This window comes from Amborella trichopoda, chromosome 2 (genome assembly GCF_054954075.1).
Source record: "Amborella trichopoda isolate Santa Cruz 75 chromosome 2, AtrichopodaSantaCruz75HAP2 v2.0, whole genome shotgun sequence".
NCBI classification, from domain to species: Eukaryota; Viridiplantae; Streptophyta; class Magnoliopsida; order Amborellales; family Amborellaceae; genus Amborella; species Amborella trichopoda.
In genome coordinates, this window is record NC_142337.1 from 7,745,737 (window position 1) to 7,817,825 (window position 72,089).

The 72,089-nt window shown below is 36.5% G+C and overlaps 3 protein-coding genes across 11 annotated transcripts; 2 read left to right on the forward strand and 1 right to left on the reverse strand.

Moving 5' to 3' along the window:
- Positions 1 to 394: 394 nt before the first annotated feature.
- LOC18443222 (uncharacterized) lies at positions 395 to 30,407 on the forward strand. 5 transcript variants are annotated; one of them, XR_016049015.1, is made up of 14 exons: positions 395 to 1,298; positions 15,469 to 15,547; positions 15,660 to 15,749; positions 15,869 to 15,913; positions 18,407 to 18,442; positions 19,051 to 19,089; positions 19,247 to 19,341; positions 19,925 to 19,992; positions 24,114 to 24,224; positions 24,345 to 24,496; positions 24,596 to 24,635; positions 28,335 to 28,397; positions 28,475 to 28,671; positions 29,582 to 30,407. XR_016049015.1 is itself a non-coding variant. In XM_006853414.4 (14 exons), exons 1-14 carry the CDS (start codon positions 850 to 852, stop codon positions 30,060 to 30,062), a joined length of 1,953 nt encoding a protein of 650 aa, XP_006853476.2. In that variant the 5' UTR covers positions 395 to 849; the 3' UTR covers positions 30,063 to 30,407. The 5 variants fall into 5 exon arrangements, 4 of the variants coding, with proteins under 4 accessions (XP_006853476.2, XP_020528433.1, XP_088713895.1 ...); XM_006853414.4 differs by having other exon boundaries at positions 19,247 to 19,349; XM_088857769.1 differs by having other exon boundaries at positions 606 to 1,298; positions 19,051 to 19,160; positions 19,247 to 19,349.
- A 5,471-nt stretch (positions 30,408 to 35,878) lies between these two features.
- LOC18443223 (haloacid dehalogenase (HAD) superfamily protein) lies at positions 35,879 to 38,969 on the reverse strand. The gene is made up of 5 exons (XM_006853415.4): positions 38,312 to 38,969; positions 38,003 to 38,080; positions 37,055 to 37,128; positions 36,870 to 36,977; positions 35,879 to 36,566 (listed from the first exon to the last, which is right to left on the reverse strand). The coding sequence occupies exons 1-5, from the start codon at positions 38,766 to 38,768 to the stop codon at positions 36,453 to 36,455; spliced, it is 831 nt and encodes a 276-aa protein (XP_006853477.2). The 5' UTR covers positions 38,769 to 38,969; the 3' UTR covers positions 35,879 to 36,452.
- A 10,329-nt stretch (positions 38,970 to 49,298) lies between these two features.
- SCI1 (splicing regulatory glutamine/lysine-rich-like protein) lies at positions 49,299 to 69,806 on the forward strand. 5 transcript variants are annotated; one of them, XR_016049017.1, is made up of 5 exons: positions 49,299 to 49,370; positions 49,555 to 49,683; positions 56,076 to 56,175; positions 69,020 to 69,264; positions 69,352 to 69,806. XR_016049017.1 is itself a non-coding variant. In XM_020672766.2 (5 exons), the coding sequence occupies exons 1-4, from the start codon at positions 49,310 to 49,312 to the stop codon at positions 69,242 to 69,244; spliced, it is 474 nt and encodes a 157-aa protein (XP_020528425.2). In that variant the 5' UTR covers positions 49,299 to 49,309; the 3' UTR covers positions 69,245 to 69,264; positions 69,352 to 69,806. The 5 variants fall into 5 exon arrangements, 2 of the variants coding, with proteins under 2 accessions (XP_020528425.2, XP_011626652.2); XR_016049018.1 differs by having other exon boundaries at positions 69,027 to 69,264; XR_016049016.1 differs by having other exon boundaries at positions 56,076 to 56,131; positions 69,027 to 69,264.
- The last annotated feature ends 2,283 nt before the right edge of the window (positions 69,807 to 72,089 follow it).

The window sequence follows — 72,089 nt, forward strand, 5'->3', positions numbered from 1 at the left end:
TAAATTCTTTGTATACTTTTTTATTTATAAAATAGTACAAATCAGGAAAATCTATAAATACTCGAAAATTTTAAAAATATATAATCCAGATACTTTATTCTAAGATGAACTATTTTTTTATATATATCAACACTTCTTGAAATTGAGATAATTAATTGGAAGATTCGTCAACATCAGAACACTCTTCCCTTGATGATTTTTACTGTGCACCATATTGTACAATTGCAACCTTGTACAAACGGTTTTCTAAACTATTTCCTTTGTTAATTGGTGTGTAACCTCATAAAAACTTTTGGAAATTATATAAATTGATCATTTATTTTTAATACAATTAAATACAAGAAAATATATAAATTGATCATTTATTTTTAATACAATTAAATACAAGAAAGTGACAATCACACTTTCATCCATTAGATTTTAAATCAAATAGTTATAAATATATTATTAATAACTAGACCCAAATTCTAAAAAAAAAAAATTCAAACTTTGTGATACACCCCACCGTTCAATTTGAGATCTGATGTCTTGGAGCAATGGGGACCTGCTCGTAATAATCCTAGACTTTTTCTTGTGTTAAAAATTGGGTTTGTGGTAATAAATTTGTAGCCGGCCGCGTAACGTTCATTTCCCGCTCTAAGAGCGTCTGTTCGCTCTATAACATAGTGAGAGACAACTGGTCTCCTTCTCTCTCTAAAACTTGGACAGAGCTTTCCCTCTCTAAAAGCTTTTCTTCTCTAAAGCTCTGGTTCGAAGCGGCTCTACTTCTCGAGGCGGTTTCCTCTCTCCCCGTTTCACCCACGACTCTTTGTTTTTCTCTCTACGAATGGGAAGCCATTCCAGTCTGTAATGGAAACCAACTCGATTTCTCTGCAACCTCACCTCGGTGGCTCTGAAGCCGAACCTCTGATTATCGGGGGCTTCCCTCTCCGCCCCCGTACCAGAAGAAGGCTAAGAAGCCCCAGTCCCATTGTAGTGGAAGACGAAGAGCAATCAGAGCTAGAAGAAGAAGAGCAAGAGGTAGAAGGAGAAGAAGAAACTGATGATGAATATGAAGGAGAAGAAGTGGAGAACATTGATTTTAATGAGGTTGTTGTGGGGGAATTAGGTCGAGAAAATGGTGTGAATGGTTGCGATGGTTCTTTACGGAATAGCGGGGCTATGGCAATTCAGGATGAAGAGGAGAGTGAGTGCAATGATAATTGCAAGGCTTCACAGAAGACCGCGGGCGATTTGGATGCATTCTCTTGCCCTATTTGCATGGATCTTTGGACCACTGAAGGAACTCATAGGATCTGGTATGAACCCTGGAACATTATTCAACGACTTTAGGGCTTCTTATTTTCTAATTATCCCTCTCTTTTATGTGGAAAGGTAGCCATTGGCTTGCTACAACGACTCTTTGGTTGCACTCCTTAACAATGCTTGTTGAATGAGGCTCCCTTTTTCTGGCTCAGAAAGCATTGTGAATACATTCTTCTTTCTGAATTATATGGACACTAAAACACCAAAATTTCTATTCTTTCATATAGTTTAGGGTCTTTGCTGGAGTGCCACAGGAGAAAAAGCCAAAAAAGTGGGAACTAATAGAAACAAAATTCAAAATAAGATAGAAAAAAGATAGAAAAGTATATTACTCTTTTCTTTTGAGAGGAGAATGTAACAAGATAGAAAAGTGTATATTACATGTAACAAGATAAGAAAGTGTATATTAGACCATTATATATACAATGAAAGAACCGCAAAAAATAATGGTGTGTGGGCACAATTATTTTTTAAAGAGTTCCTCTCTCTAAAATTTCTATAGGAACATCAAAAAAAAAAAAAAAGAAAAAAAAGAAAAAGGCTCTCCTTCAGCCTAAAGAGGAAATCCACCCCAAAATCGTAGAGTCACCGGAGAAAAGCAAAAATATGGTAACATAAGAAAGAAACATACTCTCCTTCAACTCGAGAGGAATTCCACCGCATAACATAAGCCTAATAATTTTGTCTCTGCTTTACTCATCCACTTCTACATACATTTGTTGGGTTTTTGTGGTCTTTAAAGGCCTAAAGAGCTTATAAATATGATATTTTATAGTGGAATATGCACTTCAATAGAAGTGTGTGTGTTGACTGACCAAGGGTTGGGCAGTTTATAGCTCTGGTGATATTCAAAACCCTTACCCCTGGGCACCAATAAGGGTTACACTGGTCATTCCATGTTGAGGTTGGAGAGATGTTCAAGGATGATGTTTGTAAGCCAGGAGAACTGTGCGGTTGAAGACCTATGAGAGCAAGGATCAAAGCCTCAACTAACTTCCACATGGCATATACACATGATAGTTGCATTACTAGGAAGCAGCTCTGTAGAGGGACACATGTACGTGTGTATAGAAAGAGCCCTTTTACACTGTGGTGACAAACGTTAGACTTGCTCTTAAAGGGGGAATTGAAATCCACATTCCAAGATCATGATCCCTTTGTTGATTGTTTAAATTTTGATAGCCAATCATGAGCCTTTGAAATGAGACTATATGTCATGGATCTTTATTGGGAAGGATAAGAAAAAGTAGTGGATCATAGTTTCTGATGCGAGTGGAGTACTTTTATTGTCGCTATTTTTTACCCATAAATACTAGTCCACCCCTAGTTTTTTTTTTTTTGGTAGAGTACCTTTATTGTCGCTATTTTTGACCCATTAATACTAGTCCACCCCTAGTCTATTTTGTTTTGGTATTAGAAATGTTTTTATGATTTTTAAGTATTTATTTAGAATTTAAAATTTCATTTCTACTGTAATTTTCATCAAAAGGGTGTTTTTAAAATTCTCAAAACTTGATAAGAAACATATGGGGAACAAGGATCCATCCCCCACATGTGGGTGCCAACCATGTGGGGCCCACATGACCTCCTTGGGTGGCATGCCACTTTTCATGCAAAAAGGGGGCACACCACTTTTCATGCAAAAAGGGGGGCACGCCACTTTTTATGCTAAAAGGGGGACACGCCATGTTTTTAGGGGAAACACCCCAGTTTCTTGTTTCAAAATTTATTTTAAATAGGAAATCTTTTGATTTAAAATAGATTTGGTTTCCTATCGTGTGGGAGTTTTAAAATATAGATTATCCTAGATTACGGGAGATCTAGATAATGACAAGATTGGTTATATTTTAAATTTAGAAAGGAGTTGGACTTGAGTCAAAATTTAAAGGGAAAGGTTTTTATCTTTCCACCCAAAATCATGATGGTTAATTTATGGGATGGATGAATTTGATTAAATCTCTCTCACCCCATAAATTTTCTAATTATCCTAATTGTCTAGCAGAAAATTAGATAATGCGTACTTAGATTGGAATCCTATTTAAAATAACAAATAGATTTTGTTTCTATTTAAACAAGATATGAACCTCCTCTCTCTCTACACAACAAGATTCTCTCTCACGCCACCTTGCCTTCTTTTTTAGTTTCATGCCACCCTCTCTCCTCTTAGAGAGAGTCACGCCTCTCTTTCTAAAAGAAATGCTTGTTGTATTTTTGAGAAAAGAAGGGAGACAACCAACCTAGAGACATCTTCAATCGCAGACGAGATGCCTCTTTCGGGTAACATCAGAGTATGGACCCATCTTTTAGACATCCCCTTTTTGATCTTGAAACCATTGACTTCCTCTCCTTGTCGTCTTTGTTGCATTCAAACTTGCCCTCTCAGGGCTTGACCACATTCTGTGGACCCCTTCCCCCTCGGGCCCTTTCTCGATAGTTTCTTTCTATGAGAAACTCCTTTTACCTCCTACTTTTCTTCATTGTCTGAGTTCCATTGTGGCCCAGATTTGGTCATCTATTGCTTCTGCTAAAGTGCAAGCATTCACCTGAATTGCTTGTTTCGAAAAAACCCTCACGGTGGACCAACGACAACCGAGGGGTGTCCCTATCCCCAACCGTTGTTTTATGTGCACTAGTGAGGAAGAATCCAACCCCCACCTCTTTATACACTGCAGACTGGCCTACGAGCTTTGGAGCCTTCTACTTCATCTCTTCAGTCTCTCTTAGGTCACTCCTTCATCCCTTCCGGCCCTCTACAATTTTTCCAAGGACACTCTGTGGCCCTCAGCTGGCAGGCTCCTCTGGAAAGCTTCCATTGAAACCACTATTTGGGTTATTTGGACGTAGAGGAACTAGAGGATATTTCGAGGGACCAAATGTGAAGTTCCTAGTGTTCTCCACAAAATCACCTTGGAGGTAGCTCTTTGGGCATCCAATCACAAGACCTTTCGAGGAGTCTCGGCTACAACTTTCCTACACCAGTGGAAAGAAATTCTCCAGACCCAATCGTCAAGGGCTCTAAGACCTAGCAACTGTTTTGTCCCTTCGGAGAGCTAAACAAAGCTTAACTTCAACGTGTGCTCCTTGTGGAACCCTGGTTCGTTGGAGTGGGTGCAGTCTTCCGAGATCACCTTGGCAATAATACCCTTGCTTTCTTCTCCAAAAACATTGGTCACGCTGACTCCCAATTAGCTGCGTCTTTGGCATTGCTCACTGGCCTCAAGAGCCTTAACCCATCTTGGCCGCAACCACTTATAGTGGAGGGAGATGCAAAAACCTTATCACCTGGGCTGCTGACTCAGGGTCTCCCCCGTGGTATCTGGCTTCGATTTTTTATAAGATTACTCACATTTGCATAGTTATGGACGTCTCATGGAGACATATTTGGTGGGAATCGAACACCCTAATAGACCAACTGGCTAAAGATGGAGCGTCATCCAGTAGCTCAGGACTGTGATTTGTCTGGTTTTTTGGTTTTTTGGTTTTTTGTACTTTTCTTCATTGTAAGCGGCAGGTGTTATGGCCCGCTTTTGGTTTTCAGTTACCCATTTCTGTCGAGTTTTTGGTACTACGCCCGAACATTTTTTGTATAGGACTGCTCTTCCAGGGTAGTCTATTATTTTTCCGGCCTGTGGTTCTCTTCTGCAACACTCTTGTACTTACTATACTTTCTTGAATACAACAGTTAACAACATAAAAAAAAAAAAAAGACAACCAACCTAGAGAGAGATCAACTCACAAGTTCAAATCTATTTTCTTCCCATAGGGGTTTTATAAACTCTAGTGATTTTTGAGCTCTCTAAAACCCTATAAAAAGAAGTATTGCCTGTAGAGCTTTCCTATCTCAGAATTTCCAGTAACATCTAAAGGATTAAAGTTGTGCCAACGGTCAGGGAATTAGGTTTTGGAGTGTACCAAGACCTGTGAGGATAACTCTAAGCATCTTCCAGTCAGTCTTTCTAGTAGTTTTAATTAATTTTCAGTAGTATTTTCTTATTTTCTGTGAATTTCTAGGAACTTGTTTTGTACTAAAAATTATAGTGGAAGTTTGTTTAAAGCTCATGGATAGTTTCAATTTCTCTTGGAAGTGAAAATAAAGATACTAGGTTGTATTCAAGGTATTATTTTTTATTTACAGTAATATTTACTGGCCCATGTAAGTGGAATTTAGGTACATCGGATAAAAGAAAAAGAAATTTTTTTGAATTTAATACATTGAGTTCCACATAGCCAATCCTTACAATATTCATAGAAAATATTATTAAAAAAAAAGACCGAAACCCTAACCTTTGTTAAATCCTAGCCCTTCATCTTCTCAAAAGTAAACATTAAACTCTATATCTCAATTATCTACAGCAACAAAAAGACATAAATCCCTTAATATATCTTAAAGGAAAAATATTTGGCCAGGTAGTTAACTCACCTATTTATGTGCATACCCTCTCCAAACTCCATCCTAAAGATGGATTTCGGATACATAATTTTATGGCTTTCTAATCTCAACGATGATGGTGATCATGAATCTGGAATTTTTTTTTTCTGAAAAATAAAAATGATGTTCTTTGAAATTCTTTTTCCACCATCCACTTTCACTTTTAGTGGAGGCAACATTTTTTGTCCATCTTGGAGATGGATGTTTGATGAATGAGGACACGCATTTAACTAGGTGAGTAAGTTAACTCATCAAAAGTGTGTCCTAACTTAAAAGCCAGTAGACCAAATACCGTAGTTTTCCACGAAAACAAAAAAAAACAAACTACAACAGCAACAAAAGACATAAATACCCTAAAATAACTTAAAAAACTAAAAGTCCAAAAGCCCAAAAGAAAAAGGCTAACTTAGCTTCAAAGGCTTGAACCTTTAACCTCCCTCACCCAAACCATTATGTTTAACACTGAGCTGTAGCCTCAAGGGACAAACAAAGCTAGTTTCAATGTCCATAAAAAGACAATAAAATAAAATTGAAAATTTAACTGCATCATTCTCTTAGGATTGGGAGTAGCTGGACTTCAGGCTTGCCTTTTCAATAGGTGGTGATGGAGTCCCACCAATTTGATATGTGCTTTTTCCACTTTAGTAAACCTATTAATAATGCATTCAATATGCAACTATAAGTTTGATAATTAATCAATTGGATTATGAGCAACCTCTTCATGACAAATAGAATTATCTAATTTTTGCAACCACCAATTCATTTTGCTCATCTATCAAATGAATTTCGCTAATTTGGACTAAGAAGTTTTCTCCAAGCTCTTCATGGATTGATTTATGTTCTCAAATCTCTCCATGGCTTGATTTATGCTTCCTTTGTTTTGTTTATTCGCAATCTCAATTATTTTTGGCAGCACATCCTCAATTGCAAGAGCAGGCCTTGGTAGTATCGTGATTGATGAATTTTTTTTTTGAAGCTCTGATACCACTTTTCCATAGCTCTTTTCATGATTCCTTGTTGATTCTTATGCCCCACATTCCTTCCTTTTCTTTATTTACATATATAAATATCATGAGTTTATGAGCAGAGTGAGAACGACTAGAGTGAACTTTGTTGGCTATGTGGCCTTTCAAGCCCTTAAAGCCAAGAATCTTACGCTCAGTAGGAGTTAGACAGAGACTGAATCTAAGTGCTTAGTGCACAGGGCCTAGATTCATATAGCCTGAGTATTTGAGACATTGAGAGTATACGTTTTGAGTGAACTCTCGGGGAGGTGTGAGGGTCACCTCCCAGTCAGGACTATATTGATTAAAGTGCTTCACAGTTGATGTGATGAGCCAGGGCTTGGAGAATTCAATCGAGAATAATAGAACCCGAGTATTTAAAAGAGTATTCGTCCTATATGGAATTGTCGGCTCATGGGACATGAGTCGGTATCTTGACATGAGGTCGTTCCATGGCATGTGCACCCACAATCATATGGGAACGCCACTCTTTTATAGTATTATCCGACTTAGAAGAACTAGTACACATGTGCTTTGAGAGGACCCCTGTATTTGAGTAGAAACATGTCCATAGGTGTGCACCAGTAATCCATTGAAACACCGGTGATGGGAAGCTCTGGCTCAACGATTTTGATGTGACCAATTATATGTCTCTGCCATAGACTGTGGAGCATAGGCCCATTGGGTTGGCTTGAGACACCGATGAAACATCATTCGGGTTAGCCCAATGGAAGACTCCGACTAATGTTATAAGTTTAGAGATCTCATTTACCTTTAGCCCAATTTAATCTAAAATTGATGAAAAAATATTTTATATTGATGAGAAATTGGTTAACAATGTTGAGAAATCATTTAGAGAATATTTGGGATTTTTGGAGAATTTTTCAGATTTTTTAAACAATAAAAAATGTGATTTTCAATTTGTTTGACATAAATACCAAACAAGGACATCTTATGGGGATGCTACATGGATCCCAAGTGGCCATAGGGATACCACGTGGCACCCCCACCTCCCCACTTGTGGATGACATCATGCTGATGTCATATCCATGTGGGGGACCTATTTATCATTAATTCTTTTGTTGGTATTATGTTATAACATGTTATCTTGTTATTTAAAGTGTTATATATTGTTATGACTTAAGTTTGATTTAAGTCACATTTTTTTTTTTGCTCATATGTGCCATTTTTGGCATGTGTGAAGTCATAAGATTTTGATAATTAATTTGATTCATATTATTATCTACATATGATTTTGTAGCAATATCTTATGTCGCATCACCTTATGGGTTTGACCCATGTGAAATTTAGTGTTGTTAAAATCCTATTGGTGGTGTCATAAGATATTTTATTCACATGTGTGGATGTCTCATATTACTTTTATGTCTATGTCCTTGTCTTTTATGGACTCCCACAAATTATTCAAAACCCATGGGCATAAGTGTAAACATGAATTTGGACTTAATGGGAAATAAAACATGGAGCTAAGGGCTTCAAGGTAAAATGACTATAAACCTATGTTTTAAGGAGTGAAGGGTGTCAAAAGCTCATCTAGATCTTAGTGATAAGATATGGATGAATGGCTTGGATAAAAGCCTCTCATGTGCTATTGATCTAAGGCATCAAGGATCAAGATCAAATCCATCTTTATGATCTAAGTATAAAAGTAACTTATGGGATCAATTATAACCCTAACTTGAGTATTCACTTCAAAGAGAGCAAGAACCTTGTTGACAAAAATGTGGCCACCCATGAGACTATCTTTTTCATTGAGCTTTCATTTGAATCCCTTCCTTTGCGTAGTCGCTCATTTATGTGATCAAGCCCATACTATTGCTTTATTAAGGTATTGATTTTTCTTTTTATATTTTTAATTCCTACCTCATTCTCATTATCACAGCTTGCTGTAATTCTTAATTTACAGTAGCTTTCTTCATTTTTGGTCATGAAAACTTGATATTTAAAGAGGCCCAAAGCAATAGTGTAGATCATACTCATAGTATGTGTAGACTACCTTTCTTACTCCATGATCTTGAGTAGTTCCAACTTAATTTTCTTGATCTTATTTTTTTCTGGAATATTTACTGAGAATAGACAATTGATGAGAGGTTTATTTCATCATATTTGAGCATATGAAATAGTCCCTTGAGTTCATTTTTCAATGTTGAAAAGTTTGTGTGGTCTCTTATGGACCACATGGTGTGTTTTCGACATAACTTCCTTATTTTGTATAGTATCTCTCTTAAACTTTGAAGGGCTATTTTGATACATGTCTCTCTCATGACTTGATCCTTATTAAGTGAAATAAAAGTGATCATTTGCTTCCCATTGGATTGATCTCTTTCAGTTATTATTATCACTTGTGCATTAGACAATGGGATAAAATTAAGTCATCAAAAGGCCCTTTCGTGGCCCGGGCACAAGGGGTTCAAACCATAGTTTCCCCATGTATGTTTGCATGTTAATTTGATGTATTTACAGTTATTAAATGGATTCATGATTGGTTAAATTGAGTATGTTGTGTGAATATTGAGATTGTTCTTTAGTCTTGCGGCATGAGCTTTATTGCTATGCATTATTGTTTATGCGAATTGAAATCTTATTGGATTATTATGATCAAGTGTATGATGTGTATGAGACATTGTGATATATGATGAGGATAAAGAATGAAGATGGAAGTATCATATAATTGTGATGTAATGAGGAATTGCGAGTGCAAATCATGCAATATTTTAAATTGTATTGACTTTAATTGTATTTTTGAATAAGGGATTTGTAAGGGACCTATTAAGGCTGAATTTTATTATTCAAATGAGTTTAAACCATGTTTGTAAGCTGGAATATATGTATTAGGGTTTTGTATTGAGATATTCATGCATTTAAACCCTTAAGTTTTTATACAATGGAAAAATTTTAGAAGATGGCATGTCTAGCCCATTGGTCTTATACCACAAACAAACTTCAGGAATAAGGCTTGTTGATGTCGTTGCTTGTAGTTTTTTTCGTTCTATCCATTTGTGATTGCGTTTTATTTGGATATTCCGGGATTTATCAATATAAGTTATTATGCATCACGTTCAGTGTTCAAAAAAGTGGACCGTCCAGGGCCTAGGCTGTCGAAAAGGCCTGGGCTCATCGCCCAGACCTAAGTGGACAAATTGGGCGGCAGTCCTTGAGCGACCACCCAGGGCTTGCGCCTCGCCTAGGACCGGAATTTTTTTTTTTTTAGTTGTATTGATTTTTTTTTTAATATAAAAGGTTTGAAGGATGGGTTTTAGGTTCATTCAAACCTAAGCCCACAGGAACCCATTTTAGAGAGAAAGAACCTCAATAAAACTAAATCTTGTGACTTTCATTTGATCAAAGTGCTTCTCAAAGTTACAAAAAAACAGATCCAAACATCACTTAGGTAGATATGTTTTAGTTTTGGAGTTTTATAATCCTATTAGATGGAGTTTTTTATTAGTTTAGTACCAGAAAACATCTCAGAGGTGGGAGTTTTGAGTTCGAGCAATCAAAATAAGTGAAAAATATTATTTTTTACATTGCTTGTGTTATTTTGAGATATCTTCTTCAGGCTCTAGTCGAAGTGGAGATCCGGGTTAGAAATATGGATATAACTCGAATTCAAATGACAAAAACTGCATTTGATGCAATTTTTGTGAAAAAGATATGAAAGGAGGAATAAACCGATTTAAGAAGCATCTTGCTAGTATTAAGGGAGATGTTGCCCCTTGTAAAAATGTTCCTGAAGCTATTAGAGAGGAGATTAAGCAATATATGAGTTTTGTAAAACTAAAACAAGAACAAAATCCTTGTCATTTGAATAGATCTATTTCTACTACTCCTAGAAGAAGTGATCTGGGTTAGAAGTATGGTTATAACCCAAAACCAAACAAAAAAAATTGTATAAGGTGTAATTTTTTTGAAAAAGATACCAATGGAGGTATTAACCTATTCAAGAAACACGTTGCTGGTATTAAAGGGAATGTTGCTTCTTGTAAAAAGTTTTCTGAAGCTATTCGGGATGAGATTAGACAACTTTTGAATTTAAAAGAACCAAAAAATGATGACAATGAGCATTTTTCTACGGAAATATCTTCTCCAAGTTCTTCTAGAAGTGGTGATCCAGGTTGGAAGTATGGTTATAACCCGAATCCGAATTACAAAAATCGTATTAAATATAATTATTGTAGAAATGATAGTAATGGGGGTATTTACCGGTTTAAAAAACACCTTGCCGGTATTAAGGGGGATGTTGCCCTGTGTAAAAATGTTCCTGAGGCTACCAGGGAAGAAATTATACAGTGTTTGAGTTCAGAGAAGCACAAAAAGATAGAAAAGGGTAGAGTGGCCAAGACTCCTAAGGCCTCATCTGCACATATTAGTAAGACGGTGGCAGAAGAAGAGGAGGAAGAGGAAGATTCAGAAGAAACAGAAGAGGACGAGCGTTATATTGAAGAGGGAGATGACACTGATGATGATGGCCTCGATTCTGATGCATATGATGAAGCTGACCTTATTCCGTATGATGATGATGATGATTGTTAAGGAAAAGGCAGATTCAGAAGAAACAGAAGAGGACGAGCGTTATATTGAAGAGGGAGATGACACTGATGATGATGGCCTCGATTCTGATGCATATGATGAAGCTGACCTTATTCCTTCTGATGATGATGATGATGATTGTTGAGTGTTGACTGTTGTGTTGAGTGTTGACTATTTTGTCCTAGACTATATATTTTTTGAACTTTTGCATATTTTCTTTTTCTTATTTTTAGTTTCTAGTTCTACTATCTAACTTTTGTGTGTACAATCTGCAGTGTATCAGACTATCAGTGTATGCTTGTATGGTTTTACTATTTTTGCATTGTATGAAAAATATGGATTATGGTCTTATGAATTATCAAAATTCTCTTCTCAACTTCTATCTTCTTTTTTTAACTGGGATTATGGTCTGATTTTTTTTATTTTTTTCCAAATGGGCCGCCCAGGTTCTGAGTGCCTGCCTAGGCGTTGGGCGACCTGGACCCCCATGGCTGCCTAGGGCCCACCTAGCACTTTTTGAAACTATGATCAAGTTTCACTTTGAAGTTGAGCTAGGTTATAGCTAGTATAATATAAGAAAATAGCTAGCAAGGCCCATAGTGTTTGACTGTCTAGATTCCATAATAATCAAAACATTTGACGCTAAATAATGCTTCCCAAGCTCTGGTGAAAGAGGTGGCTTGTATTAGGTCGGCAGTCAACGTAAAATTTTGCCAAAACTTTGCATGAATCCTGAATCTCTATTATTTGCTTATGTTAGGACATTCCCTGTAAGCAACACGGTGGACTAGAAATTGGGTACAGTGAGAAATGAAAATGTTAGCTAGGACGTTCCTTAAAAGCAATACGCCTAGCGCTGCCCAGTTATGGTGAAAAATAGGTAAGGGTTCCCTTGACATTTTGGACGAGCGTGGGTAAAGAAGTTAGTCCAAGAAAATAGGATTCGTCTAGCGGCATGGAATGTAGGAGTGCTTATAGGTAAGAGTATAGAGTCAATGGATACAATGAGATGAATGAGAGTAAACATAGCTTGTCTACAGGAAACTAAGTGGAAAGACAAAAAAAGCTAAGGAAATATATGAGTATATGGGTATAAACTTTTGTATATGGGAAAGGATAATAATAGAAATGGCCTAGGCATAATAATAGACAAAGATTTAAAAGATAAAGTTGTTAATGTCAAGAGAGTTGGTGATAGGCTCCTATTAATTAAACTTGTATTAGTGGAAGAGTTAACTAACATAATTAGTGCTTATGCACGACAAGTAGGACTAGAGGATAGAATTAAGAGACAGTTCTGGGCGGACATGGATGGACCAGTCCAAGACATACCAAATGGAGAAATGATCTTTTTAAGAGGGAATTTAAAAGGGAAGGATAGTAGAGGATATGAAGGGGTACATGGTGGTTATGGGTTTGGTGAAAGAAATGAAATGGGTGAGGCTATTCTATATTTTGTTATGATATACAACCTAGCAATAACAAACACTTACTTTAAAAAACAAGATGAACATTTAATAACGTATAAAAGTGATCACATGGAAGCCAAATAGACTTCTTTTAGTTAAGAAGGTAGATCGACTATCATGTATAGATTATAAGGTTATCCCAAAAGAGAGTTTGACTATGCAACCTAGACTTGTGGTTATGGATGTTTGCATAAAGAGATGGAAGAGAAGGGCAAATTAATAGGTGTCTAAGAACTAGGTGGTAGAATTTAGAAAATGAGAAATAGACTTATTTAGGAATAAATTAGTTAAAGAAAGAAAATGAAACTTTAAACATGAAGTCAATGTTGTGCAGAATGAGATGACTGATTGTATTAAGAAAGTGGCAAAGTCCTAGGAAAAATGAGAGGGAAAAGAAATTTTGATAATGAAACTTAGTGGTGGAGTGATGCTCGAAGGCCATTAGCGAAAAACGATCATGTTATAACACTTGGCAATGTAATAAAAATGATCAAAATTTAGAAGAATATAAAAATGCTAAGAAAACCGCGAAACAAATAGCAAGAATAAAATTAAGGCATATGATAATCTATATTGTAAACTAGAAATAAGAAAAGGTACAAAAGATGTCTTCAAATTAGCAAAAACAAGAGAGAAAAAGTGTAGGGATCTAGACCATATTAAATGCATGAAGAGGAGTATTAAAGGATCTTGGTGAGAATGAAGAGGTTAACGAAAGGTGGAGTTTATTTTAAAAAATTATTAAATGAAGAACACAATCGGAACACATTCATAGAAGGAATTGTTGAGATAAATGAGGGCAGAGATCATAGATACATTATCAAAAATAAAAGAAGCTTTGAAGATGATGAAGATAGGAAAGGCTTTAAGACCAGATGGTGTCCCGATAGAGGTTTGGAAGTACATGGGGAGATCGGCATTGACTGGCTAGCCAAGTTGTTCAACAAGGTATTGGGAATAAAGACAATATTAGACAAATGGCTGAAAAGTACTGTGATGCTTATTTACAAGAACAAAGGAGACATACAAAATTGTACGAACTATTGAGGAATCAAACTTATGAGCCACATTATGTGCGAACTATTGAGGGATCAAACTTACGAGCCACACTTGAAGCTGCGAGAGAGAGTGATTATGCAACGGCTGAGGCATGAAATGAGTGTATCAGAAAACCAATTTGGTTTTATACTTGGAAGGTCAACAATTGAAGCTATTTTCCTACTTAGACAACTTATTAAATAGTTTGGGGCAAAGGAAAAGTACCTAAACATAGTCTTTATTGATCTAGAGAAGCTTATGATAGAGTACCTCGAGATTTAATTTGGTGGATATTGGAAAAGAAAGGAGTCTCCAGACACTATATTGATTTGATGAGAGATATGTATGAGAGAGCGCTAAATAATGTACGAATAACTAGTGGAGAGGCGAGTGAGTTTTTAGTGACAATAGGTCTACATTAGGGTTCAGCGTTGGGGCCATACCTCTTTATCTTAGTTATGGACAACTTAACTAGGTACGTACAAGATGAGGTACCATGGTGTATGTTGTTTGCGAATGACATGGTTTTCATTATTGAGATCCGAAACGACATCAGCACAAAGTTAGAACTTTAGGGGGATGCTCTAGAATCTAAAAGTTTTAAAATTAGCCAGACTAAAGCATAGTATATGGAATGCACATTTAGTAATAATAGGAGTAAAGATGAGGAAATAGTTAAGATTGACGGCCAAGAAATACCAAAAAGAGTGCACTTTTGATATCTTGAGTCGATAATCTAGAAAAATGGAGAGATTGAGTATGATGTCGCACATAAAATTAAAGCTGGGTGGCTGAAGTGGAGATATGCAACTGCAGTTTTATGTGATCGCCGCATACTAATAAAGCTGAAGGAGGAGTTCTATAGGACAAATGTAAGACCAGTTTTGTTTTTTGGGGTGGAATGCCAAAGTTTTATATGATCGCCACATACTAATAAAGCTGAAAGAGGAGTTCTATAGGACAAATGTAAGACCATCTTTGCTTTATGGGGCGGAATGCTGGGCAGTCATGAAACAACATACCCATAGGATGAGAGTAACTGAGATAAGGATGTCGAGATGGATGAGTGGCAAGACAAGAAGGGATAGAATTTGAAAGTAGGTGATAAGATAAGAGAAAGTAGATTTAGGTGGGCTAACTATGTGTAACACAGACCCAATACAGCGCTTGTTAGGGGGTGCGAGTTGGTTCAAGTGAAAGGCTTAAAAAGGGCAAGAGGTAGGCCCAAAAGGACATGGTTGGAAGTAGTGAGAAGATATATGGGGACTTATAGCCTCGCTAAGGGTATGGCCTTTGATAGAATAGAATGGCAGACCAAGATTCGTGTAAACAACCTTAAGAGTTGGGAAAAGGCTCTGATGATGATGGTGATGATGATGATGAATATGATTTTAAAATTTATTTTGCTTTTGACTGTGCAATTTCTACAGTCTTTCGAGTTTTTGCTGTTTCCTAGGTTTAGTTTGTGAGATGTGAACCTGCAATAGATGTGTATATGTTTCGTGTCCATTTCTTTTGTCTATTTATTGTGAAGCATTGAGTACTTCCCATATCTCATGCAATTGTCAATTGATTTGAAAAAAATTTCACACTTGGGTGCTTCTTTAGCTATTGGCTTTCCTTTTCTATAGTTTGTCATCTGAAAAGATCACTTTCTTATGTTTCATGATTGCAGTTGTCTTCCTTGTGGGCACTTATATGGACAGTCCTGCATTGAAAAATGGATTCAACAGTGTGGGAGAAATAATGGAAAGGTTGTATTTGTTTGATCTGAGTGAGGGAACAAGCTTTTTGTTTTGTGAGGATGCTAATAATGCTGCCCTTGCTACATCTTTTATTTGTTGAACTGTTAGTTTTTCTTTACAGTGTCCACAGTGTAAGAAGAAATGCATGCTCAAAGATATTAGAAAGCTTTATGCACCACATATTGCTGTGGCTAATGGAGAGTTACAACAGGTTAGATGAGTATGGTTGCATAGATTTTCATTTATTAAGAGAATTAATGTTTATTTCTCTGAGAAATGCTTATTATGTTTTTGTTCATTGATATCATTGCTGGTCCTGTTAATTGGCAGGAAGTGATCTCTCTTCGAGATGAAAATGAATTCCTTAAGTTGCAGGTATTGTATGATTTGATAAAATTTATGTAGCGATATTTTGATTTTGGCGCTTGCAGTAAGTTGTTAATTAATGTGTCACTTTCTTGTTGTTGTAATAGCTAACTCAATAATCTATGTAACTGTTAATTAAAGAGAGTGCAATTCTGTCTATTGATGGGGCAATACACCTAACCACACTCACATGACATGACAGAGTCAATCAAACTCACATTATTGTTATCAATATTTCTTTGGTTTTTGTAATTCACATGGAAATAGGACAGACCCATTCACTCAGAAGTACTTAAAGGCTGCTATTCTTTTTTCTCGGTCAGAGTGCGGAGTTTCTTCTGGAGAAATCGTTAGTCATGCCTTCAAACACTGTGTTTTCTTCTGCATGTTATACCCTTTAAACCTCATTTTGAACTCAATGATTGTCATGCATTGAGAGTTTTGAATTGTGTTATTTGCTTTTTCTTTGAAGTTGTCTGCGGAGGCCACTGAATTCAGATGGTTTGGTGTTGGAATGGATCTGGTTACCGTGCAACTTGTTTGGTTATTCTCTTTCATGGATTTGCATAATGATAGGTTTATGAAGATTTTAACCCAGCCAAAAATTTGCTTTATGGAGATTTTGGAAGGGAAGTAACAGTGACATCTTTGAAGGCTGATACTTGTGTGGGTATTGCTGTTTGTATGGTAGATTATTGTGTGCTGTTGTCCATAAAAATGAAATTATCTGGATAGTTAAAGGGTGATATATAGGTCACTGGATTAGGAGATTTTCAAATGTCCTGGTTTTATATGTTGAATGGCTTCCCTCCTACAAGTGACCATTGTGGTGGTGGATTCGCCCACATATAGTTTATTCTTGTAGCTCAGGTTTCGTTGGAACTTAAAAGGCAGTGGGATCCTGTGGATTTTGGTTGTGCCGTCAAGAATACAAGACTGAAAACCTCTAGACTGTTGGAAGTTATGCTGCTTTATTAGGAGTGGAAGACTTGATCTGGACAAAAGATCACACCTTACTTGTCAGCGTGGTTGACAATCATTCTTAACCGACTCCCACTCGCATTAGCTGGCCCTTCTTCCTACCTGCATGGACTTGAGGCAATTTGTAGCCTAGTGTGCTTCGCAGATTGGATTGTTTCAATGTGTAGATGCTATGTCCGCCCCCTTCAAGTCCATGACATGGTGGAAATTCCAACTTTACATTTTATTCCATGTTCACATGGGATTTATGCTTCAGCAAGGGTGATGTTTCTTGGGAACATGTTGATTTGTTTCAGACCCCATATTTTATCTACCCCCTCGCTCCCTTTCATTCTGTAAATAGTGAAGAAAAATCTGTTACATTAGTTTTGCAAAAAAAAATTTATCTGATTCCATTAAATTATGAGATGTGCAAAATTGTATACATATTTTTTGAAAGCAAAAATGTATACACTTGTTTTGTTAAAATGCAAAACTAAATTAGATTTGCACTTATTGAAGGGATGTCAGGAGTTTCTTTTCCTTGCATATTTCCATGTCTATTGGACTCCAGGTTTTCTGATAACTTTTGTTTTTATTTTATGAATGGGTTTGGATTTTGTTTTTGCCATCCAGGTGTCTGTTTCAAAGTTTATACCTTTGTTATGATCTTATCTTCATGCACGCTGAGATTGATTTGAGCCACTCTAGTGCATTCTACTTGTCATTGATATTTCTTCTAAAATTGCATGTTGCAATTTCTTTAAAATCTACAAGTTACAGCATAGACTTCAAATACATTGATTCCTGCGATGCATATCTGGTTCTACCTGTAGGGGATTGGACTGTGTTGGTAGTTGCTCTAAACCATGATCACAACAGATGTTTTGATTTTTTTTTGGATAAGTAGATGAATCCTTAATTTTGTCAACAATCTTCGAAATTGTGTAGCTGGAGTATTGGTTTCAAAGAAATATGGGATTTATTGGTTTCAAAGAAATATGGGATTTACTTTTCCCCATCCACTAGCTGAATGTTTTCATGCTATAGAAAAATGTATTGCTATTGGTTTAAATAGGGAGGGATTAAGGTTGTGAGGCTCCTCTCATTGTGAAATATGTCCACGGTGTAATTTGTAATATTCTTGCTTGCTCGATTTTTCTTAGAATAATCACTATCATTCATTAAAATAATAATTTGTTCATAAGGTTTGGTTATTATGATAGAAGTTCAAGTATATCTGTCCATGTCCTGTGCCAAAGTTTTTGTTTTTTTTTTTCTTGGTAGGAAAATTAGAATTCTTTTAACAATCGAGAGTTATCTTGTCTTCTGCTGGAGTTTGGGCCATAACTGTTTATTGGTTGTAAAATGGATGATACAGTATCTGTGAGTTGTGAGAGGTGTATTATGGGATTCCTAAAATAGAAATTGATCAATGCATGAAAGCATTTAGTGGTCAGTTTATATCTTAGATCTAGTATTGGTTACTATTCAAGTGTCTTGCATTGTTATTCTGATGTTGATGTTTTGTTTTTTCTGCAGAAAGAATCATTACTTGGGGAAATACAGGAATATAAGGTTGGAATCCATTCTTTTTCTGGCTGTTTTATTTGCCTTCGTGGTTATCTATATATGTGGTTTGTTTGATTATTGTTTTTATACCTTTTTTATATGGATGTTTTTTCTCCAAAGTTGGACACCCACTTGCATGTTTTGGATGTACTGAAACCTCAAGCTTCCCCATTTTCTCGTCCATGATTTGCCATGGCTGTACTTTGTATGCCTTAAGGTTATTGTGGCCCCAGCAAATTCAAATTTTAAATGTTTGTCAAAAAATATATAATTTTAACCTGCTAAACAATGTAATTCTGCCACCCTATATGCCTATCATGTTATAATCTTTTACTCATTCCTTGGATCATATGGTACTTAATAAACAGTGAGATGCTGAATGTGTTTGATTCTTACTTGAGAATTATTTTGGTACTCAAATTGGTTATCCTCTTCTCTTGTACTCAACAGTAGAATTGAGCGGCTATGTTTCACGCATAGATCTGAATTTTTTTCTTTTATAAGAATTTTGTTTTGCTGCTTTTATCAACATTTTCCCTATAAATTTGCTTTTTAAGTTTTTTTCAGTCCTTCTAGAGCAAAATTTCTAATTGGTGCTTGTTGGTTATGTCTAGCGGAAGCAACAAGCAGATAAAGAAGCTCTCGAGAAACAGGTGGAGCTTTTGTGCTAGCACTGGTGGCACTGAAATCATAATTTTGATCGCTTGGGCTCTAGTAGCTCATGGTGATGGTTTGTTTTTTAATTTAGTTGTTCATGAAGTTTTAGGGACTCAATTCTTTTCTATTGTCATAATTGTAACTAATCTACAGAGAGCTGAATGCCTGAAGCTTCAAACATCATTGGCAAGTACTCAGACAATGTTACATGGATTTGCAAACGATCAAAGGGAGTGTCAAATGCAAAGGTTGAGTGGTGAGCTTTACTTTTGAAAGGAAAAACACTAAATTTGATCATTGATATTATTTAGATACTATAAAGGTGTGGGGTTATAACCTTTTTTAAGCCATTCTTGACTTGTTTATTACTGACTAATCATCATCTATTTTGTTCTCTTCTTTTCTTTATGTTGGTTTTTACTTGGAATTTAGCATATTCATTTATTACCTAGATGCTTCTGATATTGTTGATCTTGAGAAATAAATGTGTATATTAACTTTGGACATGGTTTTGGTGAGTCAGCCAACTCACCTATTACCCTGCGGTCCCTTGTATCTAACGTCCATCTTTAAGATGGATGTCAAAAAAATTTACGTCCACTAAAAGTTAAATTGGACGGTGAAGAGAGGAATTAAAAAAATAACATTTATATTTTAAAAGAAGAAAAATTCCAAATTTAGATCATTATCATGGATGAGATTATTGGACTCGAAAATTTTGGATCGAAAATACATCTTTAAGATATATTTTGGAGGGAGACCGCACAAGAATAGTGTGAGTCGGCCGACTCACCAAACATTTTTCCATTAACTTTACATGCTTGCATACAGGAGACACGGTCGGCTCGCAATCTTGTTTTGCTATGAGGGGACCCCTTCTCTCTAGCTTTATTATGAAGGTATGCATTTAAATTATTGACAATGGTGATAATTATTGTCTGTGCTGGAAAAAATTATTGTTAGTGATGTTTATGAAATCTTCTATATGTGCACTTCAAATGTGTAATGAATGTTATGCTAAACAATAATTGCTTACCTTCACTTTCGTCTACACATATTGTGTCTCCTCCTCTGGATGAGTTGTGGTGTCTGTAAATTTTGTACCAATCCTCTAGGTCTAATGATAGTCCAAACCCCTAGCCCAAGCCTGAGGTCAAATTGATTGTTTCAGGAACAGTGTTTTGGTAATTTAAATTCATTCAAGCTGTTGAAACATATGAAAAAAAACCTTTAGGGGATCTAACTATTGCTGCCCTTATGTTTATTGGTTTATAAATTTATACTTAATAATTGTATGGCTTTCTTTTACGGAAAAGTATTCAATGAGTGCAGTAATTGAGGACTTTAAGTGGATCTTCCGCATTTTAATTACACATTATGTAAAATGGAAAAAATTTAGAGAGAGAAAGAGGGGCGTTGCACTCATGGGGACCATCTCTCTCCTTTCACTTGAGAGGAGAGAGGATATTCTAGGGCATCTTCTCTCTTTAGCTTTAACCAACTCGCACATGCGATGAATTAAAAGGAGGCATGTAGACAAGCTTACTTTACACATGGGATGTGCCATCTATTGATGTGTCTAGCTATGAACTTTAGACAAAAATGCCCTTTGATCTTGGGTGAAATGACCAAGGCTTGCCCCTCAACTCTCATCAAATGTGCCTTAATCACAAAGTACCACATTGGTCCTTACACAACAAACACAAGAATGAAAGAATGGTTCGTAGCCCACATGTCACATTATCCTTAGTGGCCCACCAAGTGAGCAACGTGTTAGTTCTTCACTTCTCATTCTCGTATTTGTTATTTTTTACCACTTTTCACTTAGAAAATTCCCAAAAATTGTCAAAACTCATTGTTTACTATAATTAATAAATTTAAATTGTTTTTAGGCTCTTAGAAAAATCATCAAAGGAAATTAGGCACCTTGGGTTTAGAATCACAGATCTAGGACACTCCACTTGGCTTATCCCGAAATCCTCTACCACTTCTCAAAATCAATCCAATGAGACCCATGATTCACAGTTTCTAACAAGGGCATGTGAGAATCCAAGATTTAGTGGGTTACATGTGCACCACCAATGACAAGTACATTGACCATCATCCAAGGATGTAGGAGTTCCTCTCTATGCACATGTGCACCTCCTTCGCCAGGCACTCTCCGAGGAAAGCGGCTTCTCAAATAACGCAACTATCATATGAACATCCCAAAGATGAGGGTGTGTCAATGATTTGGCCCTTGTCCTCACAGGGCGCCTCTTCCATGTGTGAATACTTTGTCTTGGCTCCGGCCATGGGCATACACTAACCTTCACTAAGGGATTACTCTTAAACCCTCATAGTAACAATCGGGGCACTGCTCCAACCCTATGATCAAGGTTTTCCACGACACAAAGACACCTCTCTTGGGGCCCAGACTACTTAGGCCTGGTAAGTCATAATGGAGAGGGGAGCCACCAACTGGAGCTAACAAAGCAGCAGTAAGGGTATGAGTTACATGGTGTCAAGGCTTAAAAGGCTACACAAACCCAACAAAACAATTTTTTTTTCCCTTACTATGGCTTTACTTTCTACTTTTCCTCACCCTGTGGTCTATTCTCTCTTTTGTTCCGTCTCTCTTGAAGTTTGTCTCGTTCTTGTTTTTTTCTTTAGTACGGCTTTACTTTCTACTTCCTCACCCTATTGTCTTTCCTCCCTATTTTATACTCTCTCTCCCTTCGCAAACATCTCTATGCTCTCTCTCTCTCTCTCTCTCAATCCTGTCTTTGTTATCTGTATTTCTTACTCCTGGCTTTTCCCCCTACCTTTCTCTCTCTGCTTCCTTTCTACCTCAATGTCTCTATGTCATCTCTAGCTCTTATCCTCTCCACCCTCCTAAAATGCCTATACACCCAATTCTCTCTTCGTTTCATCCCTACATCTCTTCTCTCCACTCTTTTTTCTCTTTCACTTCTCTCTCTCTCTCTCTTTGTTTTTTTTCGAAATTTTTTAATGTAAATATTTCTCTCTTCTATGGTAGCAAAAACAATAGTGCTTGAGCTCCCGACCTGTGGGATACCAAGAATCCATTTTTGGAGTATATGTTTGGATGTTATTTTTTGGGTTATGGAGCAACTGATGTGTGGGCTCCCTCTCCCTCACATCTTGTGAGGTCTTTTGTAACTACTATCGTAGTAATATGTTTCCCCAATTTCAGAAAAAATAAAGCACAAAAACAAAAACCAATCTTGACAATCAGAACATCCAGAATCTAATAATGAAAAGTATCACCAAACCATAAAGCCATACGTTTTGAAACTCAGTGAAAATTGGCTCGAATTGATGATTTGGTAATGAAAACGTCTCCTTTGACACCTCTTCAAGTCTCCCGAACAATTGCTTTCTATTCTTTTTGGTTTGCACAATGCACATTGCCTGGAGCAAGGCAGGCAGATAGGGCCAATCGGGGCTCTAGGGGCCTGCCTTGACCATCCTTGAAAATGAAGAAGCAAAAGTGCAAGCTTTTATTTTTAAACGAAAAATGAAAAGCACGCTAAGTTTCATCATTCCCGATATTTAAAAAAAAAATAGAAAAAGAAATGTAGGCCGGAAGTGACTGGGTTTTTTTATTTAAACAAAAAGTAAAAAAGAAACAGGTTGTGTTTCACTGTTGCCAGTATTAAAAGAAGAAATGTAGGCTGAAAATAGGCTGGAAGTGACCACATTTCTAAAAGTTAATTAGAGAGGAAAAATAATAATAATAAAGGAAAAGTGGGCTGGGTCTCACTATATTCAGAACTTAAAAAAAAAAAAAAGGAAAAGAGAAGTAGGATCATTTTCACTATTCCCAATCCCCTCCTTCTCCCCATGAACAACCCCTTTAAACACCCTGCCCAAGCAGCCGCCTCCGCTTTTTGAAACACTGGCATCGTAAGAACCTAGGGGAATAGTTGCTTACTGGAAATCCGTCTATTTTGATTCATTTGATGGGATTCGGTGATTTTTTAAAGTGGATTTTGCGAGTTAGAATTTACATGGTGGTTGTGTAGAGACACATTTGGTTGTGAATTCAGAATTTGGGAGTACCCAAAATATTGTCAATCTAGATTCATATTTTTTTTTTAGAGGGGTTTCTCTCCTTCTTATAGGTTTACAATGGGCTCTCTTTGTCTTTTTCTATTTTTCTTTTTTTTTTCTTTTTTTTTGGGGGGTGGGTGGGATGGTTTAGAATATCCCCCAAAACCTTTTTCCCTCCTTTTATGTGTGGAGAACTGTATAAAAGGCCCCTGCTTCTAGGCCTTTGTCGAGCCGCTGGCAAGGGCATTTATGCGCCAACCTAGGGCCAATGTGCTGGCCTGCAGCCTTGGCCACCTGGGCTGGTGCCTAGAAGGGCCCCTGCCCTAGCTGCTCGCCGAGGGCCTTGGCCACCTCAAAGTACCAAGGTGGACCACCTTCTTAAACACTGGTTTTACCTGAATAGTGGGGCTTTTAATACAACCTAATGTCGCACAACTCCTAAGGATCATGCTACTTCACCATGATGTTGAATAGAAAGGAAGCTTGACCTTTAAATACCACTACAGACCTGCATTAGTGATGATGGAGAAACTAGTAAAAAGGCACTTTTAAATCCAAACAACCTGTTTTGTATTTGAATTTATCAGCTGACATGAACTCTCTACGAAAACAAATCATTTGATTTTATGTGTTTTCCAAATCAATCTTATATTGTTTTGCGAGGAAAGTTAATGTTATGTATCATGATGAAGTTCATTGGTCTTGTGAGGATTCGAAACATCTTCCAGAATTTGCTTACCTTTAACATATTGTTTCTATATTGGAAACATTATGGAACCATGACTGTTAAAATTCTTGAGACAATTTTGTCTGGTCGCTTGTTCAGACTAAGCCATTTTGAGAATGCATTGGTTTCTTGTTGGCCTGTGTGTCCTCTATTTCATGCTTCTTCTGTGGTCTATTCTCCTTCACTGCAATTCAAGTTTAATTTGAGGACATGCGTTTTTTGCACCTTTGGCTACAGGAGGAATTTAGACTAAATGGAGCCAGAATTATTGACATGGATGCTTTTAGTCAAGTGCTTCTTGTTTCACACTCGGAATCTGCAATGGGAGGCACTCACTTTCTCACCAAAGTAAGTTGATTGTTAGATTTATTTAAACTATTTCTTGCCTTGCCCCCATTTGAAAAGTAGAATTTTTTTTATGATATACGCAATGGTGTTTAGATGATATAAATGAGGTCCTCTTTGCAGAGGAGTCTATTAGCTCTATCTGAGAGCGAGCGGGTGCATCTTCCTCCTAATACGGGCACTGTTAGAGATCTGCAAATTTCACCTCCTTCAATGGTTCATCCTGGTCGGCTTGCACTTCTGGCGTCCATGGGAAAGAAACTTTCGATTGTCAGGTGCACCTTTTTGTAATACAAGAATATCTAATATCAAGTTTTATTCAATGTTTGTTTTTGTTGCTTTTAGTGTTCATTCCTTTTGCTTTGCTCTTGCAGCTTAGAAAGCAACAATGTTGTTATAAAGTATGATTTACAGGTAAAAGATCAAACTGTATTTTCCTTGAATATTTATGTAAATATTGCGATAAACTCTTTCTTTATAATATTCTCCTTTGGTTGAATGGGGATTTAAACATTAAGGTCTATTGCATTTTTTCAGTTGTCATTTTGAGTCTTCAAAAAAGGTTATGTAATTTTTGAATTTGTTCAGAGATTTTGCATGTTGACTAAATTTGTCTTACGTGTAATTTAGAGACTTAAAGTTAATTATGCTTCTTATATTTCTAGTGAACTTTGTTCAAAGTCAAAAAATTTACTAGTATAGGTTATATTTTGCTATATTTTCTATGATTTGTAAGACCTATTATGTATTGGGAAAATTGTTTATCTTCATCAATTGCTTTGTAATAAAATACCCATCTTTCATTATCTTCAAGCTTTCAAATCTGGTCATATTTCTGAAGCTTTGGTGGAACTGGTGTGCAGAAGAGTCAGGTGCTAGGAAGGCAAGAAACCTAAACAAATTGGTTAATACAGGCATGAGAAGAGCATTAATCTCACGCAGCTTGGGATTGTAGTATCAGTAATCAGACGGTAACAAAGAGGGTTCATTATGTGTGGGTTGTAATGTTGTATGAATCGTAAAAAGGATTTTTGGTGACTTGGGTAGATACTTGCTAGTTGCCACAAGTGTCTCATCAAGGCACAGGACTGGCATACAGGACAACATCGAGTAAAAGGCTCTCCAAAGCATCCCTGAAAGCTCATGTGATTAGAAATCAATAATTGTTTCTGTTCTTATACGGGGATGCAAGTCCTTTGGTTAGTTATGTGGCAAATTATATGCAAAAAGCTAGCCATGCTGGATTGGGGTAACATAGCAAAGACTCCATGCTGCATGGGAAAGTAAGTCTATGTGCGCATGCATGCATGTGTGTGTGCATATGTATCTGTATCTGTGTCTGTGTATGCGTGTATTCATGTGTGCTTGTGCATGTGTGTGTGTGTGTGTGCACATTTGTGTATTGTTCTTGGGATCATTAAGGAGACTATTATTAGTTCATGGAATGCTAAGTGTTGTTTTTGGGATCATTAAGGAGCCTATTATTACACAGGAAGTACGCTATAATCCCTCAGAGAGGTATGAGGTTTTAGGCTTGTGTGGATGAACAAGTCATCATCCAGAAGGGTGACAAGTGCGGCCCTCATGTCAATCCATATGGAACATTTAGTATTCAGATAAAAGAAATTCGTGGTATGCAAAACCTCACCATCCCATTATTTTTAAGAAAGGTTTGGGGATGGAAAATGTACATCGTGCCTGGGTGAAACTTGTCATAGCTCAATGGACAATTACTGAGAAGCTGCTTGAAAGATATTCTACTAACAACTGAGTATAGAACTTTAGAGGGCTTGATTATAGTCTGTTGGAGCATGTTAGGGTTATTTGACATGCCCATGTGGATGATATAGTAGAAGCTCACAAAATTTTAAGAGGAATGTTACGGATCTTTGGGAAATCGGTCTTTGTAGTGCATGTGAGAACGAAAATTTCTCAGTTGAGATGGGCAACCATGATGTTTCTCTTTGGGTAGAGAAAAAGGAAGGTGATATTAAAATAAAAAAGGAAAAGAAAGAAAGGAAGGTGTACTTCAATGGGGGAATATTGAGTGCTGTATGCTTCTTTGACACAGAGGGGAAACTCTGGTAGAAGATGGCAGATCATGAGGAAGAGCTGTGTTAGTGGAATGAAAAATGCCCTAAACTTTTCACAGTATGTTGCTGAACCAAAATGGAAGGACAGCGACAACAGACCCCCCCATCACCCTTCACAATTTTTGAAGTAAACAGAACTTGGTATCAAAGGCCCTGCTGATGGGATAGGAACATTTAAGGAACCACTTGCAAAGAGTGAGTTTGGGTTGCAAGCGTGAGTATGGGTTGAAGCCATTCTGATATCTGAATTGGAGAATGAATACTGTAAATTTTTATATTTTTCTGCATGTTTTGTTTGTTTTTGGGTTATGGACTAGAAAAGTATCTTTTGTAGGGATATGTGACGGGTATTGTGTAACTCCTTTATTTGAGACTGTTCAGGACATTGTTCTGAAAGAAATCGTAAAACAAATTAAAATCTAAAATAAACAAATTTTATCAGTTATTATTATTTCTTCAAATAGTTTATATTTAGAGACCTTAGGGAAGGAACTTTGGTGGAAGATGCCAAAGTTTGGTTGGTTGTTGGAGTGAAAGATGCCCTACAAGAGATTATCCATTTTGTGGCTCGGCCAAGTATGGGAGTTCTGTAGGGTAATTTTTGCTAGTGGATGGAAGCTGTGGTTGCAACCTTTACTCCACGGCTACTGGTATGGGAGTCTGCCCACACTCATCCAGGCTATCAAACACATTACTATAGCAGACATGAATGGGGCCATCGAAGGCCAGCAAGAGGGGGAATCTTAGTAATGACGAAAGGAGAGTTTTCCACTTCAAATCATGTCATGTTAGTGTTACTTAAGGATATTGACAGCACATGCGCTATAAATGATTTTGTGTATATCTCATTTAGTTAAAATTGAAACCTTTGGCAACTAAGGAAAGTGCTTTAAGTGTCATTAGTTGCTGAGGATTTGTCTATCCTTTGGACTTTGGAGTACCCAACTTACATGTGAGTTCTAGAGGAGGAAAAATGGGCATGAACCTTTGGCAACCAAGGAAGGTGCTTTAAGTGTCATTAGTTGCTGAGGATTTGTCTATCCTTTGGACTTTGGAGTACCCAAATTACATGTGAGTTGTAGAGGAGGAAAAATGGGCATGAAATTGTGTGGATACATTTCATAGATTCTGGTGGATCGGAACTTCGTAACTGGATGATATGCTGATGAACTCTGGCGGGCTGGTGATGTGATTGAATATTTAGAAAGAGGTGCTTGAGGTATTATTGTAACTAGACATCCATTTGACAACGTGATTTGCACAATCATCAAAAGAACTTCCATATGATTTACCGATTTCTACCCCTCTGACAATGTTCTGTTACGTAGCCCTGCCTTAGGACTCTGACCTTCAATGTTGAGTACAGCTATGGAAAGCCTGGATTCATTAAGTTATCACGAGGTACAAGATCGGGTGTGTATGGTAATTGACTGAAATGCAATCTCTTTTAGGTATTTCTTGACCAAGTATCCACCATGTCTCAAAAAAATTTTAACAGGTTTAAAATTAATAGGTATTGTCTATTTCTAGCCTCACGGCATGGTTTTTTTTTCTGCTTCAGCATCTAATAATTTGGATAAATTTGTTCCTATGTTTCATGAAGTCGTTTTTGTATTAGTCTTTCAATGTTGTTCATTCTGGTGGTTTAATTACCCTGCATATTGCAGTTTCTGGCCCCTTTTTGTTTATCTTTTCTTGCTAAATCATAATTATTTTTTGCTGAATTTTTTGGGGCATTTTGCTATTAGGGCATGACGATTCTTGGGGTTTTTGAAAATTTGTGGTTAATAATCATCAAATTCTTCTCAGAACTGGTTAATGATTGCTAAGCTTTTTTCACTTCTTTCGCATAATTTTCTGAGCTAGTGTTGTAGTGGTTATTGTCCAAGACATATATTCTTGTTAAGGCATATCAAAGTTGAAATCCTTGTCAGGGGTTATAAATGTGTTGCACCACGATGCAGTGATGTGGTTAAGATTTCCTTGAGCAGCATCATATTTGATATTTTCTTATTTCCAGGTCCCTGCTTGGTCCTGTACGTGGAACTTAGATAATCCAAGTCAAGTTTATGCAGGATTGCAGGTTGGTTAATTGTTTTGGTCTTAGATGCTTCATTGTGGAAAAGAGGGAGGTTTTTCATGTACTTTTCGTTCTTGCAGAATGGAAGCCTCTTGATGTTTGATCTACGGCAAACTGCTCAAGCGGTCGAAGTCATTTATGGTTTGTCTAGTCAGCCAATTCATACTGTCCACTCTCTTACACCTGCTCTCTTCCACAATTCAACATACAATGCTAGATCACTTCTAAGTGCTTCTGCAATTGGTCCCTGTTTGTGGAGAGTTGGAGTCACAGAAAGGTATATTTAACAAACATGTGTATGAGTGCATCTTAAATTTTCTCTTATATTCCCTGGCTGGTCATACGTTTAGATGTTCTCTAATTGTTTTTTTCACTGCACTCTATGGCTAAGACTTGGCTTTTTCCTCATTTTGATCGATGGACTTTCAACATGGGTCTCTCCTACACCCACATATTCTCATGTTGTTTTTTCTATCATTCTTGTTGTAGCTCTGTTGTCTCGTTTTTTTTTTGAGTGTTAACAAAAATATTATTAAAATAGTTAATGAGAGTCCCCTGGTGGGCAAGAATAGACCCACTGGCCCTATACAAAATGTGATACAAAGACTGCCCCCTCACAAGTATACAAAAACGAATAGCTCTGTTGTCTCTTTCTTCTCCCTTATTTTTGTGGTTGGAAGTATTCGTCTCATACCTTTGGTACTCTATATACTCAACCGAAATGTCACGTATTCTGGCTATACATGCATGTAGACAGCTATTTTAATATTTCAAAACTGATATATCTAAATTTGCCACTGCTCTTCTTTTTTCGTGATGTTTTTATCTTGTTACATTTATGAGAACCATCTACTACCCAGACAATAAGTCCGTTGTGTTAGGGTTTCTCGCCAGAGAAAATAATACAATAGCATTGTCTTCTTTTCTTTCTTTTTTTTTCTTCTTTTTTTAAAAAACTGTTGACTTTGTATCAAGTGAAAGGGATATACAAGTTATTTACTTTAATTCTTTATATGCCAATTTGCCAGAGTGAAACCTTTTTCCCTGCATCTCATGTACTTGGTATTCTAGATATGTAGTACGAAAGTTTAAATTTAAATTCGTATTATGAAACATGTTGTACTTGAAATTATTTCTTGATTGTGACAAAAAGAACTTCACAAACCCTGACATTGAGACATTGGCAGGCCTTGCTTGGTTCCTGGCTTTGAAGATCAAGGTGTGTGTATATCACTAGCCCATTGCAATTCAACCAAAAGTACAGTTGCTACATTTCGACCCAAAGTCTCCATGTCCAATGACTATGCATTGTCTCAACCCATGGGTTCCCCTTCTCAAATTTCCTGGAGAGAAGGGTCCCATTTTCTCCTCAAAATGGAAGAGGATGGTAGTTATCAAAGGCAAGGAATCATGTCATGTAATGTGAGTTCAGTTCGTATGCCAAAGTCTGCAATAATTACCTTGGAAGATAACCGTTCACTCTTCGCATATGGAGATGAAGAGAGTCGTAGGGTTTGTGTTTGGGACATGCAATCTTTAGATGTTGTCTCACGCCTTAGGCCACACCAGGATCCAGTCCTAGATTTGAAGTATTCAAATGCTCTGGGAATGGGTTTACTCGGTTGTGTCAGTGAGAACATGCTCCAAATCTACTCCTGCAATATCTAATGTGGTTCTTGAAGGGGGCTTAGGCAACCTAGTTCTTTATACAAATGTACATAGTTTTTTGCTGTGTAAATTATCATAATAGCGCATGGTTAAATCTTAGTGAGTTCTTTTGTTTTAGCAATAAATACTAAATAAGTGGGTTAGGCCTTTTTTGTTTCTTTTGAGCCTGTGTGTCCATTTCCTTGTCTGAACATTTTGAGGTTGTAGCAGAATGGAAAAGATTTAGGTTGCTTTCAGAATTTGAGGGACTGGATGGATGATATCACTGCTTTACTAGTTGTGTAGAGAAATGGAAGCCGGAAAGGATGTTTAATGTATGGAAAAATGTCCAAATTTTGTCCGAAATTAACTTCTAGTACTATTAATGTGTCTAATTATTCTCCTTTAGTGGTAACTGTTCATTGATGTGTAGCTGTGTTCCAGCATTGCTAAACTTCAGCAGTGAATCCATTTAAAATGCATTAAGCTATTGTCCTTTTCCGTTTTTGTAGAACGTTGTTTGGATGGGTTTATTAAGTCCTCTATTTATTTTGTTTACAACAGGACTTTTTGGAAGTCAGAGTACTTCTTGGATCAACTATAATGAATGATTCTATTATTATAAATACCCCCTTCCCTTCCCTTCCCTTCCCTTAATTCAATTTTTTAGACATCCTACCCCTCAAAACGTTTTGTATCCCATTTTAAATCTTAACAATTTTTTTCCTTATATTTATCTCCCCAATATAAAAGTCTATGGATTTAGAACAAAAATGTCTTTACGTTCTCTTTTCTCTTCTATTTTTGGCGTAATGTGACTCTTTTTAACCGCACGTTCTTCTACAGTAAAAACCCATTCACTCTCTCTCTCTTTAAAAATACCCCAGTAGAACTCTCTTTCTCTCTCTTTAACAAGATTTCATTGGAATGAAAAGTATAGTGTTCTGTTGGGGCAGTAGCCCCAAATAAGAGAAATAAGCCCAAATACAAAGAGAAAGTTACATCATAGTAGTGTCTTTAGCTAGGGAATCAGTATCAGATTTCATTGGAATGAAAAGTATAGTGTTCTGTTCGGGCAGTAGCCCCAAATAAGAGAAATAAGCCCAAATACAAAGAGAAAGTTACATCATAGTAGAGTCTTTAGCTAGGGAATCAGTATCAGAAGTCCTTTCCCTATTGACATATGAAAATTGTTACCTCCTTTCTAATTGGATTCCATTCCATGCAATTCAATACTTGAACAATTAAGAGTGAGATTGGACAATGCCCCTAGGCATTTTCTTCCTTCTAATGTTGCTAATGGAATTAAGTTGAAAACATTAAGAAATAGGAGCATACAATGGAATTAAGTTGAAAATAGTTACATAAAATAGGAATATCAGAAATAATTTAAATAAATATAAATAAAAGGGCAAATATCTCCATATTTGTTATTTTTAGATTTTATTTTTTAATAAATCCGAAGTTTTAAAAAATACCTTTCAACTCTCTAGCCACTTTAAACCTTTTTTTTAACTTAAACAAATGTGAGAAAGACGTACACTTTCTAAACCCAATCCCTTATCTCTCTTCATTTATATACTTCAAACTTTTTTTTTTTTCTCTCGTGTTGTCTTCACTCTCTCTCCTCCTGTGTGTATCCAAACACCTCTCTCTCTTCTCCAGTAACCTCTTACCACCAAGCAACCCTATTTCGAGTTGGTAAGCCTATGAACCAACCTTAGTACCAGTTTTCGCAATCGCTTCGACCACTTCCAAGAGCTGATTTGCAGAGAGGGAACCAGTTGATTGAGACCCAATTTTCCTATAATTTCTCTCTCTTTCGACATGAGATAAAATTGCCCCACAACAACTGCTACCCATTGACTTGGTATTAAGGGATAACTGATTTCCATGCTTCACCCTTAAACTCGGCTCATGGGGAGAAGGTTTCGATAATTTAGTAAATGGTGTGAAATCAGAGAGAGAGAGATAGAGAACTAAGGATGAGAGAGAAAGTTTCGGAAATAGCTTTGAGGCGAGAGAGAGAATGAACAATCTCTACTCTCTATTGAGAGGTGGGCTCAATTCAACTTTTAAAAACAATAGGTCTTTTTAGATATGTTTGGCCCAAAAAAACAGGTTTAAAGTAGCTCAAGAGGCTAGAAGAAATAAAATCTACAATTTTTATGCCTCAAGATATATTTTAAAACATTGGGTCTATTGTGAAATGAAACCTAAAAATATGGGGTATGAAGATATTTTCCCTAAATGAAAATAAGGGAAAATTTTATGGAGTCCCTTAAAAGAAAATTCAATTTCATGGTAGCCCACCTCTCTTAAATTTCCTATCTTGTAGCCAGAATTTTAAAAAATATATGTCATTCCACTCCTCCAATATCTACGGTCGATAATTCATGATAATAGAGAGATTGAAGAAATCAAAGCGAGGTAGGCTTAGTGAAGATGTACATCCAGAGTTTTATGAGATCGCCGCATATAATTGCGACTGAATGAGAAGTTTTATAGGATGGTTGTAGGACCAGCCATGCTTGATAGGATAGAATGTTGGGCGGTCAAAAAACAATATATCCATAAGATGTACTTAGTTGAAATGAGGATGTTGAAATGGATAAGTGGCAAGATAAGAAATGATAGAATGAATACATATAAGGGAACTTATTTATGGCTTCAATGGGCAATAAGATAAGGGAAAGTCGACTAAGGATGGGTTGGCCATGTACATTATAGACTTAATACAACACCAGTTAAAAAGTACAATTTGATTCAATTAAAAGGCTCTAAAAAGGTTAGAGGAAAATCAGTAAGAAAAGATATGATGACTTTTGCTTTTACTGAGGGTATGACTCTTGATAGAGAAAAATGGAAGACTATATTTCATGTAGCTTACCCCAAATAATTGGAATAAGGCTTGGATGATCATGATCACTCCACTTCTTTTTACTTCACTTGTATTCCTTTGTTATCTTAATCTCAATACGTACCCCAAATAAAATGTGCAATTTTTACCCAAAATCTCTTTCTTTTGTCCCTAAAAAAAAGGAATAGAAGCTAGAAGCGGCAAATGAGAGATATTCAAGTAAAAATATTTCGTGAGATCAAAGTAGGATAAAGGGTAGAGGAGAGATATAAGGACGGGTGGGATGATACAGACTTGTAAAAATTAATGCCACAATAGGACAAATAAGGGAGGGATTATTACAAAATAAGTAATTTTTGAAGGCTTCATAAGAAGTTTGCTCTAAAAGTAAAACAGTGTAGAAATAATATTGAATAAATTACCATTTGATTGTAATACATAAGCATAAGAATGGCATGTGCCACTATCTAGTCTTGTATAACTTTGCCCATTAGCCTTCCATAAGGAGAGAATCATGCTTTGTAAGGGCATAGAAAGAGAGTATCAGGACTAATTTGCATAAAGAGATCAAGAGTAAAATCTAAGTAATGAAAGGGGGGGTCATTATTGAATGATGAAGACCATGGAATGGCTGATTTGGCCATGGTGTGCCCGGGCCCAGGCCTAGCCCAATATTTTACAGTCAGGCCCTTGCCGAATCATTTGGGCTTGTCCTACATGTAAATGGCTGCAAATTTCTCGGGTATGAGAAGGGTTGGGCTTCCCCGGGGGCCAGCCCAGCCATAATTGGGCCCAAACAATTCAGGCTACATGTCGCTCGAGGCGAGCTCGAGGACCTCTTTGAGAGCCTGAACCCCAGTGCAGTGGGCCGGCCCATCTCGTAAGGGCCAGACCCCTAGTGCTGTGGGCGGCCCATCTTGTAAGGCCAGAAACACTCAGACTCCTGCTATTTTGTTAAGCCAAAAGATTTCATACTCCTGTGGGATCGTATTGTCCGTTTGCTCCCTGACGTAAAATCTAAAGTAGGAATAATTTCAAGACCCCAAATTTTAGAGATGTAGGAAAAAAAAAAAAAAAGAAATTCCAAATTGTGCTTTTCAAGGCCTCTAAAAAAATAATATTTTAAGAATGAACACATACCGTCCAATATTATGAGGGAGAGATGGAAAACTCAAAATTCAAAATTCTTCTTCTGAAAATAATTATTTAGTGACTCTTAGGAGGTTCCCAAAATTTTAAATTAAAAAAATCCTCCAAAGTGAGTTTTTTACCCTAACGCGTAGTTGAACAATATTACTCCAGCAGGAGCATAGTACAGGCTCGCTTATGTTAAAAGTAGAGAGGTAGAGATTAGTAATTCCGAACACTCTAAACTTAATTAACACCCTCTTTGTGTTTCGTGGTCGACCTTTATAGACAGACGTTTCCTTATTGGCGTAGGAAAAGTTTAAAATATATTTTACTCTCATTGGAGTACAATGTCCAAAAACTCCACTTAGAAGTAATTTTAAGACAAGATGTAAATTCTTAATTAACTTGCAAAAAAAAAAAAAAACCTAATTGTATTTTTTTATGCACTTGAAAATAATAATATCTGGAGGTTGAATAGAGGCTATCCAATTTTTAGATTGTAAGATCCAAGTGTTAAAAAACTTAATTTTCTTTTTTCTTTTTCTTTGAGAATAATTATTTTAGTAATTCTTCAATAGTTTCTAAAATTTCATATTAAAAATAATCCTTCCAAATAGGTCTCTTGCCAAAATAAACTATACCTCGAGGGAATGTGCTCTTATAAAAAATTTAAATAATACGAGTCACACTGAAACTGAACAGTTTTTTATAGAATATCACAATCAGCTCAAAAGCATTGAGCGTTGGTATGGACATATTTTCTTATTTTTCATTTGATGCTTACGTGGGAGAATTTTCACAAATCATTTTCCATCATATTCATTTAGCAGACCTCAATTAGGCGGAGAAAAGATTTGACAATGATGATGATGATTTGCCATTATACCCATTTATACATGAAAAACTCATAAAATAAGTTTTAAAGGTGAAAAAAACTTGAGAGTATTTATTTATGTTGCTAGGAGGTCACAATCATTTTCAACCTTTGGATGTAAAATCCTAAATTGTATCACAACATTCGAGAAATCCTATTTTGAATTTTGTGCCTAATCTATAGCACATTTCCAACCACCCAATTTCCCTCTAACAATCAATGATTGTGATTTTTTTATCGCAAAACTGAAAAGCCTATCTATTTATTACCTTCCATATTGGTACATTTATGAATTGTCCTAAGGGGGGCAGTCCAGACTAGCCTTTGTCTAGGGTTAAAAAATGGTATCTGAAGAGAGGGGGAGAGAGGTCCAGTTTGGATTGACCATTTAGCCACAAACAATAACATTTTCATCCCTGCTCATTAGTGACTAGTTTTATAAAGTGTTTGGTCATATCCAGTTAAGCATGAATGACACAGCAAAACCAGTTCTTCTCCCCTGTTGGAAAATGCTGCCAAGCGCTCCCAAATCAAGGATAAAAACTTGTTTTACCCTTCTCAAATCAACTTAACCAAGGAAGAAATCACAGCTTATCAACCGTACAAAAGGGAGTTGTTTATAAAGAGGGAAAAGCAGTTATCTTTTGTTTTAGTATGCAGAGATGTTTTGGTTACAATTTGTCGATAGCTGGGGCCACCAAAGGGAGGTGCCCATGAATGGTGTGGATCAGAAGAAGTAGGCCATTTTCCCCTCCTATATGGTCAAACGAAGGCGACAAATAGCCCTCATCTAAAAATTTATTCAGGCTTTATTTTTGAGATTAACTTTGTATTTTAGCTCGGTGCTGCATGACTGATTGGGAAAAAGGAAAACAAAAACAACTCCTCCACTAATGTTAGCATCTAGTAAACATAATTAGTTATATATGAAATCTAAAACAAGAGACAATGTCACAAAGATGGCACACAGAGAAAGCTCAGACCATTTGTTACACTTCGTATAAAAAATAGTTGAGTTGCACAACTGTATAAGAAATTGTTTGAGTTACATAAGATCATAATCTCAAAGAAATAACAATCTCAAATAACTGATTGAATAAAAACTGATAAGAGTTTAAATTGCTGGGCATCAAATGAGACAAGAACTTTGAATTGTCTACATTAAAATAACATCAACTTCTACAAACTAATAAAGAGAAAGGACTATCAACTTCTATAGAACCTGCTGGTTAATCAGGTATGCTGTTTATGTAGACTGCAGATGCACCACCAATTCCCCAAAAATTGAAAATGGATGACCATGCATGCATAAATGAAAACGCTAATGTGAATGGACACATCCATGTATGCATATATGGGTTTACATATATGCATGCTCACCATAAAAGAGTAGGTGGCTATCATGGTTGGGCATGCTCTCCAGTAACAGAAGCACCATCAATGCTAGAAAAGGACCGCCCGAGTTTTTTTTTTGTGTTGATGTTGAGACAGGCCACCAAGTTGAGGTAGCCGAATGAATATGAAGCGACAAAGATATAGTGGTAGCTTAAGAAGCTGGATCTTGCACACAACAACTCTCATCAGAGAGCCGACTGTGCTTTCTTGGCTGCAAGCCTTTCTGATACCAAGAACTCACTAAAGCAGCTTCCAATTTCCTGACCTGAGAAATAAATAATCATCAATTTCATTGTTCAGAATAGCTCATAATGCTTCTAACCTACTAAAAGAATTCAATGATATATGTTTAAGTTCTTCATACAATTGGAACCATAGTGATATTTAATGTTTAGAGTGAAACACCAACCAAGTTTTAAAGCCAGGTTCTTGATATCCAGTGTATGATTATCTAAGATTCTCTAAAAGGGAAAAATAAAGAAAGGGAATAACTAGTTGTGATCGCATCCAAAAGAACATGGCTGTCAATTAAAAAACGCCAGTACTCAATCGAAGGAGAAGAATGCACCTGCTTCACAACCAAAGGCTCCTCAGCCAGGCTCAATGGTTGTGTTAAGATGGTTAGAAATCCATTTCTATTGCCAAACACAACATCTGTAAAATAGCGATCCCCAACCTGACATATGACCAAAACAGTTAGTTATTAGTTGAAAGGCAGTGAAAGTTAAAAGAGTCCCAGATTCCTTTTCTTACCATAACCAGTTGAGAAGCCTCACAGTTGAAGTACTTCTCAATTTCTTCAGCTGTACCCGCTGGCTTCTTTGTCCCTGTTTACATAACACAGTGAGAAATAAGAAGAAATCCTCATCGTCATCACCATCTGAACAGTATCCCAGCTAATCTGGGTCGGCAGAAATGGGACAGAATAACTTCTATAATTTATTCATCATTAGAAGATCGATAAACAACTCTATAGACAATGCATAGCTTATTTTTTTGGCCCAAGAAAGTAACAAACCAGTAGTTTCTCATTACCTTTTCTCTAGAAGGATTAAGATTCAAAATGAATTCATTAACCTTATGGAAAGGAACAGTAGGACATCAATCAGTAACTGAACTCTTGTGGAGAGATGATGGAAGTTATGTTGAGAGAGGAAAATTGGACATAATATGCTACATATAAATGTAAAGCATGTAGCCGACCCCAATTAATTGGGTAAAGGCTATGATGATGATGATATAAACGGAATACATGATACAGAAAAACTTTATTTTACATTCTTAGCTTCGTTTTCTTTTCTTTTTTTCTTTGTCTTTGCTGCTTATTATGTTCATGTCGAGATAGCCCAAGTAGACGGGCCAATAGGCTAAGCTGGTTTGAAATTTCGCCAGTGAGAACTTGGAGCAACAAAAGTTTTTCTTTTTGGTTTTTTTTTTTGAATTGTAGTTTTTCTTTTTTTTAATAAGTTAAATTCAATCATACCTATTTGGAAAATGATAGTTCAATTTTCACAGAAATTGAACAATGGAAGGTCGCATGCAATTAGTTTCTTAGGAAGTTAAAGCAAAATTCAGCTATTCACAGAATAATTGGATGGGAAACAGGGAAGGGGAAAAAAAACAATTAAGATGATGGACAAAGGAAGGGATGAACAGAGAGGAGAAGGGGAAAGTAGTGGCATTATGTAATGTACTACTTGCCATGTCTGATCACATGCACTCCAAGCAACTTCTCCAAGGCTTTCGCTTCCGATCCATCCGAATCATACTCCAAGAGCCCTGCAATTTATGCATACAACAACTATTCAACTCAATTGTGGAGAGAGAGAGAATGATGATGAAGATAAAAACTCTTAAAGGAAAAGGGGAAAATACCAGTGGAGTCAAGCAAACAGAGGCACAAAATTTAGGAGTTTAAGAAAAGAAAATTAATGGAGAAACCAGAATTATCAACCAGCCAAGAACCAGAGAGAGAATAGAGAGAGAAAGAGATATATAGAAAGGGAGTACCAGAGGAGTTGCTGAAAAGAGCGACCTTTCCCTTGAACACAGACTTGCACTGGTCCAAAGAGCTACCAAGTCCAGGCCAGAGAGAGAAAGAGTAAGGAGCAGTGAGAGTATTATCTTTATCCAACACCACACCCTCAAACCCCTGCCTCTTGAGCTCAGCCCAATTAACCCACCTCAAGTCCTGTGCCCTGAGGTGAGGAAGAGCCATTTCTTGGTCCCTCAAAATCACAGCCAAAAAAGACAACATCCCTGCAACATTGAGCCTCTGACCAAGCTTAGCCCAAATGGGTTTTGGTAACAAAGGTTTAGAGAGAGGAGAAGTAACCATTAATGTGGTCACTGTTGGTGTATCAGGGGCTTTGGAGGACATGGCGATGATGGGTCTTATTCTAGAGAGAGAAGGAATCTTGGTTGAAGAGAGAGAGAGGAATGGGCTAAAACAGGGGAGAGTTCCCATTAATAGCTCCCACCCACCCCCCTCCCTCTCTCTCTCTTCTATGGCACCAAAACTCACTCTTTCTCTCTCTAGCCTAAAATAAGAGCTTGCTCGTGAGATTATCTTCGAAAGAGCTAGAAACCAATTTTTTTCTGGTGAGAATATCTTTCAAAGAGCAAGAATACATGCCTGCTAGTGAGAAATCCACCATTGCTCGTGACAAATCTTTAATTCTCAGTTTAGTTTTTAAGGTTTTTCTTTTTTTTTGAACTGTTAAGAATATTTTATGGAGTAAAACAGTACATGCACTTGGCTATCGTAGTATGCATGTAATTCTCAGGGAAGTACACCTCTTGTCTACTCCATAGGTCTCCGATTAAAATATGACTTATTTTTTAGCAATGTTTTGAAACTCATTAAGAATCTTGGGTTTTTCAAAAGATTTTTTAAAAGGGAAAAGTTTATATAGAGCTAGCCTCTAATCAATCAGATTTGACCCTATCTCAAAATTTTCATTAGAAGAGGTTGTTTTGATGCTCAAATACCTTCAAATTGATCATCTCGACATCAAGATGCATGGACATGAGAAAAAATTGGATTTAAAATTCTAGAAATAGTGTATTTTGTAACTTATTTTTTTATCATCAATTTTCAAGATTTTTAAGTTTTTTTTAGATCGGTCAATCTACACTATTTTTTAAGCTTCAAACTTTATAAATAAATATGAAATAATATTTTAAGGCTTTCATAAAAATTTTCAATATTGAAACCACATTTCTTGATACTATTTGAAGGTAGCTCTAATTTAATTGTTTAGAGCCTAAGCTCTATACAAAACGGTATTTTATCTTTTCTCAAAAAATCTTTTTAAAATTTATTTCCTATAATTTTATTTCTTCATTTATTTAGTATCATTCAATTTTGGTTTAGAGATTAGTACATTAAAAGTGGGGGTAAATTGAGAATACTGATTAAACAAAAAATTCTATCAAAATTTGGGTCATGTTCAATCCAACTCACTTCTAAAAAGTTCACTATAGAGATGGATTTAGGATCTTGAACATAAGTCACTCTAGATGCATTCTCACTTTTGATTCATGAGTCTGCAACTAAAAAATAATGTAGCCTAAAATTATGCAAAAATTAAAATGGGTGGTGATGAATAGTCTAAAAACAAAGTCTCAAATAATCTATTTTCGAGATTGGATTCTTTTATTTTAATTCACGATCATGGACGAGATAATTAACATGTAAAATTTGTCTAAAGAGCATTTCTAAAAATGGATTTTTGAAGGAGATCGCATTTGAATAGAGGTGGGAAAACTGGTAATAAAAAAATATTCAAATTAAGCTTTATAAGGGGAAAAAAACAAAAAAAAATTGAAAAAAATTAAAAAAACTATAGGGATGGGATGACCTTCGGGCTCATGGCCATGCCTGGCCCATCCCAATCAGAGCCTTAGGTTAGGGGCTAGGCACTGGTCCGGCCCTTAGGCCTGCTTTATTAGGGCTAGGCCGACAAGCTGCCAGGCCCCATTGTCAGCCCAAATAAATAGTTAGATTCCATATTAAATTTTTTTTTACTCTTAACTCAAAACTTATAAAAAAAAAAAAAAAACCAAATTTTTTACTATATTCTTCTATTTTTTTGGATTTAACAATCTATCTTTTAAATATTGTAATTTATGCTCATATCCATATTTTCAATTTTTTTATTTCCCCAAAATGCAACCAGTTCAGACTTTCAAGATCCAAATTGAAACCATTGACATCTCAGGTCGAAAAATTGAAGTTCTGAACCAAAATTCAATTAAATTGATTTTTACTTAAACAAAATTTTGGTTTTTGAATTTCAAAATCTTAATAGCTTGTTTCACAAAAAAAACGATTTGAAATTTCAATATGAACGTTTTTAGTTTCTCTTTTGTTTTGAAAGCTAAACTATATGGCATTTTGTAACAATCCTAAAATTTCAAAAAAAAAAAAAGAAAAAAGGAGAAAATATGTTTATAAATAGGTGATGTTCTGTTTGAGTATGATGGTCCTTGGGGACCATCACTGTTTTCAAAAACTTTTGCTTTGAATTAACATTTGCTTGCCTTTACTTTTTCCTTTCCCCGCTTTTGCCTCCTGCTGCTTGCAGCTGGCAGCGTCTTTTAGCGGACGTGGTTTTCGTACGATAAACGTTTGCTTTTAACGCGACACCTCAGGTATGAGGTAGAGCGTAAGAAAATAATATAATAATACGTTATAAGAATTTAAATAGGGGATGTGAGCACTCCCACCCTAAAACAAAACTTTGAGATCTCTCTCTGGTCGAAACACAGTGAACTTCTCTCTCGAACCGAAAATTTTTATCGGAAGCTCCCTCTCAAATAATTGTGGGTAAGTGACATCGTCTTCCTGAAAAATAGTCTATTTTTAATAAATAGTGATATTTCCGTCTAGGATCTTTATTTTATCAGTTTTATGTGTAAGTGACCTTATTGTCTCGAAAAATAATCCATTCTTTTTAAAAATAAAATAAAATAATTATTTCTGCTTATTATCATGAATTTTAGGCGCGATAAATTTTATGCTCACGTGACCTCATTATCTTGAAAAATAATCTTTTTAATAAAAATTGTGATATTTTATCTATGTTAGAAATTTTGAATGCTGTAAATTAGAAAAATAAATTTATTTATTTTTCTTGTCTATTGTTAGAAATAAATGTGATATTTCTGCTTTTAGTAAAATTGTGATATTTCTTTCTACTGTTTTGAATATTTAGACATTGTAAAATTCATGTGCAAATGACTGCCTTATTATTTAAAAATTGACATTTTTTTCAATTGATTATAGTATTATTGTGAAATGTTTATTTGTGAATTGATATTCCATAAATTGTGATAATTCCGTATTCTTGAATTTTTATAAGAGTTTTCTATACATATTAAATTGGCAATTATGCTAGAATGCCTTTACAAACTGCTACCTTTCTAAATTTGAGCCTAAAATATTTGATTGGTTATTTTTGAAATGTTATAGAGAGTGACTGTTATTAATGGTTTAAGTGAAATTCATATTAATGGTTTCAGTGATATGTTGAGTACATGATATTGCTGCTTTCGAATGTTTAAAGAGATTTAGAAATAATTTAAGTATGCAAGTGGACTCATCCGGTTCGCCGGTGAGATATAAGTGGACCTATCTGGGACGCCGGTAGGGTTTAAGTGGACTCATCCGGTACGCCGATGAGGTATAAGTGGACCTGCAGGAATTAAGTGGACCTATCTGGGACGCCGATAGGGATTAAGTGGACCCATCAGGACGCTGATGGGGTATATATGTGACCTACTTGGGACGCCAGTAGGGTATTTTGTGAAATCCTTTGAATTATGTACTGTCGTTAAAAGTGTCATAAGCATTTCAATTACTCGGATTATACTTAATTATGCAATTATTGAAAGTGAAATTGTTGATGCATTTCTATTAATAGATCTCATTTTGAAAAATATTGATATCTTTCAATCATGATTATTTTTAGGATTATGATGATCACTTACTGAGTAGCCAAACTCATCAAACTATGGTAAACATTTTTTCAGGATAACTACGGATTCATTTTGAGTGCTAGTCAAGATCAACCTTGAAAGATACTGTTGTTGTGCTAGCTTTCTTTACTTACTATGTAAGACCTCGCCACTGTAAATTTGTCCTATCAATAGATGTATATATGTTTTGTCTGTCACATCTCAGGAATAACAGTACTGTAAATTCTTGGGGTGTGACAATTATGGTATCAGAGCAATAGGTTTAAGATCCTTAGGAAATTTTTTAAAAAAAAGAATATACTTAAAAATCACATTTATTGTGTGTACAGACCGGGATAAAGTCAAGATCCAGAATAGCTGAAGCCAATATGGAAGGAATTCACAAAGCCTTGGAAAATATGGTTGCTTTAATGCAACATCAGATGGAAAACAACAATCCACCCAAGCAGTTAGTTACAGGAAATGGTGGGAGCAATATCGAACAATTTAAGAAATTAAACCCACCTTCTTTTAAGGGTGCTGTAAACCCACTGGAAGCCGAGGGATGGATTATGCAATTGGAAAAAATATTCGAGGTTATAGAATGTCCTGATGATAGGAAGGTGGCCTTGGCAGTTTTTATGTTAGAAGGTGAGGCACAACACTGGTGGCGAATGGCAAAAGGAGTATTGGTCAAAGAAAATAAAACCTTGACTTGGGAAGTATTTCTAGAGGCATTTAATGAAAAGTATTTTCCAGATTTTATTCGAGACCAAAAAGAAATGGAATTTCTAGAATTAATCCAAGGAAATAAGACAGTAGCACAGTAAGAGGCCAAGTTTACTGAATTGGCCAGGTTTGCACCGCATATGATTAATAATGAGGCAAGAAAGGTGAAGAAATTTGAAAGGGATCTCAGGCCAGCTATTAGAAGCAGAATATCAGTCTTGAAATTAAGAACTTATGCTGAAATAGTGGATCGTGCCCAAATTGTCGAAAAAGATTTTGAAGATTACCAAAAGACAAAAAATCAGAACAGTCATGTTAGACCTACATCATCTAATCGACAACAGTTTGAAAGGCAAAACAAGAAGCCAAGGCCCTCGCCATTTCAAAACCCAGTAGAACCACGTAGAAAATGTGGGAAAAATCATGGATCAAGCCCTTGTTATTGGAATACCGGAGCCTGTTTTAAATGTGAAAAATTGGGACACCAGATTAAACAATGTCCTAGCTTACAGACACAACAGCTTCTAAAGCAGGGAGAGATAGCTCCGAAGCCTCAGATGAAGGGAAGAGTATTTGCGATTACCGAGCAAGACGCTCAGGCCTCAAAATCAGTGATCCAAGGTACTCTTACTATCTTCCAAAAAGTAGCTCATGTTTTGATTGATCCTGGATCTACTCATTCATTTGTGTCACAACACTTTGCATGTCACTTAAAGGTAGAACCAGAACAATTAGAATACATTCTAGAGGTAGCCACACCGATGGGAGATTCAATTAACACCAATATAATGTACAAATCATGTGTAATAAAGATAGAAGAAAAGGAACTGTTGGTTGATTTAATACTCCTGGAAATTCAAGATTTTGATGTAATCTTAGGCATGGATTGGCTCTCTGCATACCATGCAAGTATTGATTGTTATAAGAAAATTGTTACCTTTAGTATTCCGAATCAACCAGTATTTTACTTCAATGGTGTCAAAAAAGACTCCCCATCATATTTAATCTCTTGTATTAGAGCTAATCGCCTCATTCGAAAAGGGTGTCAAGGCTTTCTTGCCTATATCAAAGAAGATAGGAGGGAAGAAATAAATTTGGATACCACTCCGGTTATCCGAGAATTTCCCTACGTTTTTCCTGAAGAATTGCCAGGATTACCACCTGACAGGGAAATTGAATTCTCCATTGAATTATTGCCAGGGGTAGCACCAATTTCTAAGGCACCTTACAGAATGGCTCCTGCAGAACTTAAAGAACTGAAACAACAATTGGAAGAATTATTAGATAAAGGTTTTATCAGGCCCAGTGTGTCACCTTGGGGTGCTCCAGTACTGTTTGTCAAAAAGAGAGATGGGACAATGAGATTGTGTATTGATTATAAACAGTTGAACCAAGTGACAGTGAAAAATAAGTATTCATTACCTAGGATTGATGATTTATTTGATCAATTACAAGGATCACAAGTGTTTTCAAAATTTGATCTTAGATCTGGATACCATCAGCTTAAGATTAAAGGTGAAGATATACTCAAGACAGCTTTCAGAACAAGGTATGGCCATTATGAATTTTTAGTTATGCCTTTTGGATTAACTAATGCACCGGCTGCATTTATGGATTTGATGAATCGAATCTTTAGGCCCTTTTTGGATAAATTTATTGTGGTATTCATCGATGATATTTTAATTTATTCCAAGAATCAGAAGGAACATGAGCAGCATGTAAGAATGGTATTGCAAATATTAAGAGAAAATAAATTGTATGCCAAACTTAGTAAATGTGAATTTTGGCTTGAACAAGTGACATTTTTAGGACATGTCATATCAAAGGAAGGTCTATCAGTTGATCCTTCAAAGGTTGAAGCCGTTGTTAATTGGAAACAACCAAGTAATGTGACTGAAGTTCGAAGCTTTTTGGGATTGGCAGGATATTACAGAAAATTTGTAGAAGGATTTTCTCGAATCGCAATCCCATTGACTCGATTGACACAGAAAAATGTCAAATTTGAGTGGACTAGTGAATGTGAGGAGAGTTTTCAAGAACTAAAAGTTCGATTAACTTCAGCACCTATTTTAGCTATTCCTGAGGGGAGTGGGGGATTTGTGATTTATAGTGATGCTTCACATAAAGGTTTGGGCTATGTATTAATGCAATATGGGAAAGTAGTGGCATATGCATCCAGACAGTTGAAAGAATATGAGAAAAAATATCCAATTCATGATTTGGAGCTAGCTGCAATAGTATTCGCTTTGAAAATATGGAGGCATTATCTATATGGTGAGCAATTCGTAATATACATGGATCATAAGAGTTTGAAATACCTTTTCTCTCAGAAGGATTTAAATATGTGGCAGATAAGATGGATGGATTTCTTAAAAGATTATGATTGTACAATCCATTATCATTCAGGAAAAGCTAACGTTGTGGCCGACGCTCTAAGTAGAAAATCTACGGGAGTCTTAGCTCATCTAATGATCCAAGAAATGCGATTGTTAGAGGAAATAGTGGATTGGCATCCAACTCCGTCCATTAATGGTGTGGTAAGTATGATTGCCAACATTAAGGCGGAACCCCAATTAATCCAACAGATTTGATTGGCACAAAAGAAAGACCCTCAGCTTATAACAATTATAGAAGATGTGAAGCAAGGAAAGAGAGATAAATTCTCTATATGTAGTGAGGATTTGCTAAAATTCAAAGGCCGGGTTTGTGTCCCGAATGATGAGAGTGTAAAGAAAGCTATCTTAGAAGAAGCACATCATTCTCGTTATACGATACATCCCGGAAGTATTAAAATGTATCAGGACCTGAAGAAAACCTTTTGGTGGAATAATATGAAAAAAGAGGTAGCACTATTTGTGTCTAAATGCCTAACATGCCAGCAAGTAAAATCTGAACATCAAAGGCCCGCTGGGTTGTTGCAGCCGTTACCGGTGCCAGAATGGAAATGAGAGCACATCTCTATGGATTTTGTCTCTGGCTTGCCTAGAACAAATTCAGGACATGATAGCATTTGGGTCATTGTGGACCGGTTAACCAAAGCTGCCCACTTTCTACCGATTCGCACGACGTACACTTTGGATCGACTGACTCAGTTGTACATTAAGGAAATAGTGCGGTTGCATGGAGTTCCTGTCAGTATTGTATCGGACAGGGATACTCGGTTTACTTCTAAATTTTGGGCTAGACTACAGTCAGCCATGGGGACGAGACTCACCTTTAGTACTGCCTTTCACCCCCAAACTGATGGACAATCGGAGATGACCATCCAAACCTTGGAAGATATGCTGAGGGCCTGTGTTATTGACCTTACAGGAAGCTGGGATGACCATTTACCCCTGATTGAGTTTGCTTATAATAATAGCTTCCAAGCCAGTATTCAGATGGCACCATATGAAGCCCTGTATGGAAGAAAATGTAGGTCACCCATATGTTGGGACGAGGTTGGTGAAAGAAAGCTTTTGGGACCAGAAATTGTCCAGATAACTACAGATAAAATAGCATTAATTCGTGAAAGGCTCAAGACAGCTCAGTGTCGGCAAAAAAGTTATGCCGATAACCGAAGGAGAGATCTTGAATTTGAGGAAGGTGATCGAGTTTTCCTAAAAATCTCACCAATAAAGGGCATTATGAGATTCGACAAGAAAGGAAAGTTGAGCCCACGTTACATCGGACCATTTGAAATCCTGGAAAGAATCGGAGGTGTCGCTTATAAACTTGCCTTACCACCCGAATTGGCAAATGTCCATAATGTCTTTCATGTATCTTCACTACGAAAATATCAGCCCGACCCGTCCCATATCTTAAAATATGAACCTTTACCGATCAGGAAGGACCTATCCTTCATTGAGCAGCCAATTTTGATACTGGATAGAAGGGTGCAAGTGTTGCGTAACAAGGAGATTCCTTTAGTCCGTGTATTATGGCAGTACCATTCAAGAGAAGAGTCGACTTGGGAACGAGAAAACGAAATCAGAGAAAAATACCCCTATCTTTTTCAGTAATCAGGTACACAAATTTAGAGGACTAAATTTCTTTAAGGAGGGAAGAATGTAACAACCCTAAAATTTCAAAAAAAAAAAAAGAAAAAAGGAGAAAATATGTTTATAAATAGGTGATGTTCTGTTTGAGTATGATGGTCCTTGGGGACCATCACTGTTTTCAAAAACTTTTGCTTTGAATTAACATTTGCTTGCCTTTACTTTTTCCTTTCCCCGCTTTTGCCTCCTGCTGCTTGCAGCTGGCAGCGTCCTTTAGCGGACGTGGTTTTCGTACGATAAACGTTTGCTTTTAACGCGACACCTCAGGTATGAGGTAGAGCATAAGAAAATAATATAATAATACGTTATAAGAATTTAAATAGGGGATGTGAGCACTCCCACCCTAAAACAAAACTTTGAGATCTCTCTCTGGTCGAAACACAGTGAACTTCTCTCTCGAACCGAAAATTTTTATCGGAAGCTTCCTCTCAAATAATTGTGGGTAAGTGACATCGTCTTCCTGAAAAATAGTCTATTTTTAATAAATAGTGATATTTCCGTCTAGGATCTTTATTTTATCAGTTTTATGTGTAAGTGACCTTATTGTCTCGAAAAATAATCCATTCTTTTTAAAAATAAAATGAAATAATTATTTCTGCTTATTATCATGAATTTTAGGCGCGATAAATTTTATGCGCACGTGACCTCATTATCTTGAAAAATAATTTTTTTAATAAAAGTTGTGATATTTTATCTATGTTAGAAATTTTGAATGCTGTAAATTAGAAAAATAAATTTATTTATTTTTCTTGTCTATTGTTAGAAATAAATGTGATATTTCTGCTTTTAGTAAAATTGTGATATTTCTTTCTACTGTTTTGAATATTTAGACATTGTAAAATTCATGTGCAAATGACTGCCTTATTATTTAAAAATTGACATTTTTTTCAATTGATTATAGTATTATTGTGAAATGTTTATTTGTGAATTGATATTCCATAAATTGTGATAATTCCGTATTCTTGAATTTTTATAAGAGTTTTCTATACATATTAAATTGGCAATTATGCTAGAATGCCTTTACAAACTGCTACCTTTCTAAATTTGAGCCTAAAATATTTGATTGGTTATTTTTGAAATGTTATAGAGAGTGACTGTTATTAATGGTTTAAGTGAAATTCATATTAATGTGTTCAGTGATATGTTGAGTACATGATATTGCTGCTTTCGAATGTTTAAAGAGATTTAGAAATAATTTAAGTATGTAAGTGGACTCATCCGGTTCGCCGGTGAGATATAAGTGGACCTATCTGGGACGCCGGTAGGGTTTAAGTGGACTCATCCGGTACGCCGGTGAGGTATAAGTGGACCTGCAGGAATTAAGTGGACCTATCTGGGACGCCGATAGGGATTAAGTGGACCCATCAGGACGCTGATGGGGTATATATGTGACCTACTTGGGACGCCAGTAGGGTATTTTGTGAAATCCTTTGAATTATGTACTGTCGTTAAAAGTGTCATAAGTATTTCAATTACTCGGATTATACTTAATTATGCAATTATTGAAAGTGAAATTGTTGATGCATTTCTATTAATAGATCTCATTTTGAAAAATATTGATATCTTTCAATCATGATTATTTTTAGGATTATGATGATCACTTACTGAGTAGCCAAACTCATCAAACTATGGTAAACATTTTTTCAGGATAACTACGAATTCATTTTGAGTGCTAGTCAAGATCAACCTTGGAAGATACTGTTGTTGTGCTAGCTTTCTTTACTTACTATGTAAGACCTCGCCACTGTAAATTTGTCCTATCAATAGATGTATATATGTTTTGTCTGTCACATCTCAGGAATAACAGTACTGTAAATTCTTGGGGTGTGACACATTTTGGACTGAAATAAAAAAAAATAAAAAATAAGAAGGGAAAAAGTTTATATAACGCTGACGTGTAAACATTCAAACTACGGGCTGAGAAATCCTCATATCCCACCATCCGGGCATTGAGTATACAAAAAAAAAAAAGAAAAAAAATTTTAAAAGTTTTCAAAATAGTGTATATTGTAAATAATTATCGAGATTGTCAATTTTCAATATTTTCAATTGTTCTTATATTTGTTTGATCTGCATTAATTTTAAAATTATATAATTAAAGGTAAAAATAAATTTTCAAACCATCATAAAATAATATAAGCATACTTTACAATATATTGGGGTCGATTTTTAATTCCTGATAAATGGATGATATTTTAAATGGGAAAATGAATACATGAGATATATATAGAAATGGGTATATAGACACGGGGCGGAGCAGGAGAAACATTGTCAAACCAAAATGGGTAGTGAGGGCAGCTCCAAGAAGAAGCGTTACCATTCCGACGCTGAAGAACAAACGGGTCCTCTCTCCCTCCAACCAGAAAACACTGCATATAATTGCACAGACTATGTTCTAGTTCTAGGGTTTCTTGTTCCACTGCTTTTTTTTTCTGAGATTCTTGATCTTCTTAGCTTGAACTAGGGTAATAATTCTCAGTTTCGTTCTACTCTTACTGCTAATTGTGGGGTTTCTGGGTACTGTAGATGATGTTGAAAGAAAGAGCCGAAGGAGAGAGAGAAAAGAGGAGAGCAGCAAGCGTAGTGATAGCAGGAGGGACAAAAAGGATAAGGAGAAGAGTAAGAGTAGCAGGACTTTCAGGAAGTCAGATGAAGGTTTTGTTAATTCTCCCTTATTTTTATTTATTTTATAATCTGGATCCCATGTTTCAGAATCAGTGGGTTTCTCTATTGTGCTTTACATTTCACCTGGTTTGTAATGAAATTTTGGTTTTCATCTGATTTGTACTGGTTAGTCTTTAGTGTTTAATCATAAAATTGTGCATTTCGCAAGAGGTTCAGTTACTCAGCTCGGGCTCTGGGACTTGTCCCTGCCTGAGCCAACAGCAGGAGCAAGTAACTCAGGCGTGTAATAGCCTAAAAAAGAGCTAAAAATTAAAAAATTAAAAATTTGTTCAAAAAAAAGAAAAGTGGAAGGGAAACTAAACTATAAGCACATATATATATAGCACTTAAACTTAAAGAAGAGAAAAAATTACTAGTCAAAAAATCAATGAAATTATTTCTTGAATGAGTTAGCATGATATAAGTAATGCTGGCTATTCTATGTTTGTGAAAAATTCATGTAAAATCTGTCCAAAAGAAATGAGAATTGCATGTGATGAACTTCTTTTATAATATTTGATTTTCTGGTTTTCATTGATTGTGTGGTTTTTATTGAGGGGAAATCTATTTTGATGGTTATGTGTAGTTATCTTGCCTTATGTTGTGGATACTATATTATGTCCTCTCCACAAGATGGTCATGTTGGGAAGTCTCTAGACTGCTATAGATAACATACAGCTACATTGAAATTCTTGACAATTCACTGTTTTCTTTTTCATATGGTTTGCTTGAGATACTTCATTATTTCATGCTGAGTGGGGTTGCGTCCTTCATGATAGATGTTCTAATACTAGCTATGGAATCTTTCTCAGTAACGATTTTGAGTTTAATAGTAGTAGTGGATTTTCTCAGTAAATAGTTTGAGTTTTATTTAACAGAAATATAATTTCGGCTTGTTAACATTTTGGAGGCTAAACCCAGAGGTTTGATGTGTAGGGGAATGGTGGTCATGACTGGTGCTTAATAGACAGCTCCTTTAAGTTCATCTTTGTGCCCCCTTTCATTTTAAGTTCATTGTACTTTTTTATGGCTTTGGCTTTTTTCATAAGGGATGGATCCGCATGCTCCCTTTCAAGTCTCATATGTATCCCTTTTGTCGTGCTAATTGCTTCATATTCGAATGCATATGAGTCAACCATCGCGCAAAGCAAGATATGCCTAGCTCCCATATTCTTGGGCTTCCAAGTAGCGTATTCATCCTTAGTAGCTTGGGATGAATCGCTTCTTGTACGAGGAGGATGATGCTCAATCAAAATTTCATCCAACCCCTCCTCATAAAGCACATATTCGATTTGCGCTTCCATGAGGAGTAGTTGGTCCCATCAAACCTTTCGGTTTTAAGGATCTCGGAGATGAAAGTGCATGCGGGCCATCTATCTCTTTCTCAAAAGCAATCTAGGATTCAATAAAATAAAATTAAAGAAAGCCTAGAGGTAACAAGAATCCAAGCTCTAATACCAATGAAAGATGGACTATGTGATAATGCACGGTGTATATATTTTAAAATTTTCTTTTTCTTTCAATAGCAAGATCACTTACAATGTCCAATTACGTTAAATTTCTCTTGAAATAAATAAATAAAGAAAAATCCGATCTCAATTGCTACCACCTAAAAACAAATTCTTTATGCAATAATCAAAAGCCTAGACTCTTTGCTTTATGGGAAAAGAACATAACACAAATAAATCTTAAAGAAGTAAAATTGCCGGAGATTACCTCAACCGGGCTTAATACACTCCATGCCGAGTCACCTCCTTTCGATAGTGCTCGGGATCTTTGATCGGTCTCTTGATTCTCCTTTTTATGGCAAAACCCAACTAATGCATATGGATCTAGATCGAGAACCAATCACCTAAAGCTTCAATACCTTAGTCTTATTCAAGCCCCTTTTTTTTGCACCTTTGAGAGATGAGAGATAGAAATTCGAGAGAGAGAGTGAGAGATGTACTAGCTAGGGGTGTGCTCCCCTTTTCCTACCCACCAAGAGAATGGCCTAGCCTAGCTTGGGCGTGCCCTTTAGAACCTACAAGAGAGAGAGACTTACTAAGTTGGGGCGTGCCCCTTAAGATAGTTTGTGTGAGAGAGAGGTAGGCTAGGATGGGGCGTGCCCCTTAGGTTTCTTAGAGAGAGAGAACCTATGTAGAGCGTGCTCCTCTAGAGATCTTAGAGAGAGAAAGGGAATTCTTGAGAGAAAAGAGAGATAAGAGGTGTAGAGATCATGAGAGGAAAAGATCTCTTTTATAGATTTTTCATGCATTAGGGTTTGCCACAATTTGTAGGATCAAATCTTGAGCGTCGATCTAGGGAGACTTATGGGGTGAGAGATGTGAGCCACCCATTCCTTAGATCCACCATCAAGATGCTAAGGAAGGTGCTAGAACCTTATCCTCACCTTCCTAAAATTATTCCCATCAAATAAAATAAAGAAGGAAAATGTCTCTTTACTTTCTCTTCTAGTAAATATTTCTTCCTTATTCATTCAATTAAAAAACCTTGATTCTCAAGATATACTAAATTTGATTTATAAGCCACCTTTTAATTTCAAACCTTACTTAAATTACATGCCTTGAATAAAAAGGCTTACACATTTAGAAGGTAATGCTCCTTGGAATGGGGCGTGCCACACATGGTGAACATGGGTGGTCCCCATGTACCACCTCATGGGTAAGCATGGTGGACCCCCATGGGCCCCCATGTGGAACATAAAATATTAATAAAGGTTTTAAGATTTTTAGGAATAAATATTATTTACTCTGAATATTTTAAATATTGAAAATTGATTTTCTCTTAATTTATAAATCCAAATGACATAATTAAAATATCATAAGAATCACAAAAAAAGTAAATAAACATTCTAAAAATCATATAACATAAAATTAATTAAAACTAATTAATTTTGATAGGAATCAGATCCGTATAGGTTTAGGAATTTATTAATACATAGGAGCACTACACCTTCAACTGTGGACTATGATCCACATCAGCTTTCTCAAATTGACCCAGCAGTTCCCATGACCTAGAGTCCATTGCAAAGGCTAGTGATTGGATCACCAAAGTCAGCCAATAAGCTAGGGGACGTAATCCCAGTCTGTAGATTTCAGGTTCTCCCCTAAAGACAAACCATGATCCTCCAGACCATGATGTAACCATGACTCTATGGTGCATAAGGATAATCTCTCGCACATGTACATGCTTCACCTTCAATAATGGATCTCTGTCTCAATACGGCTATCTATGTAGGTTCATCACACACAAGGGTCACACAGTCCCTCGACTCTCATGTAGGCATACTTCAACTTCATCAAGGGCTAACTTACTAAATCCTTCTTGGTTTTAACTTTATGCCCAATACCTTAGGTTTTTCCAACTTGGCTGGCCTAGCACATCGAGCCTAGTCCGAGTATCGGCAAATTGCATTTGCCAAGTATGGTCCACAAGAGGACCACACTCCCACTAAGTTTATGATTCATTTCTTCAAAATGTTTTTATACAATCTCGCTTAAGGCCTTTAAAGGCCACATAAACCCAACTTGAGTCTCGCGCAAATTCTACTAGGTTAAATGGGAAATAATATGTTTACCCAAAAACCATGGTGGGCGGGGGTACAATAAGCCTTAGAAAAGGCAAGATGGCTCTATTTCGCAAGTGGCGATAGCTGCATGCTACAGAAAATGAACACCTTCAGCATGAGGTGGTCAAGCATAGATATGAAGCCGTTACTTGCTGCCCAGAGGGAGAGCAACTCCCAGGCTTTGGGTGATTGGAAAGCCATTAGGAGCTTCCCAGCTTTCTCAAAAGACATTTGCTAGACTGCAAAACAGGGGACTGCACTTTTGGGAGAACCTTTGGCTGCACCCTCAACCATTGGAGGTCAATTTCCCAAGCCTTTTCCATGTAGGCTCTAACCATTGTTTCCTTTTACCACGAGCAGCTCAACAGCCAAAGCATATGGACACCAAGGTTTAGGTGCAAACTAGATGATAGCGAGACTGTAGAACTAGCATCATTTTTTAAAGGAATAAAAGAGGCCATAGAGCAAACGCCCTTGGTAGATAGTGCTCAATGTTCAACAAAACGGCCCACCCAGACCCTTTGCAAGCTCCTAGGTGCCTTAGGCCGCCTTGCCTAGGCATTGGCAGGGGTGTTTGGGCTCCAGTTCCTGGGCGCCTGCCCAAGCAGACCAGGCAGGCGCCTAGACAGGCTGGTGCTCACCTAGCGCCCAAGGCGTGAGCCTTTTTGGGCTGTAATAAATTTGAAAAGGGGGAAAAGGGTGTTTCAGGGGATTTTTCCCCCAAAGTGAAAAAACCCAACCTTAAACGCTGAAAAATGAATGAAGATGATGATTAAATTGTTGGTCTGAAGAATCAAAGATCTTCTTTTTCTTTTCTTTTGCATTGTGTCCCATCTTTAATATTTCATCAATTTGTAATAGTCTTATTGGAGATTTGGATTCTATAATATGTATGATGATTGTACAAACTAATAAGTATGGAGCGTACCACTATGGAATATGGACACTGATACACTTTGGACTTGTTTATGTTTTTCACTATTTTAGTGATTAAAGAATCAAAATTTTCATGATTTAAAGTTTTAATGTGCTCCAAAATTCATGTATATATATTTGCATAAAAAAGTTAGTTAGATTACATATAAATCCAAAAAAATGCAAAACTGACCCAAATATTTACATAGATGCATGTTTGGACAGCACATTTGTGCATATTTTTTAAAATATGTCACCTCGGGGCGCCTGAGGTTCTAGGCTGCTACCTAAGCACTGGGTGGCTTGACTAGGCCATATGCCTAACCTTGCATTGCCTAAATGGTATGGAGCCCAACCAGTTATTGTTCTTTACACTTTCCTCTTTGTCACAAGACTCTAAACCAATGGAATGGAGTCACGGTGCCACCTGCAAGGTTCTGGTTCATCGTTGTTCAGCCAAAAGAACAGTCTTTAGTTGGTTGGTCTTATTGAACACGGCACTTGCTCAAGACCACATCCAGTGGCGAGGCATTCCCTGCCGAATACGTATCCCATGTGTAAGGACCATGAAGAATTTATCGACCATCTTTCATTGTAATTTCATCTTACAAATCTGGTCCCTCATCCTAAATCTTTTTGGATGGATTTGGGCTACACTCTTTCGACCATCCAGCTGTTCTGATATTTCTTTTTTTCTTCCTCGTTTTCCCTGTCACAGGCCTCCTGCTGTGGCACGTCAGCTGTTTCGCTTCCATTTGGTTCATTTGGCTGGAAAGAAACAGGCATATCTTTGAGGTGAAAGATAACAACATTGGGTCATTCAAGGATCACCTAAAAATAGACAAGCATTTTCTGAGCCCAAACCCAAAAGCATTTAAGCTCCTACTCCTTGGTCGTCCTCAGCTACAACTGGAAACACATCATTTGTTCCACCCCAATGACATAGTCTAGATCCTCTCATTGGCAACCACCTGAGAATGGAGTCAGCAAGCTTAATTTGACATCTGCTCACTGGGCTCCACTGGCAGGGCTGGTGTTGGAGGTGTTTATACAAATCCTATGGGCACCTTACTGCTACTTTTTCAGGTCCCTTGGTTTCTCAGATGCAACCGAAGCTGAAGCACATGCACTGCTCACAGGTCTCAAATTTTTTGACAGGGATCAGGTATCTGTTCTGTTGATAGAAGGAGACTTGCAAAATGTCATCAGCAGGGTGAACAAATCTTCCCTTTGGCCGTGGCACCTTGAGAGCATATTTGATGAAATTATTGAGATTTTCTTCCCACTGCAAATCACATTTAAGCACACGGAGTGAGGCAAATGCCATGGAGGACTTTTTGGCCCAAAAAGGGACCTCTAGATCAGACCTCTGCATATCCAGAACCCATCTGTAACTGTACAATTTTGACAAGCTAACATTTTGTATAAAATATTCTGACCTTTTTGTAGTCCACATTTGGCATATGTGCACCTTTTACCACATCAACACAAAAAGTTAATCCATTAAAAAAAAAAATTTCTTGTGATCAGGTTCATACAAACTGGTTGCTGCCACAATTTTGAGGTGCTAGAATCTATTAAATAAGTATGACATGCTATGACTTGTCATCCGAGCGATCAGGTTCATACAACTGGTTGCTGCCACACTTTTGAGGTGCTAGAATCTATTAAATAAGTATGACATGCTATGACTTGTCATCCGAGCAAACTGATTTTCACTTATATTCTGGTTTATGCTTGTAGTAGACTGTTGCATGGAAGAAACTCCACTGCTTCTCATCAAAGTGTTGTCATGTCACTCGTGTGTTTATGATTACTCTCTCTCTCTCTCTCTCTCTCTCGGTGTTAAAGATTTTAATGTTTCTGCAATCATATGATTTTTGGAAATTCTGGATAGGTGGTAAATCTATGGAGAAGCATGGTCACAAGCACCCTAACGGCAGTCTTCATTCAGTGAGTTCTTTCCCTTAACATCATTGGCTGCTTGAAACTGCCTTGTAAGTTGTGTTCCAAAAACATAATCTGTCAACTTTGTTCACTTGTGACAGTTCAACCTGTAAATTGCATTTCTCAACTTCTGTATCAAGTTAATTAAGGCATGAATACATGCTACTGATGTAATATTAGTATCACCATTATGCTCGTCATTAGGATATTTTATGAGGTATAATAAGTATGTCATCTTCAACTCTGATTCTGAGTTGTTGATGTCGTGGATTTGTGAGTGGCTCAATGGAGTTTTTATTCTCTCTGGGAAAGTAGTCAATGTACATAACTTCAATTTGTTGCGGGCACTTCCATTTGTGGTTATAAGAAGCTTGTATACCTCTTTTTGTTTCAGGACCCTTGCAATGATTCATTCTGCATCATGCTCATTTTATTGCTCTCCAATACCATGACTGCATTTTTGCATTGGTCAAAAAAAAGAAAAGAAAGAGAAAAACCATGATAGTGTGTTTTCCCCTTGTAATTTTAGTATTGGATGTAAGGATACTCTTTTCTATATCCATTTAGAAAATTAGCAACTTTGCAAACTTGTTTTGTATGCAACATGGTTTCTTGCTTTGACTGCGGTGAGTGGTGACTTACATTCCCTGCCCAAGGACCGGGGGGAGGGGAGGATGTTGATATGAATTCTGAATCAAACTGTTTATGATGTCTGTATGGGCTTTAAACATGATCATATTGAAACCATTTGTGTAGCATCTTTGGAGATTAGACCTAATGAGTTCATTAGAGTTGCTCTCAAGGTCATCACAAATAGTTTTGTGTGTGCGTATGTGTGTGTGTGTGTGTGCGTGCATGTGGGCGGGTATGCAGCCTGCATGCATGCGTGTTCTTACCATAGTTACCGGGATCGCCTCCCTTTCTTGGCGATCCCTTCTAGAACCTCGCTTCTCTCGATCCCATAGCAGATCTCTTCTGAAACTCAATTTGTAGTTTTCAGGATCTCGTTTCATTTTGTTAGGGAACGAGGTCCTTATAATTTAAGCTCGCGTTCCTGACAATTACAGAATCTAGTTCCCTAATCATACCTTTCATGCTCCAAAATACATTGGGACATAAGTCTTACAATTTATGCTCGTGTTCCTAGACGTTACAGGATCTAGTTCCCTAATCCTATGGTTCGTGCTCCAGAGTGCATTGGGACGAGGTGCTTACAATTTAAGCTCGCGTTCCTGGACAATACAGGATCTAGTTCCCTAATCATATTGTTCGCGCTCTAGAGTGCATTGGGATCTAGATTCCAAAATAACGGAATGCAAGCATCACCATATATGGCATCCCGATCCCACAAGTATGTGTTTGCAATTTTAATACCAAGAGATCCATCTTATCCGGCCGCTTAAGTCGAGGCCCTCATTGATTGAGATTGAGATTGAGATTGAGATTGAGATTCCATTTTTTCAGGAACACATTTCCTAGCCGCAATTTTAGCTACACTGGTTTATTATGCAGTTTATGTATCCTTAGATCACGCAGTCTACAACCCATGTTCATTATGATTGGCTACTAGTCCATGCATGGAATGGCTGCATCCATCAAGGTATTTGGGTAAACGGTAATTGTGTTTTTTGAGTAAGGAGGTGATATTAGGCGCTAAGTTTTTAGGCTCTGGAAGAACCAGTCTTTGAAAAGTTCATTCAGGCTGACTACTAAGGCCATGCTGCAGCTGAGTACTCGCCCGAGTCCGAGTAACTCAGCCCAAGTAGGGCCGAGTATTGTAGCAGCCGAAAACTATTAAAAAAAGTAAAAAAATACAAAAAAAATCAAATAATAGGACAGATATATTCAAAGTAAAACTTACAAAGTACAACTAATTGTGGTTTAAAAAATTAGTGAAAAAATATATTTTAAAAAATGAGTATGTGACTTGGGGTATTTTGAAATTTTACAAAAAAAGGGAAAACGTAAAAATACTATTCATGGCCAAAATATTTTCCAATCTTTGTGAAAAAGATAGATAACATAAATAAACATGTTACAACTTACAAATATATTATTTAATTTTTTATTTTTTTTACAATTTATTTTAAATTTTGTTCAAGATTCCCGAGGTAGACCTCTGACAACTCGGGCTCGGCATCCCGAGTAACTCGGCGACTCGAAGAATAAGGCTACATTATTTCATATATTTCTTGTTTATAAACAAAATATCTTAAGATCCCACCTTGTTTATTCGGAGATTTACTGGTCATGGGTTTACATGAATGAGGCTACATTATTTTATATCTTTCATTTTTTTGAGCAAAAAATCTTAACTCTGTGATCTTGGGGTCATGGCCTTACAAGAATAAAGCTACATTATTTCATATCTTTCATGTTTATGAACAAAAAAACTTATGACCCGACCTTCATTATTCTGAGATTTTGGGGTCATGGCCTTACAAGAATAAAGCCACATTATTTCATATCTTTCCTGTTTATGAACAAAAAAACTTAAGACTCCACGTTGATTATCATTAGTCTTAGGCCCATGAATCTTTGAAACTTCCTTTCATATTGATTTAATTTCCTTAGCTGCAGATGGGGGAAGATGATCTCCATAGCTTCTCATCACTCGATAGGCCACCCCTGTAATCCAGGGTTCTCAGTCTTTAGGCATTATTACTCAAGCTTTTCTTAATTTCTGTTGCCGGGAAGTTATTTCCCATTCCCAATTAGGTTGACAACTGGATGTGGTATGTGGTTCTTGATGGTTATTCTAAGATATGAACAAAAAATGGGTTAAAATCCCACAATTTTCAATGGACGTTCCGTGTTTATTTTTGAAGAGTAATGTAGGCGCTTTTGCATTGTGTTCAATTGCCAATTTTTTAATGCTCCTCTCCTTTCTCCTAGAGAGAAAATTAGAAGTATGATTGAAGGGGATTGAGAGAGAGGATAGGAGACTTGGGGGAGAGAGAGAGATATATACAGAGAAAGGGCCTATGAGACTTGAGAGAGAGATAAGTACATATGAACAAAATCCAATCAAATATTGGGACAGGAAATGGAAAGGTGCCCAACATTTTATCTTGTATCCCTATAAAATAAACTTGTATCCCTATAAAATAAACTGAGAAATGTTAAAGTTACAGAAACGACCTTAGTTCAAAGACAATAAAAGAATACATAACCCTCAAACTCTAGAAATACTATTCAAAACGGACAGATCCCATATAACATAACCACATAGAACACAGGAGGCATCTAGCACCCATTACTCCAAAACACCTGACATTCAAACTTCAAACACTCTAATAATCTCTAAAAAATAAGGAGGGCTAATCGCATGGCAAGAATGTTAATTATTGTCACAATCATCAATGATGATGATGATGGTACCTCCACTTGTTCCAGGCCTTTGGGGAGCTAGCATAAAAGCCCTCTGGGCAGCCAGTATAGAAGAGGATTTTGTCTGACTCACAGTCGCACTCTGTTTACACTTGCCCTCAGTACAAGTTGTGGCATTTTTCTCCTTATCGAGATCCTCTCCTATAGAGCTATACACCTCCTACTTGAAAAATATATCTCACTCCCTAGAATCCTTTTTCTTCTTTATGTTAATCCTAGCTTTGATAACTTCATACACCTTTGAGAGAGGTTCCTCTTCGTTCTGTACCTTTTTCTTAGCTTTGATAGCTTCATACACCTTTGAGAGTGGGTCATTAAGACCCACTGCGATATCTTCAAACATACCCTGTGGTCCTCCTCTAAATCCACATACTGCATCTCTGGTTCGTCGGCATCATCTTTCTCCATATTAGACCCTGCCACAGTCTTAGGGGAATTCTACACCTCTCCCTCTGCAAGAACCTTCTCCTCTGTAGGGCCAAGAACATCAACCGGAACACTATGCATCATCTAAGTTTTAGAAGGAAACAAGAGGTAAGAACGCCCTTCCATCAAATGCTTTAAGTACCTAAGCCAATGCAATCTTATAACGTCCCAGGTACTAAACATATCCATTGTCTGAGACCTCTGCTAAAATTCTTAAAACCCCCTTCCGTGCATATCCCAGTTCTCTCTACCAACATCAGACATATCTTCCTTTATTTCTACCCCTGTGACCGTAGCCATGCATGTTACCTAGCTATATTCGATTGAAGATGGTGCGCACGGCACAACTCCTGGGACTCATGCCAAAACGATGTCTTGGTCCCCGGCCTGTATTACCGCTCCAAGGAAGAAGACGTATCTTCCTTTATTTCTACCCCTGTGACCGTAGCCATCCATGTTACCTAGCTATATTTAGCTGAAGTGAAAACCATCTTACCCATCAACGAAAAGGCAGGTCTATGTTTTCTCTTAAGGTTTGGATTTCAATGCATGCATGTATGTTTTATCTTAAGATTTGGAATTCAATGCAAGCATGTCCGCATATTTTATTTATGAGTTGGAAAGATATCATTGTGCATTTCCTAGAATTTATTGTCATGTGCTCTCGAGAGAGCCTAATGTACATGTACTCCTTGTTATATAGATGGTGATTGTCTCTCTTTAATATTAAGCTATTATTTTTTGCATATAATAGTCAAATAAATGGAATTAGGTTGGTGTAGGAGTTGAAGAGGTTGTTTTTGTCAAAGATGAAGTTAAAAAAAATACTCAAATAGCCTCATAAGTTGAATTTCACATGAAAGCGTTAATGGATAATATACTCTTTTGAAGAAGTATAATTTCTCATGTGTTAGATTAAGCATTAATGGAGTACATCATAACACGTGTCAAGGAATGTCCTTGTATCTTCTCTTAAGATTTGAAATTCAATGCATATCCGTATGTTTATTTTATTTGGAAAGTTACCATTAATGCAAAGTTTCGCACATTTTTTAAAATTTATGAAGCATGCTTCCAAATGTTCACAATGTACATGTACTCCTTGTAATAGTTGACCAAATTGGGTTTTTTTTTTTTTTTTCTAAAATTTTTGAACCCTGTCAAGACCTTAGATCTCACATCCAAAAAAATAGATAGTGATGGTCTCTCTTTAGTATCGAGCGATTATTTTTTCCAATGCAATGGTCCTATAAACGGAATTAGGTTGGTGTAGGAGTTGAAGATGTTAGTATCTGTGATAGATGAAGTAAAAAAAAAATACAAAATGCTCATAGCCTCATACGTTTACTTTCACATGAGAGCATTTTTTTTTTAGATTGTTAACTGTAAATTCACATTTACAACAATACTTTGTAGCAATACAGTAAACTCTTTATCAAAAAAAAAAAAAACTGTAACTTCACGTGAGAGCGTTAATGTGCATTATACTCGTGAAGGAGTATAAAATCTCGTGTTAGAAAAACATCAATGGAGAGCATCATAGCATGTGTCAAAACATGTACGTATGTCTTCTTTTAAGATTTGGAATTCAATGCATGTCTGTACACTCTATCTTATTTAAAAAATTACGCAAAGTTTTCATGTATTTCTTGAAATTTATGGATTAGTTGCTCCTGAGGGATCACAGTGTATATTAACTCCTTGTAATAAATGATCTAATTGGGTTGATTTTTTTTTGTTTTTAAAACTTTTGGATCCTTATATATCATTGAATGATTATTTTAAAACAAAAAACTTTTATTTTCAGTTATCAGGAACTTAGATTTCACGTCCAAAAAAATAGATGGTGATGATCTCTCTTTAATATTGAGCTATTATCTTTTCAAATGCAGTGGTCAGATAAACGGAATTAGGTTGGTGTAGGAGTTGAAGAGGTTGTATCTGTCAAAGATAAAGTTAAAAAAAAATGCTCATAGCCTCATACGTTGAATTTCACATGAGAGTGTTAATGTATAGTATATTCGTGAAGGAGTATAAAATAATATCATATGTTAGATAAACATCAATAGAGAGCATCATAGCAGGTGTCAAGGCATGTACGTATGTCTTCTCTTAAGATTTGGAATTCAATGCATGTCCGTACACTTTATCTTATTTGGAAAGTTACCACTAATGCAAAGTTTTTCTATGTATTTAGTAATATTCATAAATCATGTGCTTTTGAGGGATCACAATTTATATTTACTCCTTGTAATAAATGATCTAATTAGGTTGATTTTTTTTGTTCCAAAGGTTTTTTTTTGTTTCTAAATTTTTTGGAACCCCTATATATCATTAGATGATTATTTTAAAACAATCAATTTTTATTTCAAGTTGTCAGGAATTTAAATATCATGTCCAAAAAAATAAATGGTGATGGTCTCTCTTTAGATCATTTATTACAGGGAATTATTGGATATGGTTACCCCTTGAGAGCACATGATCTATAAATTTTAAGAAATACATGAAAACTTTGCGTAACTTTCTAAATAAGTTAAAGTGTACGGACATACAATGAATTCCAAATCTTAAGAGAAGACATATGTACATTCCTTGACACATTCTACAATCCTCTCCATTGATGTTTATTTAATACCTGAGATTTTATACTCCACGAGTATAGTGTATATAAACGCTCTCATGTGAAATTAAACATATGAGGCTATGAGCATTTTTTTTTTAAAACTTCATCTTTGACAGATACTAACCTCTTCAATTCCTACACCAATCTAATTCCGTTAATATGATCACTGCATTGTAGAAGATAATAGCTCAATATTAAAGAGAGACCATCACCATCTATTTTTTTGGATGTGAGATCTAAATTCTTGATGGGGTTCAAAAATATAAGAAAAAAACATCAACTCAGTTGGGTAATCTATTACAAAGAGTAAATGTACATTGTGAACTTTTGGGAGCATGATCCATAAATTTTAAGAAATGCATGAAACTTTCCATTGATGATAAATTTTCAAATAAGATTAACATGCGGACATGCATTGAATTATAAATCTTAAGAGAAGACATACAAACATTTCATGGCACGTGCTATGATGCTTTCCAATGATGTTTATTCAAACACATGAGAAATTATACTCCTTCACGTGAGTATACTGCCCATTAACATTCTCATGTGAAATTCAATGTATGAGGCTATGAGTATCTGTTTTTAACCTCATCTTTGATGGATATAACCTCTTCTACTCCTACACCAACCTAATTCCATTTATCTAACCACTGCATTTGAAAAGATAATAGCTCAATGTTAAAAGGAGATCGTCACTATCTATTTTTTTGGACGTGAGATCTAAATTCTTGACAATTCAAAATAAAAAGTAATTGTTTTAAAATAATCATCCAATGATATATTGGGGTTCCAAAAAATTTAGAAACAAAAAAAATTCTACCCAATTAGATCATTTATTACAAGGAGTTATTATACATTGTGATCCCTTAGGATCACATGATCCATAAATTTTAAAAAATACATGAAAACTTTGTGTAACTTTCTAAATAAGATAATTTGTACTGACATGCATTCAATTTCATATCTTAAGAGAAGGCATACGTACATGTCTTGACATTATGATGCTTTTCATTGATGTTTATCTAACATATGAGACTTTATACTCCTTCATGAGTATAGTGTACATTGACGCTTTCATGTGAAATTAAACATATAAGGCTATGATCATTTTTTATTTTCTTTTAATTAAAAAGAAAATAAAAAATGCAGCTCAAGAGAGGAGGGAATGGATTCAAGATGAGAGGATTCTATCAGAATAATAACAAAAGCCCATTGGAAGGTTCCCAAGAGATTTCTAGTTGCACAATGATGAAACTTCACAGCAATCGCCGATGGCTCTGGAGACTTGCTGAGTCCAAAGGTGAATAGGAATGCCTTCTACCATTAGCTAGAGCTTGATCTTTAGCGCTACTCCCAAAGAGTGCTCCCATTTCCTTAATGTGAGACACCCTCCTCTGAAGTGAAGTTTGTTGGTAGCTACTTCGATCGGGGTGACTGCATCCTCAGGCCAAAAAACAAGGTAACTCTTGTTTTGCAAGAGTCTACAAGAGCAGTTTCTTGAAGATCCGATTGAACCATTTGGTGATTCCTCTGAGATCATTCTGCTGAGGCGAGAAAGATGCTACAAAAGAGTTACGGAGGGAGAGGAGGCGCCCAGAAATCTCTCTAGAATTGGCGAGCCACATATGGGGAACGGAGTTGACAAACAAGATTCGGTTAAGTTTGACCTCTGGGTTAATAATAGGAGGTGGTGTTTTCAATAAAGATTTGGGTAGGATATTTTTAGTCACATGCAAGGTTAGATACATTCTGATGAACATTCGATAAAGATTCTAGTGATTATATGACAGGGATCTGATGAATGTTGGATAAATGAATGGTGGATAAGCTTGATAAGCTTAAGACCTTGACGATATGTCTTGGTTGGTTATGCTTTTAGTTGTCATATGAGATTAAGTATATTTCAACTGGTGCTTGATGAAGATATCAATAGGAAAGCTCGAGTCTTTGACGAACGCTAGATAGACACTAGATAAAATATGTAACCTAGATAAGCTTAGCCCTCGAAGATATGCCTAAGATGTTGAATGAATTCTTAGTCACCATATGCAAGACTAAGTACGTCATAACCGATGTTTGACAGAATAAAGATATATAGCGAAGTTTTTTTACGCACAGTTGATAGCTGTCTTAACAGATGGTCGATAAGATATGAGCATGGTTCTTGATCAAACCTGTTGAGATATGCCCTTGATATGAAGATATGAAAGATATGATATATCCAGGATTCATGATATGAAGGCCCCAATATGCCTTATAAATTCTGACTTATCAGTCAGCCCTTATATGTTATGACTTACGACTAATGACTCATTAGTCATGCGTGTTCATCTTTTGACTTACAATTGATGATAGAAGATATTAAAGCCATCTCATTGTGAGACAGGTTCTAGGATATATATATATTCCTAAGTCCCCGATATACCTATCCGTGTGATATGTGGAGGAACCTAATGCAATTTGATATAAAAATTTTCTTGAATTCTATCGTCAGTTATGCATGTGCATCATGACTTACAATCTATGATAAGAGACATGAAGACATTTCACTTTGAGACAAAACTCTAGGATACATATACTCCCATGGCTCACATGTGCCTCTTCATTGGATATTGGAGGAGTTTTGGATGAAATGTGATATGACTTCTAATCCGTCGTCCGTTAAGGATATGGGGGCTTAACAGACGAGGCATAAGGAAAATCTCACCATATGATGATATAATGAGGTAAATTCTTAAAGATATATATTGAGGCCTTATATGCCTCTGAGTCCAAGAATGATACAAATTGGGCAATATTCAGAATTGGCTTAACCCAATGTCTGTATCCACTGTCAGTTAAGATATGCCTTGACTGACACCCTGAAACTTTATGTTTTGAGATTGAGCCGAGACTCTTAGGGAATCATGTTTGAGGCATCGTATCCCTCACCTTGAAATTTCATATCATCCAAAGGTGAATTAACCCATTATCTGCATGCCCTAGCAGTTGAGGCCTTAAAAGTCTTATACTCTGTCTGTTAATAGCCAGGACGACCCCCGGTCACAAAATTTGAGATTTCTCTCTTGATATGAGGAATTTTCTCATGGGACCAGGACCCTTGGATTCCTAACTGAATGATCTATCACCCTTAAAAGGTGTAGCATTGTTTGATTCATATGTTGGAAGCGCTGCATCCGTAATGCACTGGTTTTGCTGATGCATTATCCATCCAAGACAGTAACTTGTACGGATGAGATCTCTCTCATCTGTGATCCATTTTAAGTGAGACTTGAACCATTGTGTTCGTCTTTGAGTCCTCCTTCATCTCTCCAAGTTTTGTGATCAAAGGACTTGCCATCAAAAAGCGGTTGAAGAAATGTGAAGATGTGTCCAATTGTAGTTGCAGAGGCTTAACTGTCAGGTAGGTGATGAGAAGCAACAAAATCCTTATTTTTCTCATGCGATGACCTCGTCGAATCGCGAATCTGTGGATTCAAATTTGAATGTTTTGAAGATGAGCATCGACTGAGATGCGTGATTATCATCAAAAGACACTTGTGCGTGCATGCTAATCTATTTAAATCATGTAATTATCAAGATAAGCAACGTGCTTATCATCATGAAGATCAACGCGTGAAGATGCGGATTATTGTGAATACCAAGATGTAGATTAGTGGACAGATAGATGTTGAAGATTTTTGTGCTTATCAAGTGAAGATCGATGGTTATCTGTTCATGAAGACTATATAAACCCGGCTTTCGATCAGAGAAGGGTTTGATTATGTTTGGTTCAATTCGATTGGACTCCGATAAGGTTGACTCATTGTGTTTAGAGAGAGATAGAGAAGTGGTTGTGTCCATAGTGTGTGAAGAAACAGGCCACTACATGACTGTCTTTTGAAACATATCTAAGATAAAGAGAGAGAAGTTTATCTTGTTTTCATCTAAGCCCACTTGAAGCCCGATTTCGAAGAAGGACCAGGCTGCACAAACAATACCCCTGCGTTTCAGCTTAGGTATATGGGTCAATATACCCTTGATATTGTGCTTCATTTAAGTGCATCTGTATATTTTCCTTCTTAAAATCGCATGTATAGGTTTCAAGACCCGAATCAAGGGTATTCGGTTTAGGTTTAGACTGATGTAAATTGTAACAAAGGATTAAACCTCTGGAACTATTCCGTTCCTAATATATGATATGAAAAACCTATGTTTCTATGATATGGAATGCACGAGCGAATTTGGCCTCGTGTGCGATGTCCTCTGGTCATTGTTTGGAGTCTAATGTTTGTTTAAACATTTCAATCGATAAAAGCATTGCATTTTTTGGAGCGTCCAAGGACGAGGGGGTTGAGGATGGGGTAGATAAGGTTTCTGTAGAACTGGTATAATGGGGGAGATTTGACCGAGAAAACTTGGATTTACGATTGAGAGAAGGCATAGTTCATCCCCATGATATCAACTATATCCATCCTTCACTCGTCCACCATGCTTCCAAGGTTAGTTAAAGATTGGACCCTATATCTGATTTTGATAAGAAGTACAACTAAAATTGAAAATTTGTTGGAAATGAAAGTTTAACACTTAGCCAGTATTACCTTCTTGCTTTGCTTGCTCCCTTGTTGGATCCTTTGACAATGGCTCTCTTCTGCTTCGACTTTCAGTTCCTAATCTCCATTCCAAGGCATGACTATCTATTTGCGAGAACAAGTGAGGAGATTGGTAATTGTGTTTTCCTGAATTCAGGGGATACCATGGGTCCATGGCCCAGTAAATGATCAATGTTCAAATATTTTCTCTATGATCCATAATGGGCCTTTGTTGGCCTTTTAATGTGTATTTGTTCCTTTCTCTCCAATTTCCCCTCTTGATCTCTACAGATAAAAGTTCTAAAGGCAGAATGATGCCTGCATCAGAGATCGTTATATTCGAAAACATGCAAATGAAAATGTGTTGGGTGTACAAGCACATGTTGATGTGGCATGTAATATATGCTGTCCATGAGTTCTAGATACCTCTCCGGAGCTCATTGTGCCTAAACTAAATTCACTAGGCATCAAGTGGAGCACAAGAATACAGATAACAGATTTTGAATGGGATTCATCCAGATTCATCATAGTATTTACTTATTTGGTGCAAGAGTGGCACCCAGGAAGGGGAACTTGGGATGCACGCGCAAGAAGAATGTGGGGCATCCCAAACCATGATGTATAAAGCCAGACTTTGAAATTTTCGGTTGTGAGTATACACTACTTATTGCTTTTCAGAAGTAGGTTTGTTTTAGCTTTGGAAAGTGGGGGTGAAAGGTCCAAAGTGCAGAGGTGAGGTAACATCTTTATTAGATACTTAATTGTTCGCAGGATGGACCTGGTTCAAACCTTAAGTGAGGCTCATTTGAAGGTGTATGGTTTCTGTGGGCTTGGGAGTGAGCCTTACATTAATTCTAATGGGTTGGCTCTCATCCCGATCAGAATGCCATGATGGCCCAGGTTTGAGTGTTTCCTAGTTTCTGGTGGAAGACGCTTGGGATGACAGCTAGTCGTGCACTTCATCATAAATTCTGGAGTACTTCGTAAGTGTCGTGTTTTCTTCCGTCAATAGATCTCAATGGCGATTTTGAAATATGCAAGTAGTAGCATTTCCTAGAATTGTTAGTACACGTGGGAGTTTTTTTCCCAAATTTAATGGGATCCTTGGTTTGCAATATATACATTAAATTGCATCAGAAGAAACTGAGATGTATTACCAATAGTACCCACTTGAAACAAATAATAGTGCTTGAGGCTATAGCCTCATGTCCACTTTAATAGATTTCAAGTAGAGAACCCCCTTTACCAATTTATCTATCAGCTGGCAGAGTTGGCCTCTCTGAAGGATGTTCTGGAAAAACATGAAGACCGCTGCTGACTTCATGAATGTCATTAAACATTTGAGCAAGCCTCAAGCCTGAATGGGACATCTGATTCCTATTGAACCAGCCTGACTACATTGGGGGAGTTCCCTTCCTACCATAATATTCTTAAAAAAAGTGAGTCCCCATTTGCAATTGGCGTTCATTTCAGGTTTTTAGTGGAAGTTTTCAAGCAATGTAGAAATGCTTTTACCATTGCAGCTTTCAAATAATGTAAAAATGCTTTTGTCATTTAGTGTATGTGATACTTCGTGACAAGCGTCTCTTAAGGACATGTATCATTTTGTAAATATCGATGGGCAGCTAGGGTGAGTATAATTATTGAAAAGGACATTGTTCAAAAAATTGCTGAAAATTTGACAGATGCATGTGGGTTCATCAACCATTTATACATCTTAATATTTGGTCGAGTATGCCCTTGCAATCATACATAATCCAACTTTTCCGTAGTCCGTCTTGATATTCATTTTACACAATCTTGACCCATAATTTAAATGTTTGCACTACTTGCTGATATTTGCTCGACTTGTTGATATTTGCTCGACTGGTCAAACATGAGATTGAAGAGCTTTCAGACAATGATTATTTCTCCAAGAACAACGAATTTGCAACGTGGTTGAAAGAAGAGAGGGGGGTGTTCTTTTCTGACCTTTCCTCTGAGGAAGCGCGCAAGTTGTTCTCAGGCTTTGTCAAGGTTTGGAACAAACAAAGGCTGCCAGCTCGTTACTATGAGGGCATTGCTTCAGGACCTCGGACTGCTCATAATTGGAGGATAAAAACATGAAAACATCACAACCTGGCGAGGTAGTTATGTCATTATTTTTTCCTCTCAAGCGCATTTTCTTTGGGCATCAATGTCTTTATGTACTCATGAAGTATCAAGTTTTGCAGGTCTTAAAAGAAGAAAGGCATGGTCATATGATCCCTTATGGGAAAGCTCTGTAGGATTGGTGATGTTCCTACTTCCTACTTTTGCAGCTCGTATTGGAAGTGGAGAACTTTTAAGTAGAAGTATACGGTTTTGAGAATTGTTTGCTCTCTGTCACATAATTTAGTTGTTCAAATTAGTGTTGTCGAACCTGGCAATCCAGAATTGTCAACTATCAGACTCAGGGTGGGCAATATGTGTTTCCACCCCCCAAATCCCCCCCTTGATGTCATTTTTTGAATATTTGTTTTAACTGTCATTGGTTTGGCCGATCCGGATTGATAAAATGGTGGGTGATCCAAATCCTATTATGAGTTTTAAAACAAAGGTTAGAATGAAAGTGACCAATGTGAATTAAGATTTGTGTACATGGGCACATATTTTTTAATAAAATATGTTGCTATTTTCACGGGAAAAAGTTCCTATTTAGTAGATGTATAGAATGGGGCCTGTGGCTTGACATTCATCATCATTGCTTATCCAAGGGTAGTGGATGATGAGCTTTGGCCCACTTTTATAACACCCAGCTTTTGGGGAACGGTTATTGAACTTCACAACATGGATGGTGGATGTTGGGTAAGAGTACTTAAAGTACATGTGAAGCATAAGAGTCCGTTTCCTTTTCCAAATGAAATGCAAAACACCACTTGTAACAGCATAATCCATTATCAAGCTTTCCCAAACACAGAATAAGCTATGTACTTGTAGGCTCTTTATTTTATTGTACAAGGTAGTCACAATCAATTCTAGGCTTTAGATGTGAAATTGGATGGACAAGAATGTGTCGTAATGTTTCAGAAAAAAAATTTGTTCGAGTAAGGGCAATGATATACTCTATCAGACATTGGATTTTACGTCTTAACAACTAAGAAGGATTGCAACCTTCTTGTGTCAAAAATAAATTATTGTGGTCATAATTGATATCATAATGACGATAAGGAAATATCATGGGCGTTATAGTGGCTGTTATGTCTTTATATCCGTTTTACTGCCGTTACAACTGTGACCTTTTAACCAAAATAAGTCGCAATGTTATCGTTATGCATTAAATTATTGTTTAATTGAAGAAGGTAACAGTCCTTGGTTGTATGGTCGGTTATAACGGATTTGTTCAAATGCCTCTTGAACTTATTGCACCGTTTGTGATGTGGGTGTGAGTTAGGTATGTCATGGCTCTCATACGACTGACAAAGACTCTGACCAAATTGACTTGTGTCATTGGGTGATAGATGAATACTTTTTTGGCATTTAACTTAAACTTATGAGACTGAATTATGTTTTTCCTAATAATTACATCACTATGAAGTGAGGGGACTAAATTTATGCGTTTCGTATAATTAAATTAACTGTGAAAGTTTTCACTTCATGTCACTTAAGCAGTGTTCAAAATCAGACTTGGGGGCAGGACTCGGCCCATCCCAGAGCCAAATAACTCTGGCCGAGCCCGAGTTGGGCTAAGACAAAAAGTGTTAAAAAAATAAGAAAATATTACAAAAAAACTCAAAAGACAGGAAAGATATGTTTAAAAGTAAAATTAAACTGAACACATTGAAATGAGGTTAAAAAAGAAACAGTGAAAAATGGATTTTGAAAAAATCCATGTGATGAGGGTAGTTTAGAAGTTATCCAAAAAGAAGGGAAAAGATAAAAATAAATATTAATGGTCAAAACACTTTTCAATCTTTGTCAAAATGATAGTACACATAAAATAAAGAAATAAATAAAATAAAATAAAAAACAGCATTTCACAAATAAATTTCTCTTTTAGATGTTTTAGAATTTTTTTAAGATCCCAAAGTTAACCACCCAACTTGAGGATACTCGAGCTCGCTCACCAGGGTGGCGAATCATAGTTACTCGGGTGAGTTCAACAAACCTGAGTAATTGAACACTGACTACAAGTATACTCCTCTAGTGGGTCATTGGTTTACTATCTAGATAAATATAGCTCCACAGATCAAGAAAGATTAATGCCCACTCTGGGTTGACTTCTTCAATAGTTTTTGGACATGGTTTTGGTGATAAGTCGACTCACCTATTCCCGTGCGGTCCCGTACCATCTCTAAGAGATGGATGTCAAAAAAATGTTACATCCACTAATATTTAAAATCGATGGTGAAGAAAGGAACTCAAAAATACCATTTATATTTTTTTGAAAAGGAAAATTTCAAATTTAAATCATTGTCATAGTTTTTTAAACCCTAAAATTTTGGATCGAAAATACATCTTTGAAATATATTTTAAAAGGAGACCACACAAAAATAGTGTGAGTCACCTGACTCACCAAACACTCTTTCCATAATTTTTAGTTGATGATGTTATGCATAACGAATACTGGATTTTCCTTGGATGTTTCTAAACATCCTTCGCTTGCTGACAGATTCTCAATATTTGGAACATGAGTGCAAGCACTATGAGAATGACAAGTTGCTCATACAAAGTCATGCTTGTTTGATATGCAGAACATGATTTCATAAACTGTGTATTTTATTTCACTTTTTTACTTGACTCGGTTTTCGGTTTCTATGAGTCCACGTAGAAATGAGTCGGCTATTAAAAATCTATTTTTGAAATGGATTTTTGGACCTAGTTTTTAAAGACATGTAATTTCTAACATGAAGATCATGAATATGAAAAATAAATAAATTTTAAAAATTAAAAATAATAATACTGGTTAAGAAAACATTTAAATTGTTAGTTC

Bases quoted from the DNA above. Each gene is read 5' to 3' on its own strand.
- LOC18443222 (XM_006853414.4), top strand. From the start codon at position 850: ATGGAAACCAACTCGATTTCTCTGCAACCTCACCTCGGTGGCTCTGAA. The intron at 1,299-15,468 runs GTATGAACCCTG...TCATGATTGCAG, and splicing joins GAAGGAACTCATAGGATCTG to TTGTCTTCCTTGTGGGCACT. The intron at 19,350-19,924 runs GTGAGCTTTACT...GCTTGCATACAG, and splicing joins TCAAATGCAAAGGTTGAGTG to GAGACACGGTCGGCTCGCAA.
- LOC18443223 (XM_006853415.4), bottom strand. From the start codon at position 38,768: ATGGGAACTCTCCCCTGTTTTAGCCCATTCCTCTCTCTCTCTTCAACC. The intron at 38,081-38,311 runs GTACTCCCTTTC...CATAAATTGCAG, and splicing joins TCTTTTCAGCAACTCCTCTG to GGCTCTTGGAGTATGATTCG. The intron at 36,567-36,869 runs GTGCATTCTTCT...TTTATTTCTCAG, and splicing joins AGCCTTTGGTTGTGAAGCAG to GTCAGGAAATTGGAAGCTGC.
- SCI1 (XM_020672766.2), top strand. From the start codon at position 49,310: ATGGGTAGTGAGGGCAGCTCCAAGAAGAAGCGTTACCATTCCGACGCT. The intron at 49,684-56,075 runs GTTTTGTTAATT...AATTCTGGATAG, and splicing joins TTTCAGGAAGTCAGATGAAG to GTGGTAAATCTATGGAGAAG. The intron at 56,132-69,016 runs GTGAGTTCTTTC...CTGGTCAAACAT, and splicing joins CTAACGGCAGTCTTCATTCA to GAGATTGAAGAGCTTTCAGA.